This window comes from Helicoverpa zea, chromosome 19 (genome assembly GCF_022581195.2).
Source record: "Helicoverpa zea isolate HzStark_Cry1AcR chromosome 19, ilHelZeax1.1, whole genome shotgun sequence".
NCBI lineage: Eukaryota > Metazoa > Arthropoda > Insecta > Lepidoptera > Noctuidae > Helicoverpa > Helicoverpa zea.
Window position 1 is genome coordinate 354,015 of NC_061470.1, and position 67,921 is coordinate 421,935.

The 67,921-nt window shown below is 39.4% G+C and overlaps 5 protein-coding genes across 6 annotated transcripts; 3 read left to right on the forward strand and 2 right to left on the reverse strand.

Annotated features, from left to right (window-relative positions):
• Positions 1-2,232: 2,232 nt before the first annotated feature.
• Positions 2,233-4,069, forward strand: LOC124639307 (alpha-ketoglutarate-dependent dioxygenase alkB homolog 7, mitochondrial-like). The gene is made up of 5 exons (XM_047176587.1): positions 2,233-2,390; positions 2,605-2,792; positions 3,060-3,236; positions 3,319-3,443; positions 3,620-4,069. Exons 1-5 carry the CDS (start codon positions 2,282-2,284, stop codon positions 3,801-3,803), a joined length of 783 nt encoding a protein of 260 aa, XP_047032543.1. The 5' UTR covers positions 2,233-2,281; the 3' UTR covers positions 3,804-4,069.
• A 94-nt stretch (positions 4,070-4,163) lies between these two features.
• Positions 4,164-15,019, reverse strand: LOC124639306 (zinc finger protein 668-like). 2 transcript variants are annotated; one of them, XM_047176585.1, is made up of 5 exons: positions 14,685-15,019; positions 14,120-14,247; positions 4,985-5,731; positions 4,835-4,907; positions 4,164-4,771 (listed from the first exon to the last, which is right to left on the reverse strand). In XM_047176585.1, the coding sequence occupies exons 1-5, from the start codon at positions 14,838-14,840 to the stop codon at positions 4,658-4,660; spliced, it is 1,218 nt and encodes a 405-aa protein (XP_047032541.1). In that variant the 5' UTR covers positions 14,841-15,019; the 3' UTR covers positions 4,164-4,657. The 2 variants fall into 2 exon arrangements, with proteins under 2 accessions (XP_047032541.1, XP_047032540.1); XM_047176584.1 differs by having other exon boundaries at positions 4,164-4,907.
• A 6,175-nt stretch (positions 15,020-21,194) lies between these two features.
• LOC124639471 (small nuclear ribonucleoprotein Sm D3-like) lies at positions 21,195-23,121 on the forward strand. Its single transcript, XM_047176847.1, has 2 exons — positions 21,195-21,652; positions 22,627-23,121. The coding sequence occupies exons 1-2, from the start codon at positions 21,343-21,345 to the stop codon at positions 22,707-22,709; spliced, it is 393 nt and encodes a 130-aa protein (XP_047032803.1). The 5' UTR covers positions 21,195-21,342; the 3' UTR covers positions 22,710-23,121.
• Positions 23,122-23,482: 361 nt separating this feature from the next.
• Positions 23,483-47,769, reverse strand: LOC124639473 (O-acyltransferase like protein-like). Its single transcript, XM_047176848.1, has 12 exons — positions 47,644-47,769; positions 43,623-43,762; positions 40,591-40,697; positions 31,335-31,555; positions 28,109-28,302; positions 27,818-27,990; positions 27,552-27,737; positions 26,877-27,056; positions 26,647-26,797; positions 25,082-25,265; positions 24,633-24,775; positions 23,483-24,565 (listed from the first exon to the last, which is right to left on the reverse strand). Exons 1-12 carry the CDS (start codon positions 47,720-47,722, stop codon positions 24,404-24,406), a joined length of 1,920 nt encoding a protein of 639 aa, XP_047032804.1. The 5' UTR covers positions 47,723-47,769; the 3' UTR covers positions 23,483-24,403.
• LOC124639470 lies at positions 34,492-39,265 on the forward strand. Its single transcript, XM_047176846.1, has one exon. The coding sequence runs from the start codon at positions 34,558-34,560 to the stop codon at positions 39,013-39,015; it is 4,458 nt and encodes a 1,485-aa protein (XP_047032802.1). The 5' UTR covers positions 34,492-34,557; the 3' UTR covers positions 39,016-39,265.
• Positions 47,770-67,921: the final 20,152 nt, after the last annotated feature.

Genomic DNA, 67,921 nt, shown 5'->3' on the forward strand with positions numbered 1-67,921 from the left:
GTCTCACCGCCTCACCGGTGTGTGCACTGCGTAACGAGAGGCTACAGACTCGTTTGCGGATTTTACTTCCAATTATAGCGAAGTTAAAGGAAGGGTCATGTTTTTGTATTCAGACACGAGTCAATGAATAGGGAGACGCATCAGCGCACTCGTCGCACGACGTACTTACAGGGGACACTAGTTTACATAACATGTTTAACTCATAACAAGTTCTCTAAATTGCATGCTGTTAGTGAATAATTTACCTAACAACAAATTACACAGAGATTGTGCGCAAAATTGGGCACAAAAATTTAAATTGAAACTATTATTATTTTGAACGTGTAGCGGCCGCACTCAATGTCAACGGACGACAGCGGTCACAGAGATACCGATCTTCGACACAGCATTTAATTTGCAGTTGAATTCACTTTAATGTAGTGTTTGTGCGGCAATCCAGGTCGTGACATTGACGTATTGACGAGCGCCTTGAGCCACCGGACGCGATGAGGCTTACCCATGTTTCACACTTAGCTGTGGCCGCACCACGGGGTATGCTGCGGATGGATAAGGCGCGACATTATCATCATTGTGCAAAGTAAACCTAGGTGTAAGGAAGTTACGGTTTTGAGAGAAGGAAGAGCCATTCTGCTTATGATTGAGACGATGCAAGAGGAATTAGGACAGGTCACATTTTAGTCTATTCCCGCTGACATCTATACTAAAGCTGAAGAGTTTGTTTGTTTGTTTGAACGCGCTAATCTCAGAACTACTGGTCCGATTTGAAAATTTCTTTCAGTGTTAGATAGCCCATTTATCGAGGAAGGCTATAGGCTACTTTTTATCCCGGTACGGGAAGTAGTTCCCACGGGATGCGGGTGAAACCGCTGGCAGAAGCTAGTCTCCAATATTATTCGCTCTGCGGTATCAAGCGGTAATCAGTGCTGCACGCGTCCCATGTGCGCTGCACTGCATGTCGTATGCCATATCACGTCAGAACCTATTCATACATAATAGAATAAACGTTATGTACCTACCCCACGACATCGCCCACGTGAAAAAGTAATTACTGCTTCGCGCAGCCGGATAAAAACTATAGTCATCTCATCACCTCATCTCTACTCAGTTCAGATATAGGAGCTCACGTAATCGTTAACTTAACCTTACTATGTAATGTTAGAGGCGCCTTCAGTTCTACCGGATGGCTGTGTACACCCGACGCAAAAAGAGGAGTTTTATAAGTTTGACGTTCGTCGTCGGTACCTAGTTAGGTACCTCGATTATAATATGGTGATATCGTGTACCTACATACTTACCAATGTAAAACACATCTACGCAGAAGAAATTCTGCTCTTCTAAATGTTTGTTACATTTGGTACCTACAGTTGAAATGCTTGTGCATTCCCCTCTCTTAATAATAACAAATTAGTTCATAGGCCATAATGTCAATATTACTGCACATAGATTAAAAGATCAAGTTACTTTAGTATTAAAAATGTCCGTCAGTCCGTCACACAGGCGGCGAAGGCTCGGGTATCAGCTATCAGTTTGCAGCGCTCTGTTTACAAAACTTTACAAGTTTCGTTCCGTGTTTTTATATCTGCATCTACATTGTCAGTGAGAAACAAAACATGCCGCTTGTTCTGTTGTACCTCAACTTTATATTTCAAATAATGTTGCGAATGTAAACTCACCAACTGAAAATTATTTCTGCTTATTCAACACAAGCGCCTGCAAAGTTTCTAGCCGCATTAGTACACTGTTATGATACAAGCAGGCGCTTCTATTTTGTTTTATACTTAGCATTATTATAGCATTAGCATAAAAATAGGGTATAATAGGTATGTATAATTACCTACTCTACTACGTTTTTACCAACTTGAAAACGTTCTAGAGACAAAACAAACAGATGTGTGTACATCACGTCACGCTACCATACAAATGTTTTTCGACTATTAATTTCATGGATGTTTATTTATTAATTACATGGATAAGAAGTTCTTTCGTATAAAAATATATATAAGTAATATTGCATTTATGATATATTTAAAAATAACTGAGGACTTCGAGATTGGATTCTGCACCTAACTAAACCCGAGGCAAACCAAATCATTTTTGAGCCCAACAAGTGTCAGTACTGTCAACAATACTTTTTTTTAGGATCTGTGTGGTCTGTCAAAATCAGCCAGTATAGTGTCAATGTCAGCGTCAGTCAAAGAAAACTGAAAAAGTACGTAAAAAAGTGAAAACATCAATTTCAGTTTTTCTTTTTTATCCAAGTTTGTTGAATAATTTAATCGAAATGCGTTTATTAACATTTAGTTTCCTAAAGAGCTGCAAGTATAAGAAGTTCTGCAGCGTTTCTCGCAGCATCAGCACTGTGTTGCAGCCTGAAGTTTTACCAGCAGTAGGTAGGTTAACATTCAGATACATCCACTCAATCGTTTCTTGATTCGTGCACCAATTAGCGAACAAGTTTTGTACCTATATTTCTCCATTGAGTTAATTTTACCTATCTGTAGTAATTAGATAAATACTCTGACCAAAGTAGCCTGTTCTTCCAGGGTTCTCTACCTTCATACTGTAAATACTATTACATATTGAAGTAAAGTTACTTGTGCATAGGTGACCCGAACTTGGTGGAAGTGAGTCCGTCATGGAAGGAGAGCGAGGAGCCAGCTCTGCGCAGTGCGGTCTTGCGTGATATGCAGGTGTACCCTGACTTCATATCGGAGCACGAGGAGGCCGCCCTGCTCACCGAGGTGGAACCCGTTCTCCGGAGGATGAGATACGAGTTCGACCACTGGGACAATGTTAGCAGCTGCTTACTTATTATGTACTTTAAATCTAAACAATGAAAAGCAGATGCACACTTGACTCATATTAGCCTGCGTATTTTATTAGTTGTTTTAATAAAAAAATATGTAAGTTTTCAGTCTTGCCATGATGTATTGTTTCTAAACAATGATGATGTTAATTTGAAATATTGTCACATTATATCTTTGTAGCATTACTGTTTTATTTTTAGTTTTTTACAGGTCAGCAAGTAGATAGTAGATTTGTCCATTAAATGGTTGCAGGCGATCCATGGTTTCCGCGAGACGGAGCGGCGGCAGTGGTCGCCGGAGAACTCGGTGGTGCTGGCGCGCGTGCGGGCGCTGGCGCTGGGCGGGGAGCAGGCGCAGGCGCTGCCGCACGTGCACGTGCTGGACCTGGCCGCCGCCGGCCACATCAAGCCGCACATCGACGCCGTGCGCGTCTGTATCTCTTCACTTGTCATTTCTGTCAATCATTCTTTCCAACTATCCCTAACTTCTCTTCGTAATGTCTGTGGTGCAGTTCTGCGGCGACGTGATCGCGGGGCTGTGCCTGGCGTCGAGTGCGGTGATGCAGCTCGTGCACAACGACAAGAAGCACCTCGAGCTCAACGCGCTGCTGGCACGACGTGCGCTCTATGTCATGAAGTAAGCACATTTCTTACTTAACAACCATGCCATTTATCAAGTACTAGCTGTTCCTCATCCAATTCCTGTGAGAATCGGATGAAATGTTTAAGTTTGATTTATTTCCACTTTCAATGACTAATGTAATAACCGTTTTACCTCGCAAGTGTAAAGTTGGTAACATTTGTTGTGTGCAGAGGAGTGGCGCGCTACGAGTTCACTCACGCGGTGCTGGGCGGCGAGCACAGCACGTGGCGGGGCGCTCGTCTGCCGCGCCTGCGCCGCGTGGCGCTCATCTGCCGCACGGCGCCGCGCCCGCACGACGCGCAGCCCGACGTGCAGCGCGGCGCCCTCACCGACCCCGACACGCCCACGCCTTAGCGACCCGCAACACTGCTACCTTATCCTACCAGTTGGTTGATATAGCACGGCATGTTTGTAAACATGCAATGCAACTGGTCGGCTGTACCTACAAATTGAAGTTTTCTGTGATAGCCACAGATTGCATAGGAATCCAGCAGAATGTGTAGGTTTGCTCCCCTACCTACTTAGGTATTCATGTGATATTGTCTAATGACATTGAAGTATTTTTTCACCATTATTTAGTATTATAATGTTGTTGTTATAATAAATTGTTATTGTTGAAACTTTGTTTTAATTAGCCTACAGATTACAATTTTTTTCAGTTTTTATAGAAAAAAAAAAATTTGAAGTTTTGTAGGGTAAAATAAAAGGACCTTATTATAAAAATTTATTATATTTATTTTAGAGTTTACTAAAACTATAGAAGCCATCAATGTGTAAGCATAAGCTTACAAGTTAACATGAATATATTTTATCCACATTTACATTGTAGAGGTTCACTTGAGTCCACTATATAGGTTACTAGTTTTCCCGCGGTTTCACCCGCAACCCGTGGGAGCTACTGCCCGCACCGGGATAAAATATAGCCTCCTATGTTACTCGCAGATTATATAGCTTTCTAATGGTGAAGGAATATTTAAAATCGGTCCAGGAGTTTATCCATTACAACCAAAAAACAAAGTTTTCCTGTTTATAATATTAGTATAGGTCAACATTTCATCAGGATTGTATTTATCATTCTTAGCAGGCACTTTTACCAGTATGGTTTTGTAGAAATAGTAGATATTTTACAAAGAACAGAGGAATATTGAATGAAACCATGCAGTCAAAGAGTGTGCCACGGGCAGTGGCGAGGGTCCCGCGGCGTCAGTTCAGTCCATCTGCATGAGCATGGGCTTCTGGTCGGCGTCGTCCAGCTCGTCCACCTCCAGGTACTCCACCTCGCCCTCCATGTCCTCCCCCTCCGGCGAGTCGGCGCCCTCGTCCTGCACACGCGGCACGTCAGTACACGGCAGAGCACGCGGCACGTCGTGCACGTGTGTACGTACCTGTGGCGCCGGCGCCGAGTCGCGGCCGCGGTGCACGCGCGCGTGACGCTTCATCGCCGCCACCGAGCCGAACCTGCGAACATGTTACTCATGTTTGACAAAGGCTATACACACACATTGAATGCAGGTAAAATGGCGCAGAGTACTGACGTGCGGCCGCAGTGCTCGCAGGTGGTGGTGGGCGCGGGCTCCTCGGGCGCGGGCTCGGGCTCGGGCTCGGGCAGGTCGCCGGCGTGGCACTTGCGGATGTGCGCCATGAGGTTGGTGCGCGTGGCGAAGCGCAGGATGCAGCCGTCGTAGCCGCACACGAACTGCTTGGCCTGGCGGTGGCGCAGCATGTGCGCCGACAGCAGCTCGGGCGTGTCGCACGTGCGGAAGCACTGCGCGCACACGAGCGGAGCCCGCGCGCCGCGCCCGTGCAGCGCCGCGCAGTGCGCCGCCAGCGCCGCGCGGTCCGCCAGCAGCAGCGCGCAGGCGGGGCAGCGCGGCGGGCACGCGGCCTCGTGGCGGCGCAGCTCGGCGGGCCCGGCGGCGGCGCGGCCGCACAGCTGGCAGGCCAGCGCGGCGCAGGCGCGGGCCGCGTGCTGGCGCAGCGCGGCGCGGCCCGGGAACTGCGCGCCGCACGTCCAGCAGCAGTGCGTGGCGGCGGCGGGGTGCGCGGCGGCGTGGGCGCGGAAGTCGGCGAGGCGCGGGAAGGACTGCGGGCACACGGAGCACTGGTACACGTGGTCGCCGCGGGCGTTGCGGGCACGCTGCAGCTCGGCGTCGTCGGCGGCGGCGGCGGCCGCCAGCGACTCGCGCTCCACCATGATGATGTCCTCCTCGGAGTAGGCGCCGCCCGCGCCCGCGCCGCCCACCACGATGAACACGTCGATCTTCTGAGTCAACTCATGCAACCTAATTTTAAAAACATTTACACTGGTGTTTATGCTGGTAACATTATATTGATCATAAAATAAATATGTCACTGGAAAATAACAAAACTCGTTGATCAATTTTATAGGTAGTTGACCAACTCTCTGAAAATTATAAATGGCAGTTGAAATGGACTATTTAACATATGTATTTTAGTAAGTTGATTAATTTACGACGCCTTACTGTTAAATCATCCGACAAAGGCGAGGTGTACGTTGATTGGTTAAAAGACTCATGTGCTTATGCTTATGACAAGTGCTGTCGACCAATCAGAGAAAAGTGTATTAAGTGATGGATAGTAGTGTACCGTCAAATAGTACACTGGACAACAATTGGCCCATTTGTGGATGATTTTACTTGTAGCAATATAGTTAATGGCTAGTAATAAAAGCTCCGACAAAAAAATAAGAATTGCCCTTACTCAAAATACTAAAGTTACTGACTAAAATACTGACTTTCCGACTACTTTCCTCCGAATAAAAATTACGAAACAACCGAATGAGATACTAAAGTCTTCGAAAAATAAACATCACTGTTTGTGGCTATAATACTTTTTTACCAGTATAAATTACGGTCTACTGAAAACTATGCTTTGTAATTTTTAATCTTTACTTGCCTACTAAAGCACGGTCGCCGAGCAGGAAGAATTTCGTACATTGACCTATTTACCTACTGACAGTGGTCACAAACATTTTTTGTCGTGTACTAGTAAAAAATATAGGATTTTTATATGTACCTACCTTGAATAACGGAAAAATGGCAAATAAATATTTTTTTTGAATTCTATTCTATTTTTATTCTATTCTATGACAGTTTTTGGTAATAGGTAATATAATTAGGTATTTTAGATTTGATGTTAATAAATAAAATCATTTTAAAAATAAACATTTATTATTTATTAATCAGAATCAGATTCCGTGGTATCAGAGCTGCTGCTTTCCTCAGACGACGTTTCACCTGTTACATTGATGATAAAAGAATCAATAGTTTTGTCGATATTATTGTCTAAACCACCTAATTTTATTTCCTCCTTTTTTACGTGGCTTATACAGTTTTTCCATTTTTCCGGTGTAATGTTTTTCAACGCCTCTTGGAGCAGTTTTTTTACGTCTACCATCTTAAATGTGGTATTATTTCTTGCCACGTAGCCCTTCACGTCTGCCCACACCAATTCAATAGGGTTCAACTCACAGTTGTATGGAGGTAATCTTAATACTTCCACACCAACTTCTTTCGCCATTTCATCTATAACGTACGATTGGTACTCTGTTTTTACACCTTTCACCTTTTCCAATAACTGAACATTGGTTTCTTTTGGTTCATAAGTAATCTTCTTAGATGTGAGCCATTTTTTAATATTTGTTTTATTCCAACTTGTGACGGGGGTTTCTCCTTTCGCCTTGAGTGGTAGCTCGCATTATCCATCACAACCACCGCGTTCGGCTCAAGTCTTGGCAACATTTCTTTGAACCAATTTTCGAATTTGGCGGCGTTCATTGATTCGTGATAATCGCCTGTACCTAAAAATTAAATACAAATACAAATGTGTTTATTTCCACAAAAAATAACCTACATTAAAGCATAAAATAATACACGTTTACATAAAGGTATAGGCAAAGCCTATTGCTAACCTTTGCATTCAAAAACCAATTCTGATTCCGGCACGAATCCTTCTTCGCCTCCAATATGCAGAATAATTAAGCGGTTGCCTTTAGACGTAGGATTCTTAGCGCCCGTCGACAGACCCTCTAAAAAGGCTTGTTTGCGTGACTTCACTGTAGTGTCTTCCCACACTTTGCCGACAGTGTGCCCTGAAAATATATTTTTTGTTTTATTATATGTTTAAATTGAATAGAAAAAATAAATACAATTTTAAAAAAATAAGAAATATGTAGTATAGTTTTTAAACTAATGAAATCGCGGGTTAAATGTAAATCAAATATATAGTCTTACCTGCATTCACCCAAGTTTCATCCAAGTAATATATTGGTCGTCCTTGCTCTCGAAAAGTTTTCATGTTTTTCAAATATTTTATACGCCACAATGCTATGTCATCTCTATCGATTAACGCATTATTTCTCCTTCGTTTGACATATTTAAATTTCAAATGTTTTAGAAGTTTTTTCAGCGATGTCAGGCCCATGCTTGGTAGGGATTCATCGGTATTTACTACCTGTAATACCTTTTTTGCTGTAGGTAACTCTCCTTTTAAATAAAAGCTATGCACAATTTTTCTAGTGCACGACTTGTCGAAATCATCTATCTTTTCAATAATTGACATGCGTTTTTTGGTGCTGCAGCTGGCTTGACAGTTTCCGTTTTAGTGTATTCGTTTAGAATACGGTACACCGCCGATTTCGAAATGCCTAAAATATCGGCCGTTTTATCTTTCATCTCCTGTTTTGAAGGATATTTATCAGCAGGCCAAGATTCTTTTACGTATTTAAAGACGTTGATAATCATCAACTTCTCACTTTCACTAAAGTGCGACATTTTTCGCTTCTTCCGCGGAGAAACAAAGTCTTTGAATGGACGCGAGGTAGACGGCCCCGGTTCCATTTTCAAAAAAACTTAACAATGTAGAACCGACTAACAAGAAAACTAAATAACGATAACTTAACAGTAATTTAACAAGAAAACAAAACAAAACACAAACGTCTGCAGAAACTATTTCACTACGAACAAATTGACCGATCACTAGCGCATCACGTTATGGAATGTCATCCGTTAAATTTTGATTTTTGAACAACCGATAAAGCGTCGAGTGGGCGTTATAGGCTTGACTCAAGGTAAAAAAAATGCTAGCATACAAATATAAACCTTACGAAAGCACACAAAAGGTTTGTAATTCCTGTTGCCCGCGGTCGACGCTACCGTGTGAGCGGGATGCAACTTATTCACGCGTGAGAGAGGGAGACAGGTAGAACCAGGGCAATGTACGAAATTCTTCCTGCTCGGCGACCGTGCTTTATCTATACATATAATAAATCTGTAACAAAACTGTGTCTGTACATTGAATATATTAAAAAAATAATAATTGGGTGGGGTTTAGAAACAATAATGGAGCACAAATCCAAAAAAAAAATTCTGTCTGTTTGTCTGTATGTCTGTTTGGTTGTACACGCTAATCTTCCGAACTACTGAACGGATTTCAATGATTCTTTCTTTGTTGTATCAGTATTAGGCCTGGTCAACATATAGGCTATAATTTATCTTCGAAACTTGAAGACCTGATGCAGAACTCCAACAGACCAACAAAACTATAAGAGATACAAAAATGGTGCCATGGCAAAAATTGTTTCATGTGATTGAGCATTTTCAGCTGAGATAATAAATTTTAAGATCTGGAACACCTGATGTGGAACCCCAAGAGCCCAGCTTCTCTGTACCATATACAGGTATGACGTTTTAGCAAAAGTTGTTCAATTTGATAAGCACTTTCTATTGACGTATAAACATCGAAGATCTAAAACACCTGATGTGGAACTTCAAGAGCAATACTACACTTGAAATGTATAGAAATAAATGTTATGAAATAGGTATGGTGAATCAAAAAAAGTAATTAGTCCGTCTTTTAGATAACCTTAAAATAATGGACACGTATTTTTTCTTTTCTCCTTCTCACAAACAAATAATAACGAAGATATAACACGCTTGAATTTTGTGTTAAGTCACTGCTTAGTACAAATTTTACATAACTAGACGTGGCGTCTGTTGCGTTATATCTCATTATTATTTTGTATGTCTCTTCCAGACCTCGGGACTACAGAGTTCCGAATTTTTGGGAGGCAAACGTGGGGCCGAAGCCAACACGCTGAAGCCCTTTTGAGACAACTTTAATGAAATGGTGACACAAAACCGACAATTATCCCTTTATATCCCTTCCCTTTATTTATTTTTCTTTTGCATGCCGTAAGGTAGAATGTGTTGGAACTGTGCATAAAGGACAATGGGCACAAATATATGGGACCTGGTATACCCCACCAATAGGAATGTCATATATATCATTGGATAGGCCTTTTTATGTAGGACAAGATTTACTATAACAGCTTTGCTGAAATGTTTGTCCGTTCTGAGATATAGATCAAAAACTGTGCTAAAGTTAGAACTAAGTAATCTATTGATACCTCAAGTTTTTAAAGGAAAATCTAAGTACTAATAACTTTAAGTCTTGTAAGTACTACTGTGCCCGTTAGGATCCATAATTGTTACTATTATGTAGCATTTCAACCTTTTATTGTACCAACTGGATGTTGGGCGTAGTGAGAAACCGCACCAATAGGAAAGTCATACATATCATTGGATAGGTCTTTTTAACTGGAACAACATTTACTATGACAGCTTTGTTCTATTGTTTGTCCGTTCTGAGATATAGATTACAAACAATCTTAAAACTGATGCTAATCAATACTGTAATCTGATTTTCTTTCATACAAGACTTACACTTAGTAGTTCTTAGATTTTCCTTTAAAAACTTGAGTTATCAATAGATTACTTAGTTCTAACTTTTGCACAGTTTTTGATCTATATCTCAGAACGGACAAACATTTCAGCAAAGCTGTCATAGTAAATATTGTTCTACATAAAAAGGCCTATCCAATGATATATATGACATTGCTATTGGTGGGGTATACCAATCTGCCCATTGTCCTTTAACATCTCATTTTGTACCCATATTCGCTGCAAAATAAACGATTTGTTTTGATTTGATTTATACACTATAGAAATGAACTCAAGGACAATCCCCGGTGGACGTCGTTAAAAAAGACAATCCCCGGTTCTGTGCTAAACTATTGCTAACTATGGAGGAAAACTAATTGGGCTATTGTGATGGGATGTTAGTGGATGACAATGTATTAGCTAATGTAAAAATGGCAGGTGGAGACTCGCCACCTCACTTACTGGGCCCCCGGGAACCAGTCACTGAATAGCAACAAGAGGGCAACAGGGACATGAGCGGCTGAAGGGTGAGGATACCTCGGCGGACTTTAAACGCAGATTACGCGCTCCCTGTGCTTCCCATGAGGCACCTACCCTCCGAGCAGGGCTACTAATCCTGCTCCACTCTGGACGGCCAAGCCAAGCCAGAGGCGTGAGGCCTACCCCCGTCATGGTTCACTCCGACCGGCCGGAGATGGGGGGACAGTATACTCTCCCTGGAGAACTCAGTATATATAGCCCCGCGGGGTCGCTACTCCCCGTCATCAGCCTCAGATGTCCTGCGGTGCCTATATCTCATTATTATTGTCGTTATTATCTCAAGAGCCTTTGTCCCAATTATGTTAGGGTCGACTTCCAGTCACGATGCAATTGAGTACCAGTGTTTTACAAGGAGCGACTGCCTATCTGACCTCCATAACCCGGTTACCCGCTCAACCCAACACCCCTTGGTAAGACTCACTACCCATAACGACTGCCAAGAATGTTCAATGATAGCCGGAACCTACAGCTTAACATCCCCTCCAAATAACGGTCATTGGTATCCAAAATATACGTAGAAAGTACATACGAACTTAGAAAAGTTGCATTGGCAGGCACTTGCCAGACCTGGAATCAAAGACGCACGCTCATACTTGAGAGATTGGTTCTCTACCCACTAAACCACCACGACTTCCACTAAGTCACCACGACTTTGTCATCTATTTAATGTTTTTTTAGGTAATAATACGTGTGATATTTTTGCCCCACACAACTTAAATGCGGACTAATTAGAATCACTACTTTTATCCCTATGGTCGCGTCTATTGCGGTTCAGTTCTCAGCGTTTTGTTTAGTCTGCTGTGCTTTTGCCGTTAAAGTACAAAAATTTAATATATGTAACACCTTTATAACATATGTTTTTAACAAATAAATTTATCTTTATCTTTATGGAACGTTTCTAATGGTTATGCGTATTCCGTTGTTTTCAAGTCAACGGGCCCTTAAAATTCAATATGAGACTATTCAGATCTTTGATTTTGCTGACCCCGTAGTCGCTGGCATAAGGGACAGGATCCCCGTACGAAGTCGCGGGCAGAAGCTAGTTAATTCATAAATTACCTTCCATATTTCATAGACTTAGCCATTTTAACTATAACATTATACTGAAAATATTATTCTCAGTGGTTAAACAATACTTTAAAAAATATAAAAATGTACTTGTAATAATAACTTTTACTTGAGGTCGAGGCTTTTTAAATGCAAAGACGCTCGACAACCGCGAGGTGTGCAGTCTCAGAGAATATTTTCTTAAAAGCGACGTGGGTATGCACCGTGATGTGGTAGCAGTGGACAGAGGACTCACCCCGCTATCGTTGGCAAATGAGAACTGGCGCAAACCTGTGGTATTAACTACCCATGATCGCAAGGAGGTATGGCACAGCAAACAGCTACACGGACGCTTCTTCGGGGCTCTTCATGGCCCCGATGTAGACTTCAAAGCGTCCGTATCTTGGCTATGCTTCGGTGACTTATTTGGAGAAACCGAAGGGTTTGTATGTGCAATTATGGACGAAGTTATCCTTACGAATAACTACCGGAGATATATCATGAGAGACGGGACGGTTGACATATGTCGGGCATGTCACCATCCGGGTGAGTCTATCAGACATATTATTTCTGGTTGTTCTCGTTTGGCTAACGGTGAATATTTGCACAGACATAACCAAGTGGCCAAGATCATCCACCAGCAGCTTGCTCTGCAGTAAAAACTTGTAGATCTTGAGGTACCGTACTACAAGTATGCGCACGACCCAGTTCTCGAAAACGACCATATCACGTTGTACTGGGATCGATCTATCATCACTGACAGGACTATTGCAGCCAATAAGCCTGATATAGTGGTGATAGATCGATTAGCGCGCCGCGCGATGATAGTCGATGTTGCCGTCCCGCATGACGATAACCTCGTGAAAGCTGAGAAAGAGAAACAAATAAAGTATCTTGACTTAGCGCACGAGGTTGTCGCCATGTGGAATGTCGACACGGCTATCATTGTGCCGATTGTCGTTACGGCCAATGGTCTAATAGCCAAGAGCCTCGACCAACACCTCAGGAGGCTCTCGTTAGGCGGCTGGATCAAGGGACTGATTCAGAAGGCAGAACTCCTTGATACGGCGCGTATTGTGAGGAGGTTTCTGTCTCTGGGACCCTAACCACCGGTACCTTGGACCCTGTGCCCGATATCGGTGGCAACCTATTTTTTATATTTTTAAATGTTTTTTATTTTTATATTTAATATTTAAAAATGTAAAATCTATGTTCAAAAATAAATAAATGACAAGAAAAACTTTTACTTGCTTCATATATCATGAATTTTACTTACCACGGGTATGCTTCGATATCGGTACTTATTTCAGGTTAAGGAAAAAGTTAGAATTAAAGTAGTATTTACGCTTTAATCTAAAACCAAGTAGATTTTGGTTTCCTAGAATATTTTTAACCGACTTCCCAAAAAGGAGGAGGTTCTCAATTCGGCCGGTATGTTTTTTTTTCTATGTATGTACCTACATCGATTACGCCGAGGTTTATAGACCGATTTACGTGATTCTTTTTTGTTCGAAGCGAAATAGCTGCCAGTTGGTCCCATAGTCATCAGATCAGGACCTGATGATGGAAACCCTGAAAAATCAAAGGCAACCTGCAACCTTCAACCTCAACAATAGAAATTATAACAGTTCATGTAAGTTGTAAAAATATGATTATTTTGTCAAAACCTCTGTTGTCCGTAACTTAGTAATTTTGTCAGAAGTTCAGTATTCTAGTCGGAACTTTAGTTTTATTACTCGAAGATAGTTTTTTTTTTTAGGAGAAAAAGTTATTTGAACCTGCTCATATTTGTAGTTAAAATTGATATTTTTGGTTGTTTATGTTTTGGATTTTTTGTCGGTAATTCATTATAATGCTGGTAAATAAGAATAATAGTCGGCCATAGATCGCAGGAGCTTAATTTGTTTTTCGGAACCATTATTATTATCCATAGTTAATTATGAAATTACGGCTAGGTACCGTATGTTGACCAATTAGCTAAAATTCAATGCGTTAGATGGTACATTTCAACTGCAGTTTATTATTTTCCCAGAATTGATCAACTACCTAGAAAATTGATCAACTTACGAGTCCTGTTATTTTCCGGTGAAAGATACATAAATTAAAACAAGCAGACAACACTTTTATATTATAAGTGTTGCAATTTACAAAGAGTTGTGAATCTGGGAAACCATTATTTACATACTAGCCATTTTCCTATGTTTTTACATGCATCCTATGGGAACTGCTGCCCATATTGGGATAAAATAGCCTAGTTTACTCAGGAAGAATGTAACTTTCTAACAATAAAATAATTTTTCAAATTAGTTACACATATTTTGGATAGAAATGAAACACAAAGACCTTCTTCTCAGTGCCCTGATCTTCTCACTGAGTGGTGGAACTCCTCGGGAGGAGAGTGCTGTGCTGAACTCATAGGACTCCATGGTGCGCCTGATGCAGCTGCCACACAGACGTCCTTCAGGCACCACCTGCCAGCAAGTACACAGTACCGACATGACACTTCTACAGTTCTTAACTAACCGAGTCCAGTACTGTCATTTACTAAAGCTAATGAACTGATTTAGTTTAACATGATTGGTTTTTAAGGAATACTTGTGAAAGGTATCATGATCATTCATTCTTAGGTTCCACAAGTCTTCCTCCATGGTTTTATAAATGACTATGGAAGAGAGAAGTATGATCAGTGGGTTATATTAGGGATGTTATTGACAGCACCTATTCATTTAAGGTATATGTGTTTAGTTGCTAATCAAGACAAACGGAACACTTTAAGTGGTTCTGTAAGTGAAAGCTCCATAGTTAACCAATACAATTTTGTACAGGACACTGGTTCCCGCCAACACTATACTTAGGTTATGAAAAAGTTATGTCTGTCTGATGCTTCAAGTTAGTTTTTATACCGTACCTTGCTGGAGTTGAGGTGCACTAACATGGTGCGCAGCGGCACCTGCATGGGCGGAGCGCCCGCGTCGTGCTCCTCGGGTGAGAGCAGCTCGCCGCCGCCGCCGCATACACAACACGTCTCCATCTCTACCTCCAACTTCATCACTTCGGCCGCCATATTTTAAGACATAAAACTTTACTGAACTGTCGCATGCAATGTTTATTAACCGAGATTTAAATTGGTTTTAATTCCTTATTAAGAATACAGAACAGAAAAAAACGGGTCAAAAACAACACCGCAGCTTCGGTTTTGATTTTTGACAGTTTTCTTGTTTGACAATAATTGACAAACGCGTCACGTCAATTTTTTTTTTTTTTTTTTTGGAATTTTATGACCTGGTAACTGAGACCTTTAAGTCAAGTCATTTTTTACACATAAACTTTATCACTTCACTTCACGACACTTAAATTGTTTTGATAGTATTTTTAATGTATTTGTATATGGGTTTATAACTGTTCTTGTCTTTTAATAACTGTTTAAGTGGCGGCGGGCGGGATGAAGAATCAAACTTAATTTTCAGTTCACACAGTTCACTAGCCAACACTAATCTGTCAAGTAGGAAGGTTTGGCAGTCAAAAATAAGATGCTCCATGGTTCCTTCTTGTGATTCACAATGGGGGCACGTATTACTCGTAATAATCCCAAGTCTAGCAAGGTGTGACGGTGCAGTATTATGGCCAAAGCGCAATCTATTTAACGTAGTGATAAAGTCTCGGCTGGCTTCTTTCAGTCTATTGTACCAGGGTCTAACAGGTAATCTTTCTTGAATACTTCCATACCACTTCCCTTTGATGTTTTGGTCTTTCTTCCACATTTCTAACCATAAATTATGTACATTTTCATTAATACATTGCAGGAAATCAGTCATCGGAATTTCCATTGCATTTCTAACATCAACAGCATTATTACCATCATATGCGGTTTTATCAGCTATTTCATTGCCAGAGATGCCTCGGTGAGATGGTACCCACAGGAACGCAATTTCGATATGCTTAAGGTAATACTGATAAATTATTTCTTTGATAAAATACAAAATATAATTAGACTTAAATGAAATTGAAAGGTTAGCTAAAGATTTTATCAAGCTTAGTGAATCAGAAACAATCAAAAAGTATTTACAATGATCAAGCTGACGAATATATAATAATGCCCTATAAACCGCATATGCCTCTGCAGTGAATATATTACAAGTATTGTGCAGAACAAAGCTTCGAGAGAATTTTGAATGTGAATCGTATATAGCAGCATGCACATAATCGTTCCCCTTACTGCCATCAGTATAAATAACATAATAATTCTTATTTTCTGCCAAAAACTGCAACATTTCAAAATTATTATTAATTGAATTTTGCATTACTTTAATAGGATGTGTAATACTCTGATAAGAGAAGGAGTAACATGGCCATGGGCACTGTTTTCTAACACCAGTAAAACTATTCTCTGTTTCCAGCAATATTTTGGATAATGTTGGGGAATTGCCACTCAAGAGATCCTCTCCTGTTGTTAGTCTACTAGAATTAGTATTTACAAAAGGTACAATTTTATTTTTTATTTTCTTGTTATTTGTAGCAATTAGCTTAAGACAGAATCTCCCTGCAAGTAGAATACGTCTCAAAATTAAGGGCATCAATTTAGTCTCTACTTCCATGGCCCTTATGGGAGTAGAGCACATTGCACCAGAAATTGTTCTCAAAGCTCTGTTCTGCAAGAGATCTAATTTATTTACATGAGTACTATTTATATACACTAGAGAACTATAATCGAAATGACTCCTAACTATACTTTTGTACAAAATTGACAATATTTTCGGGTCTGCCCCCCATGAAACACCTGCGAGACATTTCATTATATTTAAGCCTTTTAGAGCATTCTTTGATATGTATTTAATATGTTCCTCGAAAGTTAATTTTCTGTCGATTACTATGCCTAAAAATTTCTTTGAATTTACTGTGTTTATAATTTCTCCATTATAAATTACTTTTGAATTTGTATTTTCATTTCCAAATATCATGACACTGCTTTTGGAGGGGTTAATTTTTAAATGCAATACATCATTATAGTAGTGGAATAGTTCAGACAGGGCTTTGTTGATATTGTCAATCGCAATTTCTTCATTATAATTACTAGTGTACAGAACAATATCATCTGCAAACTGCAGAATTTCTACATTACTATTTACAAATTTACATATTTCACTTGTGTATATATTATATAGCAAAGGAGACAGTGTAGCACCCTGCATAGTACCTCTAGATGTAGATTTTGGACCATACAATGTATTATTGTGCCTTACATAGACTGTTCTATTTTTTAAGAAGTTAAATATCCATTTACACAGCTGACCAGGCACGCCCAACCTAGACATAACTTCTACAAGTATAGTCGGATCTAAACTGTCAAATGCACCTTGAACATCTAGAAATACACAAACAGTGTTTAACTTTCTATCTTTTGCATGTTTCAGGTCAAAGATTAAAGAAGTGAAGCTGTCAGCACAACTTCGTCCTCGACGAAATCCATATTGAACATGTGGAATGATGCTGTTAGATTCCATATACCAATCTAAACGATTTTTGATCATGTTTTCAAATATTTTCCCTAGACATGAGGAGAGTGATATTGGTCTATAAGAGCTGGCCAACTTTGCAGGTTTATCTGGTTTGAGTATTGGAATGACACATTGAGTTTTCCATGACTGTGGAATACGTTTACAATGCCAAAGGAGATTAAGAACATTAAGAAATATTTTTTGCGCAGATTCATCTAAATTTTTAATAATACAATATGGAAAATCATCTAAACCAGGTGTAGTGTCTCTCCGAGATATCAAACTCATGTTAAATTCTGACCATGTAAAAGGATGTAATAAAAATTTTGAATTTAGATTGTCATTGTTTAATTCAAAAATACTGCCTAAATTATCAGAATCTTTTAAATTACTATTATCTGATAATTTATCTAGAAATGGAGAAACAAACTCATCACTGTATGATTTGTTGCCAGTTCTTATACCTTTAAACATTTTAAGATGATTCCAAATCTTACTTATAGGTGTAGTTCTATTAAAAGTGTTACATAAGTTATCCCAACCTATTCCTCTTTGTTCCGATATAGTTCTTTTCTTAAGCGCATCTTTTCTTTTGTAATCTAAATAATTCTCCATAGTAGACTCACTTCTATAAAGTTTTAATGCATTATAAGAGGCAATTACACTTTTTTCACAAATGTCATTCCACCAAGGAGCTGGAGGCCTGCTTTTAAAATTATTTAATTTAGTGAGTTTAGGAATTGTCATCTCTTTTAAAGTATCTAATCGAGAACAAAAATCATTATAGGTTGAAATAGGATCATACAATTTTAGGGCTAAATCATTGAATATTGTTTTGGAAATAGTTTTATACTTTATCCAATCTGCTTTTTTGTATATAAATCTATCAACTGGGGGATTAATTTGATATTTATCTATTTGTAGAGTAATCTCTGTTATTGTTGGATAGTGATAACTACCCATGGCATCATCATGCACAGACCACTCGCATATTGATGCGAGGTTAGCACTAACAAAGCTAACATCAATTGCAGATGGATTTCGTCTCGGGTTATTAACAGTTGTAAAACTACCATCATTCAAAATACATAAATCCAAGTCATCAATGATATTAAATAAATCCTGACCTCTGCTCTTAGTGGATAGACAACCAAATGCAATGTGATGCGCATTAAAATCACCGCTGATAAAGATGGGCTTTGGAAGATCATTAATTATATTACGCAGTCTGTTGATTCGTAGGTGTCCACTAGAAGGAGGACAGTATACACAAAGAATAGTTAAGCTACCATGCACAGTAGATAAGGACAAAGCAACAGTTTGTATGTCTTCATAAAATCTAGTGTTTAAAACTGTGTACTTTAAGTATGGCTTAATTAGTATTGCTACACCATTATGAGCATTTTTGGAATTTTGATTATAAATATTATATCCAGGTATTCTAAAATTATGATCTTTAAACCATGTTTCGTTAAGTAAGCAAATGTCAATATTTTGTTTTTCTAAGAATTGAATTAATAAGGGTTTCTTACTATTGGCACTCTGTATGTTATACTGAGCAATACGTAGCTTAGATATTGTGTGACTTGGATCCATTACTTTAGATTTTTAAGTAAAGTTTCTTTAATACTGTTTATGGTAGTAGGCGTATTATCTCCCTTATTACCTAGTTCCACCAATGTTTGCACCAGGGCCATGAGTACATCATTGCTGGCAACTATTTGTGCTTTGATGTCCACCTTAGGGACTTCCTTAGGTTTATTTACATTATGTACAGTATTATTTACAACAGGCTTATTTACAGAAGTATGTACAGACTTATTTACAGATGTATGTACAGACTTATTTACAGTTTTATTTACATTATTATCAACTAGTTTCATTTTTGGAGGTGAAAGAGGTGGAAATTGTGAAATATCAGTCATTTGTTGTTTTGTCATTGTTGCACTTGCGTAAGTTATTTTATTTTTCTTTTCTAAAATTTTGTTTAATTTAATTGGACACAATCTAGATATTGCCAGATGAGGCCCACTGCAATTGACACAGCAGATCTCTGTTGGTTTGTCACATACTTTATATAAATGCTCACCTCCACAAATGGAACATCTTTGTTTACCATTGCATATTCTAGCAGAATGGTTAAATTTGAAGCAACGGAAACATTGCTGCAATGGGGGGACATATTCAAATACTCGGTATGAAAATAAATCATATTGTACATTGTCTGGAAGAATATTTGATAGAAAAGTTATGCTAACTGTTTGTAGTGGTACTCGCTCTTGTCCAACTTTCTTTGTGAATCTTCTTACAGCTATTATTTCATAGATTGAAGACAGTTTTGTATATAATTCTTTGTTAGAGATGTTTGCTGGTACAAATCTGATTATACCTGTTTTTTCTATTTGCGCAGCCGGAATAAATGCTTTCAAATCATGTTTGTTAAGAAAAGCAGTATTATTAATAAAATTATTAGCAGTATTATATTGCTTGAATATTACCGCTATTTTATTCGCATTAATGCGCTGTATGGCCGTCACCCCTTTTATTTCGCTAGAAAATATGTGGTTAAGGTAGATAGGGCTCTTATTTCCTATTCTATCCTTATTGTTGGTGGCTTCAATGAACACTTTAAAGTCCACATAGGGTGCATTTTCTGGATATAGTCTTTTATAATCTGGTTTGAAATATGGTGTATAGTCAGTACGCTCACCGCCGCCGCCATCACCACAGCAGTCCATCGCAGTCCCTTCGCCTCCGGCCTCAGACCGGGGACGTTTATGTGAGGTGGGCGGGTTATCCCCGCCCCCCTCATTTCCCACCATTTTCACAGTTTTCCACACCTAGCACTTTTGTTTTAATTACTTTTACATAAAAAAAAACTAGCAAATGTTTAATAAAAACAAATTTTGAAAAAATCCTGAACCGCGCTTATTTAAAGTTCCCGCCAGAATCCGCGTCACGTCAACAATTTCATAGACAATTTGACTATATTTCAAACATTCTTGATTTTTGTTTATGTGTTCTAGACAAAGAGTAAAGTAATATATAGGGAAAAGAGAGCCCACTCACGTGTTATTCTTGCAACCCAATTTGACAATGCGCCATCTTTTTCTAAATTGGCCCCGAACTACCTACATAGCTATAGCTATAAAAATATTATAATTATGCATCATATTCATAACATTTTCTATTAGGGTAAGTAGCACCATATAACTATAACATTGGTTATCGTTATAGTTACATGGTGCTACTTACCCTAATAGAAAATGTCATCGTTAATATAGTAAAAGGTCGAAGGAAAACAAATAATTATTATATATTACTTTTTATTTACGCGTGTATGCGGAATGCAAAAAACCGCCATATTGATATTATTATGATTGGTTTTGTTAAGTTACTTAGAATACTGACACCTGGTCTTTTTAGATGAAATTTGATATTTGTGCTTTTTTAAACCGTATTTAATTTATTCGCCTATTATATCTTTTTTTAAAGTGTCTAATATTTTCCTCATACTTTTCTCTAATTAATATTGCATAAATAATTTTATATTAACAAACAAAATCGATTATAGTGTAGTGCCATCTGTTGGTAATTTAAGGTATCTTTTAGATAGTAAATAGTTTCCGGGCCAAATAAAAGGTGGCGACTCTTCGTTTACTTAGCTGTCAAAATGTACGGAGTGTCCTCCCCCTGGTTCTAGACCAGCTTTTTTTTTTTTTTTTTTTTTTTTTTTTTTTTTTTTTTTTTTTTTTTTTTTTTTCTAAACTTTTCAAAATCCTTCTGGATTCCTGATTATAAAATTTTATGAACAGTTGGATGAGTACGTGGGCTTAGCGAATGATATTTATATGTTTCTTTTTTATGATTTGGCAGTTGACAAATGGTCATAAACAAATGAAAATCTTAAAAGCTATAAACGTTCAATAACTGTTGTCTATGGTTATGTTTTGATTGTTTATGCTGTTTTGGGGGTTATTTTTCGTAAACGAAATAAAATCCATTTTCATCTCGCATAATTTGAACTTATAGTGATCATTTTCAAGTGGTAGTGCTATTAAAACCTTGAAGATGTCGATTGGCGTTCCAATTAAAGTACTACACGAAGCGGAAGGCCATGTAGTGACCTGTGAAACGAACACCGGCGAAGTATATCGCGGGAAGCTTATTGAGGCTGAAGATAACATGAATTGCCAAATGACGCTCGTCACCGTGACGTATCGGGACGGGCGCGTAGCCCAGCTGGAGAATGTGTACATAAGGGGATCAAAGATCAGGTTCCTTATATTACCGGACATGTTAAAAAATGCGCCTATGTTTAAACGTCAAGGGAATAAGCCGACCGCAGGACGCGGCAAGAGTGCGATATTACGAGCACAGGGTTAGTATTATTTCATTAACGCGTATGTAAAGACCGTCTCAGTATCAATACCACTTGTTTGATAACAAAACATTTCTCTGTTGCTATGTGAAGTGATTGGCCTCTAGTGAGCTGATACTTCTACAATCCACAGTGACTACTGACTTTTCAAATCTATGTATGAATGAACAAAGTCAGCAATTTACTATTATTTTCTTGATTTCAACTAAACAACCAACTGTATCTGACTAAAATCAACATTAAAGTACTAGATTTTAGCAGTGACTCTTCTAAATGAGAAAATATAGATATTTATACAAACTTGATGTCTACAATCTTCAAATAGGTAACAATAAATGTTTACAAATGACAAGTGAAATAACTACTCTTTCTAAGTCTGAAGTCAGCCCTTTGGTCACGTTGGTTCACCCTCACCGCTGCTAACCCTCAGCGGGAAGGGTCATTAGATGATTTTTGATGTTGTTAAAAAAAAGCATTTTGGTCACAAGTTTACTCCACTAAGCACTTGCTAATAATGTAATGTCTTAATGTTCTGTGGGCACTTGGGCCCCATGGTCCTAAGGTTTCAACCCTAAATGGCTCAAATTGCTAGTGAGGTTTACTTACATCTTTGTGCCTTTTGTGGTTTTCTTTGGCTGCAGCCATTGATTTGAAAGTTTAACATACTGACTTACCATTTTTTTTAACGACGTCAAAAATCATCAAATGACCCCTCCCGTTGTGAGTTAGCAGCGGTGAGGGTGTGTCAGACTCTTACTGACTAAAAACCGTCGTAGGCCTTTTATGTACCAGGGCCGAGGTAACTCTTTCGAACAATCCCGCAGCCCCGGCAGAATACTGACTTACCCTGGCATTTATAATATTAATAAGGATTGTTGTGCAAAGACTAGTCTGAAAGCATAACCAAGACTGAAAATAAATTTTATTGTTGTATGATAGTTGAATGTTATTAATAATGTTGATGTGTATTCCAGCTGCCGGGCGAGGCCGGGCGGGCGGCCGAGGGGGAGGGCACCGGGGCGGCTGGCAGGGCGGGTCGGGACCATCGCGACGCTAGCCTACCACACCCGTGATAACATCTGTCTAGTTATAATATATAATAAGTAGGCTACTCTAAGATATCATTATTTTTAAGTTCTAACCAATGTACACACTTTCAAGTGGCATTGCCAAACTAGCTTCATAAATCCAAACTGTGGCCCTGTTCACTACTGTATAATTTGTGATGTTCAATTTGTGGTCATACTTTCACAGAAAGGTTAGTTTCATCCAAGTTAGTAGATAAAAACCCAGAATTGATCAGTGTTGGTTTTGGATCAGCATGCCAAATAATGGCGATATTTTATTAGTCAAATATGACTCGAGAGTATACCAATGTGGTTTTGGTAGCAAGTATGTCTTGTAAATGTGTGACAATTTTGTGATCAGACCAGTGTGTGTAAGATATGGAATAAACTCTTATAAAGTAATATTCTTATTTATTTTACGGGTTGTCAGAGACTAGATACTCTGACAAGTAGTAGTTCTGCCATGAGGTTACCCAGGGTTAGCCGGTCCTCTATGTAAAACACTGGTATTCAGCTGCATAGAATCTGACCCCAACATGTGCAACATGCCCTTGCTGTCAATCAGACCTTTTGAGATGAGCCTCAAACATGCTCCACAGAATGTTATTGTATGGTTTTATTTTATTTATAGTCATCATCATCAGCCTATCGCAGTCCACTGCTGGACATAGGCCTCTCCAAGTGCACGCCACTGAGATCGATTTTCAGCTTATATATTTATATATAAGTATATTTATAGTAATGAGCGAAAACATAAACAACATTTATATTACGAATAGATTTATTGAACTGTACTATGTCATGGGAGCTGAACCTACGACAAAATAGTTCACCGCCCGGACGCACCCGCATCGCATGCGCAGGTGTGAAAACTAAGAATATTGCAGTGATCCATTTTGTAGTATTTCCTCAAGTAACACAGTGTCAATAGTACAAATTAAATCTTAATCATAAATAATGACACACACCCTAGCTAACTCACACCGTGGCCGGAGCCCTATCTATCTACTATCACATGGCGTCGAGGGACAAGTTATATATATTTCTGCTTACAGTCTGTATGTCCGTCGAGGCTAATTCTAGGATAGTAAAAATACATATCTATACAACTTAAGCTATGTTAATCAGTTCTACGTAACTTATAGTTACAATTCGTTCCGCGCGGACACGCGGGCACCGAGCTATGGCGACATACTCACGATGGCCTCACGTGCTCGCCGTGGTCAAGCTATCATTGCGAAAACTCTGTCAATACTTAGTTTACACTAAATGTTACAGATTTTTTCGCTCATAAATATTATTATTATTTTGTTACTCAACATTCCTTCTTTCTTTATTGACGAGAGCGACAATACTCCAATTGTAATTTACTCTCATGTACACACACCTAGTTAATTTAACTTAGAAGGCTCTATACCTTTGTGATTCTGCATACCTAGGCAACTGTTTCATGTACACCTAGTTTAATATTCTAATGCTACTTTACGCTCGAATTATGTGCATATGAAGGAGAAATATTTACACTTAGATCCGAGTAGATACCACATTTTTGAAAATCTTGAGTAACCGAGAACTGCTACATTTTGTAGTGCAGCTCGTAAACCGATCGCCGTCTAGGTCCAGCCTAGAATAATTTCCAATAGTTCGCCGTGACCGTGCAGAGTGTGGTGCTGCAGGGCGCAGGTCACAGGCTGGGCTTGTCGGCGGGCTTGGCGGCGGCTGCGGAGGCGCGCGGCGCGGGGCGGGCGAGCGCGCGGTGCAGGCGCTGCGCCGGCAGCTCCACCAGCAGCGCCAGTGGGAGCGCCGCCATGTACGACACCGCCGCCACGCCGAACCACTCCACGATCTGCCGGACACGCCGCGTCAGTACACAGGGAGGCACATGCAGGGCAGGACAGGCGGGGTGTACTCACCGCGGACTGGCGGTCCAGCATGGAGGGCATGAGGCGCGCCGCCACCAGCGACTTGTTGATGGGCATGTGCAGCAGCAGCGCGCCGAACGACAGCCGCGCCCAGCCCGCCCACCCGCGCCACGACAGCACGCGCCGCACGCCCGCTGCAACACCACACTTACTCACAACACAGCATTGTGTGAAAGAGCCACTATAGCCCTGAACCGCAAAAGGCGTTTCAACGAATACGACCCGTCGTGTAGAACTAGTGATCCATTATGAAATGAATGGACGTCACAAAACAAAAAAATCTTCGTACTTACTTAGACACACACTTATCTATTTTCCTTAGGAATAAGAAACATCGCCTCCTCACAAAATCTAACGCATTTTTAAAGTTGTCATCGTTTGTTTCGAAATAAACATTCTTTGATGGCAATTGAAAGGCGATGTCAATAAGTTGTACTCACAGTGCACGCCGTTCATGGCGCCGAGCAGCGCCAAGGCGACGAAGAAGGAGAAGACGGGGCGCTCGAGCGCGGCCAGCGCGGCGGCGGCCAGGCGCGCGGGCGGCCCGCGGCCCAGCGCCAGCGGAGACGCCGCCACCCACCACGCCGCCGCCGGCACGCTCGCCACCGACACCCAGCCGAACACCTGCAGCACCGCACACAACTCACTGCACCACGTTGCTTGTTCAAGTAGCGTGAAACTTGCCAAAGAAGAGAACTATACCTATACGTACATTACAACAGGCTTAAGAAAATAATGATGCTGAATAATTGCTGTTATTCGTACACTACAGACATATCACTTTTCCTAACCACCACGTATATTTTTTACACTTGCAATTATCTAGATAATGGACTATGATCAACGTCCTATTATTTACGTGATGCATTGAAGGCGTACGCTCTTTGATTGTAGGCATTACAGTAAAGTGCATGTTGTGTTCCGGCTCGGCTCCAGCATAATCTGAACGTGTTGGAATATTACAGGCATTAGCGAGACGTTACATTGTTGACACAAGCAATCACACACATCAACATGTATTATTACAAGACTAACGATAGGCTTAACATACATAGTTGTTAGCGTTATAAGATCATACATCCTGCATACAACAGCGAATTGCAATTGTTTCTGATGGTAGATAAATGTGATGTTGTCGTTGTCAATACTTGTCGGTTGGAAAATGGTTGGATAGCATGTCATTCATCACAAGCTTCTTAGTATTACCTACATGTAGGGCTGCCATCCATCCGGGTTTCCCCGGATTTGTCCTCGTTTGGAGGCCGTCCGGGCGGGGTTTCAAGAAGTGTCCGGGAAAAACCCGGACACTTTTCATGTAAGGAAGCACCTCATTGAATTTAAGTATGTATATGACAATAGTAAATGGATTACAAATTAGGTATCATTTTGTTTAAAAAAAATCGTACTCGTTCGGGGAAAAAATGCGATTTACGCCAAATGTCCGGGTTTTTTTATTGTTTGTCCGGGTTTGGCGAAATTCGAGATGGCAGCCCTACCTACATGCACTTCTCATTAAATAAACCAATAGGTAACATCCGAATGTTCATTCTTAGTGAATAAATATAAATACGGTACATACTGTTAAATAGGATGGTAAATAATGACGATTACAACATATCTTTCACGTCGCTTTATCACTTATGTATGGTTGAAACAATGTTCGTTTTGATTACGTCCATCGCTCAACAATGTAATCTGCCGGGCAGCTGCAGATAATACGCAGGAACCAGTTGAGGAATAGCCGATAGCGTGCGTCACGCTCGTTAGTTATTGCAAAGGGAAATGAGGAGGTCAGCATTGCAGAAAGATACGACACGATCAAAGAGAAAATAGCTTGGCTTATCTTCTACAGAAACTATAAATGCAGCTTTAACGCTGCTACTTCAAAGTTCTGAGTCTAAAACAAATGGCGAAACGCGAGTCACTGATGCACAGACTGAGCACTTCGTCAAGTCGTGAGCTCCAGTGTCACTGTGCTCTGTGTGACAAGCTGCTCTAGCGGTACCTTGTAGCGCGACAGCGGCACGTCGTGGTCGAGCAGCGCGTGGTGCAGGTGCGCCAGCAGCAGCCCCGCCAGCGCGCCCGGCACGTTGCCCAGCGGCGACTGGTACAGCACGTTGAACGACCGCTCCCCGTCGTACGCCAGCCGCACCGACCTGACCACGGAACATGCCTCAGTCAAGCAGCAGAGTCCGAACCCACAGAGCTAATGTTATAGCATCTTGGTAGACTTACTCAGGACGATGCATGACGTAGGTGGGCACGAGCTGCCAGGAGTAGGCGAGGCCGAACAGCAGCGCGATGGAGGCGAGCAGCAGCGCGCCGAGCACGGCCAGCGCCGCGCGCCGCCAGCGCCACAGCACCAGCGTCAGGGCCAGGCACGCCGCGTACAGCTGCATGTCCGCCGCCAGGTACCTGCACAGACAGGTCACAGCTAACACTCAGTGGCAAGGCCTTATGTGATGGAGTTTCATCTTAGATCTGACTGATATGATGATGATGATGATGTCCTCCTAGCCGATTATCGGCTACGGCGGCTGTTCTCATGTAAGGAGATTAGCCAACTACGCAGGACATATTATAGTGCACGAGCATTTGCGCAGATACAGGTGCACTCACTATTCCTTAACTCTCATAGCCCGATGGGATGGTAATCCGACACGACCGGAGAGAGATCAGGCGCAGGACCGACATTTACGTGCTCTCCGATGCACGGGTGTATCAATCACCAGCTTCCAGGCTCCGGGCTGCTTTGTGAAAGTCTTCTAAAACCCACAAGGCGATTTCGGCCCGACTCGGGAATCGAACCCGAGACCTCGTGCTTAGCAGCCGCACTTGCGACAGCTAGACCAACGAGGCAGTTAAAAGTTTTGACTGATATAGAATAAGATGGCCATAGTGTGTACTGACCAGGTCTGTATGAGGCACTTGTCGTCCGCGTGCAGGATGTTGTTGAGGTAGAGCAGATGCGTCCACCACTTGCGGCGGCACACGGCGGCCTCGCTGCCCACCAGCGGCGCCCACAACGGCCCGCGGCCCAGGCGCTCCCACCACGACGCCGCGAACCAGACCACCATCCAGTACGATGGAGACACCCTGCACCACAACAAATATATTATTTATTCAGATTTTTTACACTTTTTAAATTTTTCCCATTATAATGTGTGTGTCCCTGCCTGATGATCCTATTGAGCATGGTCTCCACGAAGGTGGAGAAGGGCGGCACGTGCTCCCCGCGGCGCCGTTGCTGCAGCAGCTTGTGCGCCAGGAGGAACGACGACATGATGAAGAAGATCTGCACCACCAGCGTGCTGTTCGTCATGAGGACCACGTCTATTGAGCCGCGGATCTGTGGATAATAACGACACTTTACGTACTTTCAATAATACCTTGCATACTTTTCTATTCCTTACAAAAACTGAGAGCAGACGAGAGGCTCTGGTCTGAGTGTGGTGAAGCGTGGTGACCTGTTCGTATATCCTGGTGTCGGTGAGGTAGGTCTGCGTGGTGATCCAGCAGACGTGCTCGATGATGACGACCAGCATGGTGAGTACGCGCAGCCCGTCGAAGCTGGCGAGGTCGGTGCGCGCCGAGCGCGGCGGCGGCGCCAGCAGCGCGCGCCAACAGCCCGGCAGCGACCACGCCAGCGCCCACTCCGCACCTGATCAACGAACAATTACGGGACTTTGAGAACGTGTCTTTGTAGCTCAGTTGGATGGCGGATTTTGTACATGTCAGCTGAAATGAATAGATACCTAAAAACTACATCTTCATCTGACAATAATTGGTCAGCCTGAGTAGCCCAGTCATCCATTGATATTTCGCAACTTGTACTAGTTAGTTCCAACCCCGGCGCTGCACTGGCTGCTCGGCTAATGAAAGTGCTCGCGCTGCGGTTGGACAGCGCGCAAACACGAAAGATCCGCACCCGACACTCCCGCGCAACAGTTACATCATATTGTTTACTCGACTGCCGACAGTCACGTCATCACCGGAACTCGCATTACTTAAGAGAACAACTTATTTGAATATTGTAAAGGTCTTGCTTTTGTTAAAGATATCACCGCGGGGTTCTGAACTAGAAAGTAAATAAAATCAGATTACTGATTATGAAAAAAAGTTTGTCTCAAGTACTTAGCAGGCTTTAACGTATAGTCAATAGCCTTTTTATTTTTTGTGGTAGGTACAGTACTTGTTGGGAAAGCATAAAGAACCGCATAGCAAATCATAGTTGGAAGTATTTTTTGTGGTTAACAGCACGAATAAATAACTAGTGATTGCTGCAATGAACGCGCGCTGCCGACTGCCAGGCGAGGCAGTAGTTATACCTAGCAACTTGGAAGAATACTGAGCGTTGTTATGCATGTTATTATTTATTGTTATTATAAATTGCTGTGAAAATTAACTCAAGTGATGTGCTCTTGTATGTCTAATACTGAGTAACTTTGTTCCGTAAGAGTCAGTGAAATGCCACCAGGTATACCATTTATAAATATCTCTCATCACACAGAACACGATGTCCTGTCTCTACAATGTGTGTGTTTACTCTTGCTACCTGCTGCGAGTAATACATCAGATTTTTTGTCATCAGTCTGTCGAATTGCATTACACATGCGCAAGCGCCGCTGCGCCACTGACCCGAACGATAGCTCAATGTGTGTTTACGCAAATTTCTTTATTTCCAACTTCTGTATTTTACGTAAAATTACCTTAATTACGTACATTATGCAGGCCGTTTAGTTATAAAACCCGTAATACTAATATATTTTCAAAATAATAGCTATATAGTGAGGGATTGACCGTAACGTGACGTAACGTAACCGCTGTAATGACACTCACCAGGGGCCCGATTCTCCTAAGTTAATAATGTCAAAATCGAATAGAAATCGAATCGCAATATGATCGCAATAGCAGTTTTAACCATATCAGGCATTCTGCTACTAATAAAAGACCAATCGTATTCGATTGACATTTGATTGGTGTGCGATTGGTCTGCTATTTTGGTGATTTTGGTCAATACGGTAGTTTGCTGTACAATCATTTTGCAATCGCAAATCATTTGCAGACAAAATGATTCATTATTGAATGACAGAAAAGGATAAAAACGTTTATTTCAAAGAAAAAATAGCGGAATGCCACATACGTTTCAATCGTAATCGAGTCGGGATTGGATCGCAGTCGAATCGAGTCGAACGTGAATCGTATGGCGCTTAAGTAAAATTAGGAGAATCGGGCCCCAGACCAATCGCACACCAATCAAATGTCAATCGAATACGATTGGTCTTTTATTAGTAGCAGAATGCCTGATATGGTTAAAACTGCTATTGCTATCATATTGCGATTCGATTTCTATTCGATTTTGACATTATTAACTTAGGAGAATCGGGCCCCAGATCCCACACAGGCTGTCATCAAACTATTAGCAACAATGACTATGTTTACCGGTTCCCTGAACACAATAATGTTAGCTATTTTACCAACTATTTGTGCTTTGGCAATACCGCCATTATACGGCGTTAAGCAGCAAGTTCGTGATAGTAAGCTAACAGTGACAAATCGCACTTTCCACTGTTAGCAGTAGAATGAATCATCTGTTACTGATGCATTATCTTCATTCTATAATAATCAGAAGTTTACTTGGTGTGGTGCGGGCGGCCTTTTTTGTCTAGTCGTAGGGAGTATATAAAAGAGGTACCTTCTAAGAAGTAGTACATAAGAGAGTAAATAAGAAATACATAGAGATAGTACATAAGGTAACCTCAACATGGTTTTTACATTCCTCTTTCCATTTGATCCTCTTTAACAAATAGGCAGATCATCAACCTATCAGTCTCAAGTTGTCAATAGACCGTGAAAATGTGACGTGACAAGTAAACTAGGGTTGTGAGCCGTCAGGGGCCACTCCGGTAGATATTACCTAACAGCCGCGTGACGAGCGATCGGATGGTTTGCTGACCTGTCGGAATTTGGTAATCAAGCTTATGGTCGACTAGTTGTTGGCGCCGACTTTGGAAAACAGCTGTAATCTGCAGAACTGCTGTAAGATATATGTTGCATGTCTCATTTTGGTGTTGTAACTATGTTTAGCTAGTATCGACTATTTACCTAATCATAAATAACGTCTGACGCTCTGAGATGCATCCCCGTGCATCTTAAATGATCCATCATAGGTCACCGTGACCTCTTCAGGCATAGGATTATCACTCTTTTTGTGATGGCTTTAGTTAATATCCGCCATCTAGTTTCGGCGCCCTATTTGTTAGAAGTCAGCACGTCTTCTGGGGCCCGATTCTCCTAAGTTAATAATGTCAAAATTGAATATAAATCGAATCGCAATATGATCGCAATAGCAGTTTTAACGCATATCGGGCATTCTGCTACTAATATAAGACCAATCGTATTCCAACGACATTCGATTGGTTTGCGATTGGTCTGCTATTTTGGTGATTTTGGTCTATACGATAGTTTGCTCTACAATCATATTGCAATCATAAATCATTTCTAGACAAAATGATTCATTATAGAATGACAGAAAAGGATAAAAACGTTTATTTCAAAGAGAAAATAGCGGAATGCCACATACGCTTCAATCGTAATCCAGTCGGGATTGGATCTCAGTCGAGCCGAGTCGAACGTGAATCGTATGTCGCTTATGTAAAATAAGGAGAATCGGCCCCCTGGTTGAAGTGTTACCTTTCCTGGCGTGTTCTGGCAGCGTGAGGTCGAGCGCGGTGCTGACGGCCGCCAGCGCCAGCAGCGCGGCCAGCACGCCGGCCAGCGCGCGCTGGCTGGGCGACAGCGGAGACTGCGCGGGCGCGGCGGCCGAGCCGGCGCCGGCGCAGTAGTCCAGCCGCAGCAGCCGCGCCGACAGGTTGTAGCGCGACCACGTGCTCGCGTTCACGCACGCACTGAACCTGGGAACATAAGCGTAGCTATGTGAACGTTGACAAAAGTCAAACGTATTTGGCCTTACTACAAAAACTTAAACATCTGTTTTACACTTGTCTAAAAAAAATGTGGCTGCAAAATGAGCCATATGTCAACGTCATAATCTGTCATTTTTTTAGACAAGTCTTAAACTGATGTTTAAAAGTTTTTGTGGTAAGACGGATTGTGTGAATTGTGTCTATCAAGATGTCATTTTCTTAGGTGCTGTTTTTTAGGGGGATTCTGTCAGCGCAGTTTGTAATCAGAATTAAGCAGTTCTAAAAGGATTAGTAAGGCTAAGATGACTTGACCAAGTTTACCAATTAAAAAATACTTTGTATATAAAGACACCGCCTATGATTATATAACACGTAACAGTGCCACTAATGAGCTATATTCAGCTAATGATAACATTAGTATGCGTAAAACAAGCGCGGCGCCACATTACAATAAACATTGATTACGAAAACTTATAGAAGGGCCATTATCATTAAATATTTGGGTTAAACTGTTACTCTTCACTCTCACTCTCGTCACTAAAATACTAAAAAGAGGAAGATTTGGTTGTTCATCGATTAGGCTCCAGAACTACTGAACCGATTTGATAGATAGATAGATAGATAGATCATTTATTTGTCATAACATGAGTATCATGCAGATGGTACAAAGAAACGTGGCAAAGTACAGACATGTTTGGCCTTTCGGCGTACAAATATAAAGATGAGTTTACATTGCAATGTCAAATGTCATTAATTAAATTATCACAATTGAATAATTATTTCACTGTTAGGAAGCTACGGTATCTGCGCTGAACATGGGCTATGTTTTATCCGGGTGCGGGAAGAAGTTTCCCCGGGACGCATGTTGTCTGCGCCATACCTACGCCTAGTGATTTTTAATAGCAACAAGTTACACTTTGATGTGATACTATCAAATAATTATTTTTTTGTTTTACGTTCACCCGCAAACTTTTTATATTACTCACTTCTATATTGTACACGGTTGCGTCGCCAGAAAATCTATAATTTCATTTTGTAAAATATCAAGAATTCAGATTATTAAACCTGTATTGCGAAGAAACTGAGGTTTTCATTATTAAACTTCCAAATGTCCACCACTGGACATTAAATGGCGACCGTGACAGGACGGATTTGCAAAAATTCGGATCGACTACGAAGACAAAGGAATTCTCACTAAAAGGAAATCTACCAAAGATTCATCGTGGAGGACTACAGACGCAAGAACACTATAATAGAAGACAACTAAGCCAGCCAGGTCGGTCAGAAGAACTCGCCGCGCCCAGCCTTAGCTTCTACTCCGTCGAGGTTCACCGTCAGCCTGCCACGTCAGTCCGAGAATTTCGTCAACATCTGCGAGCAGCTCGTGTACCTATCAGTACCACAGCCACCAGCGAGGACCAGTGCAGCCAGAAGCAGCCGTCTCGCCTATCAGTTAAGTGCCATTCCTACGATTTACCCTAATACCTGAACCCATTTTTCCTATCGAAAAGGTCGCTGTTTGGTACACTCCACTTGTGTATTTCATTAGTTTAACAAAATATCTAGCAATTTTAAGGCTTATTTCAAGTAAACAATCAGTAAATCTCCTAAAATAGTACAATTAAAATCCATAATTTATTGTCAACTACCTACGTAATCATTTGTAAAATCATAAATTCATTAAAATAACAGTAATTTCATGAAAATAAGTTCACAAATAAATAATACTTGAGTATCTAAACACCTATTAGTAATTACATTCCCGATATTTTCATTCTGCTAGGTAATCTGAAGGCCTAAACTTAGCCACCCTCCCAATAGTGCGTGTCATTATTCTAGTTCACATTATTTCAAATATTTTGGCCGACTATTCCAGGGAATTCGGCGCCGCCCGACGTTGACTACCGCTAGCCGCGTTCGGGTGACGAAGCGTCTGCGCTTCGCCACGCGCCGCGCCGAGCCGCCGCCGCGCTGCTGCCGCGCTGTTACCGCGCTGCTGCCGCGTGGCTGCGTTCGGGCCCCAGGTGTCGCCGAGGGAGTATCAGATAAGAGTTGAACATATAACTTTATTCCTTCATTTTGCATTAGTGTGTTACTGTTTAGATTACTCAATCACCTATAATACTTTCTTAAGTACTAGTTTGTCGTTTGTTGTTGTTACATACTATTAATTAATAAACAAAATGTCTTTAAGCGAAGATAAAGACAGTAATGCAAAACAATTGAAGGAGCTATTTGCTAAACGTAGCTCGGTCAAAGGTCGTTTAACGAAATTTAAAAAGTATTTAGATGTAGTATGCTCTTTAAAATTATCAAAAACCCAAATTAAAGAGTTAGAAATTAATATTGATAAAATACGAGCTATGTCTAGCAAATTCGATGAACTACAGGCTCAGATTGAGGTTATTAATTGCGATAATATGGACTCTGAGATTGATGAACGTGATGGAATTGAGCAGATCTTCACCTCACATCTGGCAATTGCTGAAGAGCAACTTGACAAGTATAAGACTACTTCTCACTATTCTGATTCGCACAATTCATCACAATGTCATCACGATCAGTCAACTCATTGTCATCATGTTGATTTTAAATTACCACAAATACAAATTGCAAAGTTCGATGGCGCTTATTTCCGCTGGCTTGAGTTCCGAGATACCTATTTGTCGCTTATTCATAACAATGAGCGTATCAAGCCTATTCATAAGTTCCATTATTTGGTATCGTATCTCGAAAATGAAGCTGCGCGAATTATTTCTAATTTAGAGATTTGCGAAACTAATTATGAAACTGCATGGCAGCTTTTGTGCGATCGTTACGATAACAAGCGCCAGCTTATAAATCAACACCTCAATTCATTGTTATATTTTGAATCGACACAGCAACAACACAAACGTGAATCAGACAAATCACTGAGGTTTCTAGTTGACCACGTAACAAAAAACTTGCGAGCATTATCAAGCTTAGCTAAACAAGATGAGCTGCTTGATATGATAATTATCAAAATTCTTATACCTAAGTTAGATAATCGTACTGCTATGAAGTGGGAAGAACACCGTAATAGTTTGTCCGATCTCCCCACTCTAAAGGACTTCAATAAGTTCCTAACTGATCGCGCTGATGTGTTAGCAACTATGTTCCAAAACAAGTCTGACACACCCAAGGCTACACAATCACGCCAAAATAATAATAATAATTCTCGTAGCACTAAGTCGTTTTCATCTACAGTTCAGAACACCGGCTCTGTCACTAAGCAGTGCGTTGTCTGTAAAGGTGACCACTGGATTTACGATTGCCCTACATTCCTAGCGAAGAGTGTTCAAGAACGACGAGACGAAGCATTTAAGTTGCACTTATGCTCCAATTGTTTACGAACTGGGCATCGTGCACGTGATTGCAAGTTGGGTCCCTGTCGTGAGTGCAAGCGTAGACACAACTCACTCTTGCATTTACCTAATTCTAACAATGCTAGCACAGGTAATACTAGTACAGTCAGCAGCAATAGCACTAACACAGATCGCGGTTCAAGTGAAATATCAGTTAATAATTCGATTAGTGATAATTTCGTAGAAAATCATATTCTTTTGTCAACAGCCATGGTAAACGTTATCAATCCTCAAACAAACAAGCAATTTCGAGTGCGTGCTTTATTAGACTGTGGAAGTCAGTCCTCATTTATTAGCCAGTCACTCATGAACAAGTTATCATTACAGGTATGTACTATAAATACTATAAACGTTATTGGTATAGGCAACAACTTAGCGGAACATGTAAATAAAAGTTGCATTGCCCGATTAAATTCATTTAGCAACGACTACAGTGTTGTACAATCATTTTATGTGTTGAACCAGTTAACAGGTGCTATTCCTAAACAATCTATAGATATTAGTCAACTTAATATCCCACGAGACATACAGTTAGCTGATCCCAATTTTAATCAGCCTTCGGCAATAGACATCTTGATAGGTGCGGACCTATTTTGGGACCTATTAGGATGTGATCAGCTAGCATTAGGTCATAACATGCCCAAGCTACGTAGCTCAAAGCTAGGTTGGCTAGTCGCCGGCCCTATTTTTCCAAGTTTAAGGAATCGTTCGTTACCAAAGAGTATTCCGTGTCATGTTTCAATCAGTGATAGTGACGAATGCAATAATTCCGATATTAATTCTCAATTAACAAAGTTTTGGGAACTGGAGCAAGTTCCAGATAAGCAATATTTTAGTAAAATTGAGCAGGCTTGTGAAGACCACTTTTATCGTAATACTTACCGTTTAGAATCTGGCAGATTTTGTGTTAGGCTGCCTCTAATTGATAGTCCAGATTGTTTAGGAGATTCTTACGCAATGGCCAAGAAACGATTATTGTATTTAGAAAAACGTTTCCGTAAGAATCCAGAATTAAAGTTACAATATTCAAATTTCATTCAAGAATATTTAGAGCTAGGCCATTTAGAGGAATGTCCGATTATAAATCCCGTTCCATCCTATTATCTTTGCCATCATGCAGTGTTTAAACAAAACAGTGAAACGACAAAGACACGTGTTGTCTTTGATGGATCGGCACGAACTTCCTCAGGTTTCTCTCTGAACGACCTACAGATGGTCGGTCCCAATGTTCAAGACTCAATCTTTTCTATTTTGATTCGAGCTCGTCAGTACAAATACATTTTGACAGCCGATATTGAAAAATTCTTTAGGATGGTTGAACTAGATGAAAAGGATCGTAATTTACAATTAATACTTTGGAGAAGTGATGAGTCAAATCCTATCAAAACTTTACGTCTAAAAACCGTCACTTATGGTCTCGCAAGTGCTACATATTTAAGCACCAAGTGTTTGTCAGTATTGGCAGAGGATTGCGATGATCAATTTATAGGTAATATTATTAAACACGATCATTATGTCGATGATTTGGTCACTGGATCCAACTGTGAGTCCGAGCTGTTATACATTCAGCGCAAGGTGTCGGACACTCTAAAATCTGCAGGGTTTAAACTACGTAAATTCAGGTCGAATTTACCAAGTATTTTGTCATCATCGGTCATTGATCAAAATGACAAGGTTAGTTTAAGCGGATCCACTAATACTTTAGGATTAAATTGGAATCCTAAAACCGATACTCTTCAAATATCAATTGTAATTCCCAACAAAGGTGATGTAGTTACCAAGCGATCTATACTGTCTACATCATTCAAGATTTTTGATCCTCTCGGTATTCTCAGTCCATGCGTGATTATACCTAAAATGTTACTTCAGTCCTTATGGCTCAATAAAAAGGGCTGGGATGAACCGGTTAGCTCTGATATTTTGGAATCCTGGAACAAGTTTATTAACAATTTAAGTTTTTTATCAGATCTACAGATCCCGCGATTAACGCTATGCGAAGCTCCTAGTTATATAGAAATACATACCTTTAGTGATGCTTCCCAAGTCGCTTACGGTGCATGTGTGTACCTGCGGTCACACAACTTAGCTGGTGATGTAAAGGTTAACTTACTGTGTGCTAAGTCTAAGGTGGCGCCGTTGAAGCCGACGACAATACCGCGTCTGGAGCTTTGTGCTGCTCTGTTGGCTGCAAAATTGTGCAAGACAGTTACCAGTTCTCTACGATGTGAGGTTGATCGTATCATTTATTGGTGCGATTCTAGCGTTGTCCTCAGCTGGTTGAATGGTAATTCTGCAAAGCTAAAAACATTTGTAGCAAATAGGGTTGCCGAGATTAATGAACTTACCGATAGTTCGTCGTGGCGTTATGTGCCGACTGATCAGAATCCAGCTGACCTGATCTCAAGAGGCGTAAGTCCAGATCAAATTACCAATCTTAATTTGTGGTGGTCAGGTCCAAAATTTCTAATACAGCCTGAATCTGATTGGCCCTATTTAAATAAATTAATAAATGAACCAGACTTACCTGAGATGAAATCCACTTCCGCTGTTGTCCAGGAACCTGTAACAGAAATTCTAAAAATAGATAAATTTTCATCGTTTTTAAAATTAAGACGCATATTTGCGTATGTAAATAGATTTATACATAATATTAGACATAAAAATCCTAAAGATAAATTATTTGGTAAATTTAGTGTTACTGAATTAGAATCATCCTTTACTAGCCTATGTAAAATTGCTCAGCAAACTTCATTTGCTGTAGAGTACAATATTTTGTTAAAAAATAAAAATTTAAGTAGCAAATCATCTCTCTTGTCACTTTCACCCTTTTTGGATGATGACAAGGTGATGAGAGTCGGTGGTAGAATAGAATTATCAAATTATAATTATACTAAAAAACATCCCATACTTTTACACGCCTCTCATCCACTCACCAAATTATATTTCAAACATGAACACTTACGGAACATGCATGCCGGGCCTCAACTGTTGCTGGCCTGTGTAAGAGAAACTGTGTGGCCTATAAACGGTAGGCACTTGGCCCGCCGCACAGTACATGCCTGTGTCAGATGTAGACGTATTCAAGGTAAAACATTAACTCCCATGATGGGAAACTTACCTGCACAGCGCATCACACCTGATTTTCCATTTCGTACTGTTGGCGTTGACTTCGCTGGTCCGTTCCTCACGCTAAATAGAAAGGGTCGAGGTGCACGATTAACTAAAACCTATTTATGTTTGTTTGTATGTTTTCGCTATAAATGTGTGCACCTGGAAGCCGTCAGTGATTTGTCCAAAGACGCTTTTATTATGACATTACGCAGATTTATATCGCGACGGGGCAAGCCAGCGGAGATATTTTGCGATAACGGCCGCAACTTTGTTGCAGCTGCTAAGGAAATAGGCAATTTTCTTAAAACCAATCATGAGCCTGTAGTTGATTTTGCTACCAATGAAGGTGTGAAGTTTGTGTTCTCTCCCACGTATGCTCCACATTTCGGCGGCATCTGGGAGGCTGGCGTTAAATCCGCGAAATACCACTTAAAACGCGTTATGGGAAACAATCATTTAACATTTGAGGAGATATGTACCCTTTTCACACAAGTGGAAGCTGTACTCAACAGTAGACCTTTATGCCCACTCTCCCCTTCCCCTAACGATTACCATTTCCTAACTCCCGGTCACTTTCTGATAGGGCGTGCCTTAAATGCATTGCCTGGTCCATCGCTCGAGCACGAGAACCAGAACAACCTTCAACGCTACATGAAGCTTGAACAAATACATCAACATTTTTGGCAGCGCTGGCAAAGGGAATATGTAGCAGAGCTACAGCAGCGCTCAAAATGGCGTACTAAATCAGCATCCCTAAAGGTCGGCGACTTAGTTCTTCTCCATGAGGATAATGTCCCACCACTCAGTTGGCGAATGGGACGAGTCAGCCGCCTGTTCCCGGGGACCGACGGAGTCACGCGAGTCGCAGATGTGCAAACTACCAGAGGTTGCTTCAGGAGACCTCTCACTCGGATCTGTCCCTTGCCTACATCTTTACCGGATGAAGACTGATGTAGTTGAAAGGAGTCTTTCAACGGGGGGGAAGATGTCTGCGCCATACCTACGCCTAGTGATTTTTAATAGCAACAAGTTACACTTTGATGTGATACTATCAAATAATTATTTTTTTGTTTTACGTTCACCCGCAAACTTTTTATATTACTCACTTCTATATTGTACACGGTTGCGTCGCCAGAAAATCTATAATTTCATTTTGTAAAATATCAAGAATTCAGATTATTAAACCTGTATTGCGAAGAAACTGAGGTTTTCATTATTAAACTTCCAAATGTCCACCACTGGACACATGTGAAACGGCGTGAAACATCTAATCCTATATATGTTCATAGAAAAGAGTTAAACGCACGCTCCACGCGGTAACGAGCGACTTGCAACACAGGTGGGCGTCTCAATTCCGATGTTTGTATTTTTTTATATTTTAAATTAATTGTTATTTTCTCGTCATAATTAACACAAATCATGACTTGTGATTATATCTAATTACAAAATGTCATAAATAACAAGCGTGGCAGATGGGTATGCTAACTGTTGGCACATCCTTTTTTTTTTTATTTATTTATTTATTTATCAGAAACAGCTAATTTTATCTTTACAGGTACTTAACCTAATGATGATGATGATGATGATGATGATGATGATGTTCTCCTAGCCGATTATCGGCTACGGCGGCTGTTCTCATGTAAGGAGATTAGCCAACTGCGCAGGACATATTATAGTGCACGAGCATTTGCGCAGACACAGGTGCACTCACTATTCCTTAACTCTCATAGCCCGATGGGACGGTAATCCGACACGACCGGAGAGAGATCAGGCGCAGGACCGACATTTACGTGCTCTCCGATGCACGGGTGTATCAATCACCACCTTCCAGGCTCCGGGCTGCTATGTGAAAGTCTTCTAAAACCCACAAAGCGATTTCGGCCCGACTCGGGAATCGAACCCGAGACCTCGTGCTCAGCAGCCGCACTTGCGACAGCTAGACCAACGAGGCACTTAACCTAATACGACAAACTAGTTACATAATATTCGAAATCTAAACACAATATCACAAAATAAAAATAACACTACCAAAGTTTGAAATTACATACTACTTATAATATAGGTGGCTCTTGTGAACTCATTCAGCGAACAAGTAAACAAATCGACCCTACTCGCCACTGTGTTAAGCGTGCGCTAGGCGCGCGTCAGTGGCGCTCGCTGCAGCAGGTTGGTTTTTAGGAATCGTCTACTATTTTTACTTCATATATTATGTTGTCTGGAAGGCTTTAGTTTTGTCTCACGAAGACAGTAAGACAGCTTTCGAATCAAGCTTTTTCAAACGGTATTTTTTTTTTTTTTTTTGTCGGGAAACCTTTTTCACACACGGTCGGTTAGCCCCATGGTAAGTTATTTATTAACTTGTATTATGTGTGTGTATTCAATACTAAATTCCATACATTTATTGGGTATGTGTTTAAGCATCAAAAAACTCCTTATCGCTGCCCACCGGGAGTGTACCCAAGAGGCTGGCAGCATAGCCACGTTGGATTAGTTGTTAATCTAGAAGGAACAGTGGTTGTATATTACCAGTCCTGCAGCCGCTCTGTGCGGTGCGGTGCGCATGCGCGCGGCAGGCACGCGCCGCGGTGCACGCGAGTGTGGTTGAAGTTGTCCACGTAGTTCGCGGAGTAGCTCTGAGGGAACAACAACGTTTGTTATTACACGCAAGTAATTAACGTGAAGGTGTTTGTATCAAAGGACATGAGATACAGTTGATAGCACAAATAATGCATTGCGAGTACAATTGATAAGACTACGCAGCTAACTCATGTGACATAAAAGTAATTATGATTTTAACGTCGAAACAGTTGCTAACCCGCAATACTATCTAGACTGGCTAAAATGCTAGAAATATCTGACATTACCAGCAGGTGACAGGAACTAATCAGTAGCCGACACTGGGTTAGGCTAACCGCTAGTTAGCCGCGTTGCCCAACCGCGACTCGAACCTGATTCCTTGCAGAGCCTGCGTTGAGCAACACTTGAGCAATCGCGCTCTAAGGTCATTGACATTGCCGGTAACTTTAAGCGCTTATTTATACAATTTATTAATTAATTCGCCGTGGCTATAACTAAGAAATCTATTCAATCACCGCATTATGTTTTGATCTACACGCTTTTCACTGTCGAGCGTGCTTCTGCAGCAATCGAAACAACAGTTCAACATCAATCGTGCATCTATGCGCTGATACCATTAGTTCCAACAATGCCAGTTACACTAACCAAATAGGCCTGTTTTTTTTTAGTATTTCAAACAGGCCTTTAAAACGTCAAGGTAGTTGCACGGTTCCAAGAAGTGGGTATCATGGAGAAGAACCGGCAAGAAACTTATAGGCATAATCATAGCTCTATTTCGAGGAATTAGACAAACTGCTCCGGTAGGGCACGCGAACGTTTAGAAACATCTAGATGTATCATTGGCATATGTAAAGATGCCAATGATACATCTATGATGCCAATGATCTTCGAAAGATGTCTAATATTGAAATGAAAGATCAATACCTACCTCTGGTTACCAGAAAATGTTAAACAAATGTTCAATAAGTAAAATAAAAACCGCTTTTACTGACAAGTTAATTTTTAATGTGCTAAATCTATGAATGAATAAGATCCTCATGTTAAGAGTAGGAAGCCGTTGTGATGAGCACCAAATAAACAAGGCAGCACAGACTTACAACTACATATGTTTGAGTCGACCGATCACTCTCTTCAACTTCAAACTACACAAACTACTTTAAAAACAAAAGGTTTGCATTACGTAAACACCATTCAGCGTGTAGCCCTTATTAAGATTCTGGCAGCGTTGCACTTTCGCCATCACGCGACCATTAGAGTCATTAGTGAAACAGTGAAGACGTTCTGAAGTCTCTTGGTGACTTGCTCTACAATACACGAGGCGTGAGACGATTCTGACCTTCACCTGTTTCACTCACATCTACCAACTGTTCTGAGGATGGCAATTAAACGTCTTTTTCTTTTCTCTTTGGATTGCATTGATTTACTGTTTACCTATCAGTTGCATTGTATAATTTTATCAGCTTGCTATTGTTATGTAATATAATTTTTGTGAAAATATTACATTTTAAAAAGAGTGTCTATGGAGTTTCTTGCCGGCTCTTCTCCATGAGACCAACTTTTTGGAACCGTGCAATTAATGTGACGTTTCATAAGAGCCTGCAAAGGCCTATTTGAAATAAAAACGATTTGATTTTGATTCGATGCTCCTGACATGACATGAATCTGATAAGTCTGACATTTTCACTATAGCGTAACGTAGTTTCTCAAAGACGGTTATTAAGCTAGATCGCTATTACAAAATAAAACCGCAGATATATAATCTATTGCGGTAACTCCAGAATTAGTTCAATTACATAATGTAATGCTATCAGAGCATAATGCCTATTATTTAGAATGTTAACGAGATTTTGATCCATTTCCTCATCAGTTCAATGTTTGCTTGTGAGTAATATATAATTTGATATTTCAGAATTCCTTTTAATGTGTCTTCAGCTATGATTGTTACAAAACTTTACAAGTGCCAATAGAACCATTAATCAGTGCCAGAATTAATTAAAACCTTAGAGGCTACGGGTAACATTTTGTTGTGACTTCATCGTCATCATCATCAATTACTGCGGTCATCAGTCAAAAGAGTTGTAGACGTGACGACGTGAATACATGCTAACTGAGTTATTACCTTCTACGTGACAGACGCGTGGCCCAGTTTCACATGTTAACTAATTGTGAACATGTCCAAGCTTTTCAATCTTTCAGTATTTTGGTTGTAAGATGTTGACTAATCTACTTTCATCTCACATGCTAAGATGTACGAATGTACTGACATGTTCATGAGCTAGCTAGACTTGTATTGCATAATGTTATTTTCCTTTTTGAGTCTAGACTCCAGTGAAAAGATTTGAATTTTAAGATTTCTTGAATTATAGAGAAAGCAAAAAAAAAACACCTAATTAGGATTGTCTAACACAGTTATAATGAGGTGTATTTGAGGTTTGCATGTGTGCGTTCTGAATGATATGCGACGAAATATAATAAGTTACAATAAAAATAATAAAACTTAGTTGTACGTATGAAAGTGAGAGTACAGTAGGCCACGCGAAACATACGAGAGTTATTACTATTGCGATAGTTAACGACTTGACTAATGACAAGTGCGAATTAAACGATTGCCTACGAAGATCATCACGGCAGAGCTGATGATCTGATGATTCCAAAACTAATAGCGACTTCGTTCTACTTCACCATATACTTAGGTATTAAAGGCTAGCATTACGAAACTTACTGCGATCCAAAACGCCGATGCTAAAGAAAGAATTGTTGATACCAGTTCTTTCTAGGTCAGATTATTATCAGTTACCGTACCATTGATCATTCAAAGTTCTAAAATTGAATGCAATGTGACTCCTGAGACAGGCAATGTGACTTCAGGAGTTCAGGGGGACTTCTACGTCTCAGGAGTCACATTGCATGTTTCTCAGGAGTGCCTGTAGGTAGATAAGTGAGTCCTTGGTGTGTGACCACTTGGCTGTTGTCCTAGTTACCTCCATGAGGTCGTAGAGCACGTGCGGGCGCTGCGCGGGCTGCAGCTCGAAGCTGCCGAGGCAGTAGGCGCCGCGCGCAGAGACGCAGCCCGCCCACTCGTCCAGCTCGAACAGCCGCGGCATCGAGTAGTACTGCTCATCTGCAACAACACGTGACTTCCTCATCTTGCACAAAGCTTCCGTGAACTTAATAAGCCCCCTACAATCTTAATTATCATCATTCTCCGGCCCTTATCCGAAATTTAGTTGGGGTCGGTGCGGCATGTTTTCTTCTTCCATACTCTTCTATCAGCCGTCATCTCAAAAGAAACATTATTTCTTGCCGTATCGACTTTCACACACACCACTCCCTACATAGGACTTATATGAAAGTACCTTCTGTCAAAGTTCTGATTCTCAGTTAGGAAAATAAATGGAACAAACATCTCGATAACGCCAACAGTCCACAACAAGAGAATTCGAAAAAGAGAACTAACCAGTATTTGAAATAACTTTCTTCAGAAAAGCAAATGTTTCAAAAAACACGAACAAGTGCACAACATGATTATCGATGTACTAGGCGAGCATGAGTAAACAGAAGACTATCTGATCGACGATAACTCATGTACTCCGACCAGTGGCAGTGTTCGCGAGATGTTGCGATTGACACATTGTCATGCTAATCCGCCTTTGTATGCGGCTTCTGAGCTTTGCCGATATGATAATTGTGTTGTCCCGAGTCCTGAGCATTGTTATTGTGTGACTTTATAAGGTTACATTATACATAAGCTTTATTTATGAGGCAGGTGAACCTATCACCTGCACCTTAAATAAAAACTAGGCAGCTTGTAGCTAAAACTTCGAAGGCTAATTATAATTAGCCCTGTTATTACAAGTATACCTACAGAAAATTGGATACTAGTAAGTTAAATAAATAAGCTGACCACCCCTAACCATACACAACATGTAACAATATACGATACATGTCTGTAGGTGATACAATAATACAATTGCATGACATAGCAACAATACGCAACGACCCGGTGAACTTGCGGCGCATGCGTGAACTCGCACATCCTCTGCGCGCGCGCACCGGATACTGAAAGGTCAATGTGAACAGGAAACTGCTGAATTACATGCACTTTGCCATCTACATAATATAATTACATTTGTTTCATCAATTGTTTTGTTTTCTAATTTATACTGCAGGCGAAATAAATGACAACGAATATTATAACCAACCTATGTTCAGCAGTGGACGTCCTATCACTGAGATGATGATGATGATGATGATGATGATTATGAACTATTGAACTAATGAACTAGCTTCTGCCAGCGGTTTCACCCGCATCCTGTGGAAACCTCTGCACGAACCCGGATAAAAAGTAGCTTATAGCCTTCCTCGATAAATGGGCTATCTAACACTGAAAGAATTTTTCAAATCGGACCAGTAGTTCCTGAGATTAGCGCGTTCAAACAAACAAACAGACAAACAAACTCTTCAGCTTTATAATATTAGTATAGATACTCGAAAGGTATAAATCCCTCCTAAGCGTAGGTAAATACAGTAATTTATCTAGGTGAGTAAAACCCTGGGTAATAACTGCCATTAGCGGAGGTTTAATATAAGTAAATGTGAATAGGAAAGCTCGTTAAGCTGTTGGAATGGAAAGCGACACTATAGCTCTTGTCTACAACACATATTACACTCGACACTTTCCCGAACGAGGGAAATTGCTCAGTGGGTGACGATGTCGACCCCACTGGCCAGACACTACTGTGTAGTGTGTGGGTATTAAGTATTTAATGTACTTCTTCACCTACATAACGAATAAATAGTAATAAATCAAATGAATGGAGATAAATATATCGGGATAGAGAACAAAGATCGCGATTTATAAAAAATCGTGCCGCGTTTTTAAGTTCGCTGGAAAAGTGTTGACGCTTTCGATTCACAGATTGTCAATAAACATAAATTTTGACCCATAGCATACTTTTGTGATTGTTATACTGATGGCGTCATTTAAACTGGTAGTTTAGTAAATAAGCTATGTTAGAAAAATGATTTTTCGAATAGATTTTTCTAAGGCCGGTGTGGGCCGTGAGATCGGAAGCAAGACATGAATTAAGAATTCGAATATGTATATACTATCCCTATATGGAATAATGGAACCTACATTATAACTTTAACTTGAAAATAACGATATCGTATAGAACCTTTTCTAAATCAACTATTTCTCTCTTTCTATAGAAAATTCACAAACAAATGTTAGGAAATCAATAGTTACCGAATAGTAGACAAATATAAAACTATGGTGTTATCTCCAAACGGTTCGTCCGACTAGACCGAGTGACCCACAACGCGCATGCAATCACGCGCATGCGTGTTGACCAACGAAATAGGTTCGTTGCATTCGGAGCCGGTTATGTAAATATGAACTATTTTTACAATGTAAACAATTTCGTTGTTGTCATGTGTTTCTAAACCACGATTTTCACTAACATTGGTTGTTTATGGTGACAAAGTACCTAATAGATATTTCATGTTTACTTAAATATCAGGCATTCTTATCATCATGTCATGAGCCCGCGGGCTGCGGCCTCTTCTCATACAGAGAAGAAATGAGAGTCACGGATATATCAAGGATAGGTACATTTTTATTGATACACTAGCTTTCGCCCACGGTTTCACCCGTGTCCCGTAGCCCGATGGTGACAAAAACTATCTTAAAACCTCCCGGGTCTAAGTTACATCCCCTCTCATTTTCAGCCAAATCGGTCAAGCCGTTTTCATGTTATGTCGTGACAACGGTAAGCGGGTTTCATTTTTATATATATAGATAGATATTTGTCTAATCTGGAATAGAACTCGCCTCGTACTTGAAACATAGGTGCTTTAACACTAGGCACTACGATTCTTGCGTTGTTGGTAATAACTTATTTAATTGTAAATTGATATGGTTTTGACTTATATTTGCAATATCTTTTTGTTAGTGGCATTTTATCCACCCTCGATAACTTCGCCTACTCTATCTAAATTGGCAACTTCGATCCTGACATAACTTAGCTCACTCACGTAGGTCATCAAACTTATAAAATATCTAAGCGTGAGATTTATGATCGTCTGTGTTATGTGCATGAAATTCTTATGAAATAACCTTTGGGTCACTGCAACTACGGCTAAGTATTAACAAATCGATATAAAGTTTTCGAAACACGATTAATCTCAGCATGTCATGTATGAGCAGTATATAGTGGACTAGTGTAATACATAGTTAGCAAAGCGGGCGGTATTCAGCGCAGGCCTGTGCCCGCAAACTGTAACACTTGCTAAACCTTACCCACTTACTGCAATACGCTGACTTGTAGCCAGTTCAGTAGCTCCGACAACTATATGCTTTACTTATCGACCGCATTCGTTAATCCGGATAGATTTTCTACATTTTGTTAAAAATATACAGTTTTGTCTGACATTTGAGAATTTTGATGAATATTAATCACCCCCTAATCTACCTCGGAAATGCACCGACTGCAGAAACGACCTCTGCATATGTAGATACGGAATTATATGGTTAAACCCACTCTTATTTGTTAAATCCATGAACTTGAATAATTTCTACGGGAAGATAATGCAATCAGCCATATCTTGGGAACAAACGATGAAGAATTTAGAACTTAAGTGCAATTAGTTACGATATTGGAAGTGTTTAAATGGCAAAGTTATAAAAGTCCTAAAATTGTAGGCAAGGGACGACAACATTACCTTTCAATACAATTTCAAACCTAGGCGAATATCATTATCAATCTGCAATAAACTGTCAATATGAAGCCCAACAAACAACTTTGATAATATTCTCAAGACTTAAGACCCTTTTGGGAAAATCCCTTTTACCCTTTCACTCGCAACCAAACCAAGAAACCGCAGCCGAACTTTCCAAAGGCATAAACCACTTAGTGAAATTATGGGGGAACACTGGACACTGCACTGGAAGCCGACCCCAACATTTAGAAAGGTTGGGAGATGATGGGCACTGCACTGTACCGGTGAGGTCGAAGACTGGCTCGGCAGCGAGAGCGCCGGCCGCCGCCAACAGCAGCGAGAGCGCGCGCGTCGGGCCCATGCTGCGCGCTGACTGACTGCCCGGCTGCGCTCGCGCCGACGACGGTGTCCAAATGTTTACAGCTGTCAATGGGTTACCTAATGTTGATTGAGATGACGATGTGACAGCAGTGCAGACAGCTAATACAGAAAACGTTTTCGGAGATGCGATGGTGGTGGGGTTATCGGATGTTAGGAAATGGAGGAAACTTATCAAAAGAAAATACTTAGATACAACTTATTTATTTAGAGCAGTGTAATTTTGTGAGTGCATATTATCTACGTAATCACCATTACGCATTAAGTAGGACAGGTATATTTTCTCTTAATTTAACCATGCTGTGGTTTGATAGGGACTTCATTTGAGAGAAGCTTATCATAAATCTCTCGTTGCACAATGATAATAAAAGCAATTGCAAAAACTGCGCGACTGAGAGAAGGACAACTGGTAACAAACAGTTGCAATTTTGTTAGATAAGCCGAGACCTAACTGCAATTTGTAATGAAAATTAGCACACCGGACCAGATGTTAAAATCTAAATGCAGGTGACAATATATCATTCGTTTCTGGAGCATTTCATAAGAGCAGTGTTGTGCATGTCGTGGTGGCCTAGTGGGTAAAGAACCAACCTTTCGAGTATGAGGGTGTGGGTTCGATTCCAGATCAGGCAAGTACCAATGCAACTTTTCTAAGTTTGTATGCACTTTCTAAGTAAGTATATCTTCTTAGACACCAACGGCTGATAAAAAAGGTGAAGGAAAACATCTTGAGGAAACCTGGACAATTAAGTCTGAAATCACCAACCCGCATTGAGCAAGCGTGGTGATTAATGCTCAATCCTTCTCCTTGTGATAGGAGGCCTGTGCAAAGCAGTGGGACGATAAAAAGGCTGTAACAGTAAAAACAGTGTTGTGCTTAAGTGACAAGTTTCAAGTGAAACTACATTAGTGAAGCATGATGAATGGATCGTACAGTCAATAGGTTGCTTGAGATGTTTCACCGCACATACATAGGTTTAGTTGTAGACAAGACCGATGTTGATGGACTGGTGGTGACATTGAATAGCTCGGGATGATTGATGGCAGACTAAGATGTCCTAATGAGATGGTGTTGCAACTAAAAGAACTTAAGCTTTGACAGTTATTTATTCAAATACGTATTTATTACCTAGAACAAGGGCATGCTCAATAGAGTTTTTCGTAAATAAAGTTTTTTTTTTTGTAAATATGATTAATGTCTCCATTTAGCTATGCAACGAGTATTTGTAGTCGTACATACATTTCAATACAAGCATAAAGAATATGTGAATGTCTTTCGGATGACATTCGCGGACATCATCATCAAGGTTTCCCTAGACGACAACGTAAGCATCAGTTTTCAAAGTGTATTGAAAAAGAAACTAAACAGTATGTAAAATACCAAAAATGATAAAATTATTCAACTCAAGTATACCGGACATAGGTCCGATAACAAAGTAATGCATACAATATGAACTTTTCCTAACGCACAGCGTAATGTGGTATAAAAAAAAAAAAGTATAAGTGTGGTATAATAAGTTATCAGTTTGTGAGAGTACCCATAGTGTTACATAGTCGTAGTTATCGCGGGCGATGACCCCGGCTATCATACTCATTAATGAGTAATATTGCTCTAGTTATTATTTTATTTCGTTTACATCGAATTCATGAGATTTCAGTAGATATCACATGGTTGACTGGGAGAAATTTTAAAGATTCGTGAACGAGTTTTACGAGAAAATGACAAAACTGACCGCCTTGCCGAAACGGCGCAGCGGCTGTCTGATCAGCTGCGAACATAACATACTATTGTGATTGAAAGCATGCAATAAACATAGATCTTTTAGTTTCAGCCGTCTGTTGCAAAATTATTCACAAGTTTCGCTAAGTAAGTGCTAGTTAAGCTAACTAGCACTTACCAATATAAAATATCTGTGTGTGCAATACTGTGACAGACATATTTCTGTTAGTACGTATGTGTAGGGCTATCCTCGCACAACATAACTAGCTGGTTACGCTTAGACATGACAGTTACGTCAGTCGGCTGAACAACTTCCTTATTTCTAGTATTTAGCACCAGGAGTGTGTGTCCGTGTGTCTGAGCTCATGCAGCGTAAACATTCTAACCTTAGGTGGGTTAACCTTCCTTACTTTCACGAAAATATTGTCATGTTTCTCTAGCGTTTGGTCTGACATAGAATTGCTAAGTTTTCATTACATAGAAGGATGTATTATAATATTCTATTAGTTCTCAGTGCTGAAGGTACATACTTAAAATTATTACTGACTGACCTCGTCTCAAATTCCTCACAGCTTAAGTTCTAATCCTTTCAAACTGAACGGCAATATTTCAAAATAAATATCGAGCTGTTCTCATGTTCAACCGCAGCACCGAATATATATCTATGGGCTGATGTAGCCTGAAAATAGAGGCGTTTTGATTTGATTTGTATTCTCAGAGAAAAGTCAGGCAAAGTCTGGGGTAGTGGATAGACTTTTTAAACGGGAGCATTCGGGCAAGAGAAAGTGTATGTTACGTAAAGGCTGCGGTGTCCTGCAAGTGAGCCTAGTTTGCAATGCGCTGGTGGAGCCTAGGCAGTAAATACTAGCCTACTGCTGTTATGTCACATAGTACTAGCATGTAGTTTCCATTAATTAATCAGCTCCATACTGTAACGGCTGTTCATTTCTAGATAATCATTAGAATGTCAACACCAGAAATACCCTCTAACTGTGTGACAAAGTATTCTCCAGTCTAATAAGTTTGAAATGTAGCTGTAAAGTGATCTTACCTCTTCCTTACTAAGCCATCCCCTATCAACTCAAACTTGAATTCATGACTTCACATTTTTGTGATGCATGAGGGAGTGTGAGTAGAAGTGTACATTTAATACAAACTCTCTCAACAAAAACAGAAAACCAGAACAGGAATCACTGAATAAACTCAATGAGAGTTTATTTTAAATTTCCGTGTTGACGGTGACTTTATTCTCAACCAGGACAAGTTCCCCTAAACTGTCCTACTATTAGAACATAGCTGAACTTGTATAATCCTCTGTCGATGGTAAAAGTGAACGAACCGCGGAGCGATGACTGGTTGTGGTAATATTCGCGAGCCGTATAATATTGGCACACATTCACTCGGAGGTGCGGTCACACTGCACGCGAAAAGCGAGAGCGATCAGCGAACTTGTGAAAATAAATATATCTTATGCCTCATATTAAATGACCGTAACATTTGGTATCACTACAAAGTATAAAACAAAGTTCCTTTTTCTGTTCCTATATCCCTATGTTCCTGTGTCCCTTTGTACGCTTAAATCTTAAAAACAACGCAATCGATTTTCATGAATGTTTTAAGAGGAAGGTTTATGTGTATGCATGCATAATATACACTAATAATTTAGAGTAGTAGAGAAACACTAATAATTTTAGAGGTTACGGAAGCGAAGCGAGCGCGGGTCATCGGTACTTATAATAAAATTATTGTTACTAAAAGTCCTACATAAAGGAGCATGAGCGATTCACCAGTCCGCTTTCACTGGCGCCTCTAGACGGTCTGTGTCGATGCTCGGCGTTACGTGATGCGCTGACACACTGCCCCCGACTACCCACTGCCCACTGCCCAGTGTCCAGTGCCCAGCTACCGAGTAGCGTGATATAATAGTTTGTGACACTAACTCTACTATTTGTTGATAAACATAACGTTACAGCTCATTGTTTTATTCAGTTAAGCGATATTTTGTGCTGAGTCATTCAAATTTTAAGCATGCTTTAGGGAAACACAAGTATAATAATTGAGTAGCGCAGCTAAATAGGTATATATGTTGTTTTTAGTGAAAGGGAATGTGCTCGCTCCAGTTTCTTGTAGAATCGTCATATGATGAAGGCAGATGACATTCGAAAGGCAATGATAGGAAAGGCAAATTGTCCGAATTAAAACCAACCAAAACGTGGAAAGTTTATACGGAGCTGCGGAGTTGAGATTATTTTAGTTACGTAATTACACCAATAGAGAGACTTCTTCAGGTTAATTTAATGACTAGCCTAAAACAATAATGAAGTAATTGTGAATGCTAAGTATTTATACATATTCTTATGATATAACAGTATGTATGCACACACTTCTATGTATTAAGCAATTCGGATGACGTGAAAGTATGTAAATAATTTCGTATTTTTAATACGAATGTTTTGAGGGTTAATGCTTTTGGAAAACGAAAACGAAGTAAAGCAATTTCAGCAGGTTGACAGAAATCAGTATCGCAATAAGATCTGTATAGTTAGCACAAAACCTGGGATTGTTCTTGGCTATATTTCCATGTGATACTAAAGTTGTCTCAAAAGGGCTTCAGCATGTTGACTTCGGCCTCACGTCGCCTTCCAAAACTCCGGAATTCAATAGTCCCGTAGTTCAATAGCTCAGTAGTCTGGTATAGACATATGTAGATGTATAGATTTGCCTGATAATATTCTCATAGCACTTGCTGGCGATTGCATGAAAGTTGCAGTCAGGCGTTTTTTTTTTATCTTGTCGATCTTCGAGGCTGATGCTACGAAGAAAGTTTTAATCAACTCTAGGTATTAATTACGTTATCTAGTAATGGTTTATATTCCCGGCAGAGTTGAAGAACGTGCCGTATAAGTACTGAGTATAATATGACCGATGGAATGTAAGCGATTCTGCGCCTACTTGACATTACGAGCTATGACTTTCATATGCGGTTGTTGTTTTTCTTTCTCAGTAGGAGTTAATACAACAGGAAACAACAAACTAGATAACTTCGGAGATAAAGTTAATTGACAGGATTCCTTAATCTTATTTAAACAACCATTTCATGAAAACATAACAAGCCAACGAATATATCATCATTTCTACAAGTTGTCACCTAATATTCAGTAGTTATGAATGCACCTTTCTGACCAAACTCAAAATCATTCTATTCATTGCACTTTTTGAACAAAAATTATTCAAAAGTCTTTCAGACCTCTGAAAACACGTTGGATTAAACCAGTTTTTTAGTCCGTAGACTGCGTATACTTGCAAGGAAATATACTATCTACTTAACAATATGTATAATATTTTATTTACTTATCGCGAGCTGTCATTTAGTAGATAAGAATTTAAGGAACAAGTAATGTAACCTTCGATTCATTACAATTTATTAACTTTACTGTTTCGGACACCATTTTGTATGTTAAAGGACAACACACGATATCTCATAAGTATACATAAATTTTACATTAACAAATGATAACCAGTTTTTCGAAATACAAAAGTCTGAAACCGGTGAGGTGCCTTGAAAAATAAAACGGGTATAATGCATACTAAATGTAATGTGTAGCCCTGGGGTCAATGAACTCTAACTTACTCATCCCTAGTCGCGTAGTCGCTACGCCGTAGTTAGCGCGTAGCTAGTACTGATGAGTGAATCGCATTTGATCAAATAGTGTTCAATTAAGTGAAATTCGTAACTAAAACTTAAATCTCAAATCTAGCGAAGGATACGTCACCTTATTTGAAAGGTTATCTTAAAAAAAATATCCATAAATATTTAAGTACATAATAAAGTCTAATGTCAAGTTTATTAACGAATATGGATAGAATGATGTCCTCCTAGCCGATTATCGGCTACGGCGGCTGTTCTCATGTAAGGAGATTAGCCAACTGCGCAGGACATATTATAGTGCACAAGCATTTGCGCAGACACAGGTGCACTCCCTATTCCTTCACTCTCATAACCCGATGGGACGGTAATCCGACACCACCGGAGGGAGATCAGGCGCAGGACCGACATTTACGTGCTCTCCGATGCACGGGTGTATCAATCACCAGCTTCCAGGCTCCGGGCTGCTTTGTGAAAGTCTTCAAAACCCACAAAGCGATTTCGGCCCGACTCGGGAATCGAACCCGAGACCTCGTGCTCAGCAGCCGCACTTGCGACAGCTAGACCAACGAGGCAGTTATGGATAGAAACGATCTTGAAAAATGTTATTAACTCACTTTAATTTTTCTGTTTAAAATGTTCGACTGACAGTTTCAACTCTCAGTCCTACAAATAAAGTAGATACTAAGAACTGGTTAATTACATATGCACGTACAGATACCGGCACGGATATTGAGCTCTCGGCGGAAGAGTGGGGATCGCTTTGCGCACCCGTACGCATAAGGCAATAAGGCAGTAAATCGCTTCTGCGCAGGTGAAGGTCATGGCCCTATATCCGTGCCGATAACTGTATGTGCTGTGGAAATATAGAAGCTTAATATCATGATTGAAAATAAGTTGGGTGACTGCAAACTGATCTGCCGTAGGTAAGATAGAGCGAGTATAAACTGCTCTACTACTAATGACAACTCACACAAATCGGTAGGTAAGTCAAAGTCAAAGTCAAAATCATTTATTAATAATAATAAAATAATATAATAAAAACATTTATTTCAGATAACTTAGATCCTGTTTTTTTTATTATTTTCTTTTTTATTTTTTTTATTAAAGTAGGCTAATACGATTAGCACTTTTTAACGTCAAGATTTTACAAGAATGACAGCACCCACAAAACGCCCCCCTTTCACCACTACCTAGTGTTATGGCTGGAAAGTGGTGAAAGGGGGGCGTTTTGGGGGTGCTGTCATTCTTGTAGTAAGCACTTCACACTCGGCTAATAAGGAAGAAATTATCTACCTACATAGTAGTTGACACTCAGCTCATGCAGCGTAAACATTCTAACCTTAGGTGGGTTAACCTTCCTTACTTTCACGAAAATATTGTCATGTTTCTCTAGCGTTTGGTCTGACATAGAATTGCTAATTTTTCATTACATAGAAGGATGTATTATAATATTCTATTAGTTCTCAGTGCTGAAGGTACATACTTAAAATTATTACTGACTGACCTCGTCTCAAATTCCTCACAGCTTAAGTTCTAATCCTTTCAAACTGAACGGCAATATTTCAAAATAAATATCGAGCTGTTCTCATGTTCAACCGCAGCACCGAATATATATCTATGGGCTGATGTAGCCTGAAAATAGAGGCGTTTTGATTTGATTTGTATTCTCAGAGAAAAGTCAGGCAAAGTCTGGGGTAGTGGATAGACTTTTTAAACGGGAGCATTCGGGCAAGAGAAAGTGTATGTTACGTAAAGGCTGCGGTGTCCTGCAAGTGAGCCTAGTTTGCAATGCGCTGGTGGAGCCTAGGCAGTAAATACTAGCCTACTGCTGTTATGTCACATAGTACTAGCATGTAGTTTCCATTAATTAATCAGCTCCATACTGTAACGGCTGTTCATTTCTAGATAATCATTAGATTGTCAACACCAGAAATACCCTCTAACTGTGTGACAAAGTATTCTCCAGTCTAATAAGTTTGAAATGTAGCTGTAAAGTGATCTTGCCTCTTCCTTACTAAGCCATCCCCTATCAACTCAAACTTGAATTCATGACTTCACATTTTTGTGATGCATGAGGGTGTGTGAGTAGAAGTGTACATTTAATACAAACTCTCTCAACAAAAACAGAAAACCAGAACAGGAGTCACTGAATAAACTCAATGAGAGTTTATTTTAAATTTACGTGTTGACGGTGACTTTATTCTCAACCAGGACAAGTTCCCCTAAACTGTCCTACTATTAGAACATAGCTGAACTTGTATAATCCTCTGTCGATAGTAAAAGTGCACAAACCGCGGAGCGATGACCGGTTGTGGTAATATTCGCGAGCCGTATAATATTGGCACACATTCACTCGGAGGTGCGGTCACACTGCACGCGAAAAGCGAGAGCGTTCAGCGAACTTGTGAAAATAAATATATCTTATGCCTCATATTAAATGACCGTAACATTTGGTATCACTACAAAGTATAAAACAAAGTTCCTTTTTCTGTTCCTATATCCCTATGTTCCTGTGTCCCTTTGTACGCTTAAATCTTAAAAACAACGCAATCGATTTTCATGAATGTTTTAAGAGGAAGGTTTATGTGTATGCATGCATAATATAGTAGAGAAACACTAATAATTTTAGAGGTTACGGAAGCGAAGCGAGCGCGGGTCATCGGTACTTATAATAAAATTATTGTTACTAAAAGTCCTACATAAAGGAGCATGAGCGATTCACCAGTCCGCTTTCACTGGCGCCTCTAGACGGCCTGTGTCGATGCTCGGCGTTACGTGATGCGCTGACACACTGCCCCCGACTACCCACTGCCCACTGCCCAGTGCCCAGTGCCCAGCTACCGAGTAGCGTGATATAATAGTTTGTGACACTAACTCTACTATTTGTTGATAAACATAACGTTACAGCTCATTGTTTTATTCAGTTAAGCGATATTTTGTGCTGAGTCATTCAAATTTTAAGCATGCTTTAATGAAACACAAGTATAATAATTGAGTAGCGCAGCTAAATAGGTATATATGTTGTTTTTAGTGAAAGGGAATGTGCTCGCTCCAGTTTCTTGTAGAATCGTCATATGATGAAGGCAGATGACATTCGAAAGGCAATGATAGGAAAGGCAAATTGTCCGAATTAAAACCAACCAAAACGTGGAGACTTTATACGGAGCTGCGGAGTTGAGATTATTTTAGTTACGTAATTACACCAATAGAGAGACTTCTTCAGGTTAATTTAATGACTAGCCTAAAACAATAATGAAGTAATTGTGAATGCTAAGTATTTATACATATTCTTATGATATAACAGTATGTATGCACACACTTCTATGTATTAAGCAATTCGGATGACCTGGTCAAAAAGTATGTAAATAATTTCGTATTTTTAATACGAATGTTTTGAGGGTTAATGCTTTTGGAAAACGAGAACAAAGTAAAGCAATTTCAGCAGGTTGACAGAAATCAGTATCGAAATAAGATCTGTATAGTTAGCACAAAACCTGGGATTGTTCTTGGCTATATTTCCATGTGTTACTAAAGTTGTCTCAAAAGGGCTTCAGCATGTTGACTTCGGCCTCACGTCGCCTTCCAAAACTCCGGAATTTAATAGTCCCGTAGTTCAATAGCTCAGTAGTCTGGTATAGACATATGTAGATGTATAGATTTGCCTGATAATATTCTCATAGCACTTGCTGGCGATTGCATGAAAGTTGCAGTCAGGCGTTTTTTTTTTATCTTCTTGATCTTCGGGGTTGGTGCTATAAAAGTTTTAATAATCAACTCTAGGTATTAATTACGTTATCTAGTAATGGTTTAAATTCCCGGCAGAGTTGAGGAACGTGTCGTATAAAATGTGACCGGTGGAATGTAAGCGATTCTGCGCCTACTTGACGTTACGAGCTATGACTTTCATATGCGGTTGTTGTTTTTCTTTCTCAGTAGGAGTTAATACAACAGGAAACAACAAACTAGATAACTTCGGAGATAAAGTTAATTGACAGGATTCCTTAATCTTATTTAAACAACCATTTCATGAAAACATAACAAGCCAACGAATATATCATCATTTCTACAAGTTGTCACCTAATATTCAGTAGTTATGAATGCACCCTTCTGACCAAACTCAAAATCATTCTATTCATTACACTTTTTGAACAAAAATTATTCAAAAGTCTTTCAGACCTCTGAAAACACGTTGGATTAAACCAGTTTTTTAGTCCGTAGACTGCGTATACTTGCAAGGAAATATACTATCTACTTAACAATATGTATAATATTTTATTTACTTATCGCGAGCTGTCATTTAGTAGATAAGAATTTAAGGAACAAGTAATGTAACCTTCGATTCATTACAATTTATTAACTTTACTGTTTCGGACACCATTTTGTATGTTAAAGGACAACACACGATATCTCATAAGTATACATAAATTTTACATTAACAAATGATAACCAGTTTTTCGAAATACAAAAGTCTGAAACCGGTGAGGTGCCTTGAAAAATAAAACGGGTATAATGCATACTAAATGTAATGTGTAGCCCTGGGGTCAATGAACTCTAACTTACTCATCCCTAGTCGCGTAGTCGCTACGCCGTAGTTAGCGCGTAGCTAGTACTGATGAGTGAATCGCATTTGATCAAATAGTGTTCAATTAAGTGAAATTCGTAACTAAATGTTAAATCTCTTCTAAAGGACAATGCTATTCTTTGTATGGAAGTTGGGCTCAAGAGTTGCCCACAGTAACTGCATAGTGTATTATATTCCATAGGCTTATAATAGGTCCCAGACCGAAATATTTCGAAATCTATCCCAGGAGTCCTGAGAAAAACTGGTTTGACTCTTATTCTATATTACGAAAAATATGCTACGAACTCTTAACTATTCCACTTTTATTACCTTAATTGAAATGCATTTTAATATTAATCGACAAATACGAGGTATTGAACGAGATTTTTTTTTACCGACTTCAAAAAATGGAGGAGTTTCTCAGTTCGTTTGTATTCTTTTTACGTAAGTACGTGCATAACACCGTCGTTTACCAACCGATTTAAACAATAATTTTATTATTTGAAAGGATTTACTTTCCAAATGGTTCCTTTGTTATTCGGTCCAGGGTCTGGTGATAGAAACCTTAAAACAATAGGGAACTCTCGGAAATTGTAAGCACATATCGAATAAAAACTTGTCATTCTGGTATATGTCTCCGACACCACAAAACAGTTTAGGTTAAGACCTGACCTGACGATGGAGACGACAGTGAGACGAGGGAACTCCTCAACGGTATCTATTTACTACCTCCCGTTCGAGCTTATTTTATTCGTCTTGATAAGATTTTTCCATTGCCGTTACGGATATTAATTGCATGACGCTACACGAACTTAGGTCTGATTGTGGTAGATAGAGACTGAAAAGCAAGAGAAACAACAATTACCTTTAAACGTCTATTTCTGTTTTTTTATCCTGTTAACAGTGAAAGAAACCACTAACTATCTGAATGTTATTTCAAGAAAAGAGGTTGTTAGGTTTGCGGCTGCTTAAAATGGCTTGCTAACAATGGCTGGCTAACATTAGAACCGGTTTTTCTCGGGACCTCTGGGACCGATTTCAAAAATATTTGGATTCCGTCTTAAGAGTGAAGTAAAGAACCTATTTTAAGCATTCCCACTACTGGGCAAATGGCTTGGGCTTTATAAAGTGACTGTTCAAGTTGAACATTAGGACCGGTTTTTCTCGGGACCTCTGGGACCGATTTCCAAAATATTTGGATTTCGTATTAACAGTGAAGTAAAGAACCTATTCTAACCATTCCCGCTACTGGGCAAATGGCTTGGGCTTTATAAAGTGACTGTTCAAGTTTGACATTAGGACCGGTTTTTCTCGGGACCTCTGGGACCGATTTCCAAAATATTTGGATTTCGTATTAACAGTGAAGTAAAGAACCTATTCTAACCATTCCCGCTACTGGGCAAATGGCTTGGGCTTTATAAAATGACTGTTCAAGTTTGACATTAGGACCGGTTTTTCTCGGGACCTCTGGGACCGATTTCCAAAATATTTGGATTTCGTATTAACAGTGAAGTAAAAAACCTATTCTAACCATTCCCACTTCTGGGCAAATGGCTTGGGCTTAATAAAGTGACTGTTCAAGTTGAACATTAGGACCGGTTTTTCTCGTGACCTCTGGGACCGATTTCCAAAATATTTGGATTTCGTATTAACAGTGAAGTAAAGAACCTATTCTAACCATTCCCACTACTGGGCAAATGGCTTGGGCTTCATAAAGTGACTGTTCAAGTTTAACATTAGAACCGGTTTTTCTCGGGACCTCTGGCACCGATTTCCAAAATATTTGGATTTCATGTTAATAGTGCAGTAAAGAACCTATTTCGACCACTTTCACTACTGGGCAAATGGCTCAGGCTTTGTTAAGTGACTATCTATGAAGAACATTTGAACCGGTTTTTTTCGGGACCTCTGGGACCGATTTCAAAAATATTTGGATTTCGTGTTCAGAGTGCACTATGGAACCAGCTGAAACTACTCCCACTGCTGGGCAAACTTTGAGCCCAGACCCTGGCATTGTCCTTTATAAAAAACTAAAATTCTAATAATATGAAAAAAAAATCTAGCGAAGGATACGTCACCTTATTTGAAAGGTTATCTTTAAAAAAATATGGAGAATCAATAGTTGAACTCATTTACCTTAAATGAAAATTCAAAAAGTTTGCCTCGATCCATAAATATTTAAGTAGTATAGTTGGGCTTCGTTCCGAGTTTTATTGAAAAAAGACAATTGGTGGTAAGATAAACGTATAATCCGTACACACAAAACAAAATATATACTTAAGCACCGGCACGCGAGCGACGCGGGCGTCCGTCAACAACGGAGCGCATGCGTCGTGCTTCGCGGTTAGTCGTGCTCTGTCGGCTCTCCGCGCGCGCCGCAAAAGCTGCGCGGCTGTTCCACTTTTAATTTCCATAGCGAGCCGGCGCGCGTCTTAACCTAGAGGGGCGCGGAGGGGCAATAGACAAGGTCCGCGCTACAGTACATAATAAAGTCTAATGTCAAGTTTATTAACGAATATGGATAGAATGATGTCCTCCTAGCCGATTATCGGCTACGGCGGCTGTTCTCATGTAAGGAGATTAGCCAACTGCGCAGGACATATTATAGTGCACAAGCATTTGCGCAGACACAGGTGCACTCACTATTCCTTCACTCTCATAGCCCGATGGGACGGTAATCCGACACGACCGGAGAGAGATCAGGCGCAGGACCGACATTTACGTGCTCTCCGATGCACGGGTGTATCAATCACCAGCTTCCAGGCTCCGGGCTGCTTTGTGAAAGTCTTCAAAACCCACAAAGCGATTTCGGCCCGACTCGGGAATCGAACCCGAGACCTCGTGCTCAGCAGCCGCACTTGCGACAGCTAGACCAACGAGGCAGTTATGGATAGAAACGATCTTGAAAAATGTTATTAACTCACTTTAATTTTTCTGTTTAAAATGTTCGACTGACAGTTTCAACTCTCAGTCCTACAAATAAAGTAGATACTAAGAACTGGTTAATTACATATGCACGTACAGATACCGGCACGGATATTGAGCTCTCGGCGGAAGAGTGGGGATCGCTTTGCGCACCCGTACGCATAAGGCAATAAGGCAGTAAATCGCTTCTGCGCAGGTGAAGGTCATGGCCCTATATCCGTGCCGATAACTGTATGTGCTGTGGAAATATAGAAGCTTAATATCATGATTGAAAATAAGTTGGGTGACTGCAAACTGATCTGCCGTAGGTAAGATAGAGCGAGTATAAACTGCTCTACTACTAATGACAACTCACACAAATCGGTAGGTAAGTCAAAGTCAAAGTCAAAATCATTTATTAATAATAATAAAATAATATAATAAAAACATTTATTTCAGATAACTTAGATCCTGTTTTTTTTTATTATTTTCTTTTTTATTTTTTTTATCAAAGTATGCTAATACGATTAGCACTTTTTAACGTCAAAATTTTACAAGAATGACAGCACCCCCAAAACGCCCCCCTTTCACCACTTCCTAGTGTTATGGCTGGAAAGTGGTGAAAGGGGGGCGTTTTGGGGGTGCTGTCATTCTTGTAGTCTTCACACTCGGCTAATAAGGAAGAAATTATCTACCTACATAGTAGTTGACACCCTATGTATGCGTTATGTATATAATCAGTATAATGTAAAGTTGCACACAATTAATATCTCTCATAATATTTTGTTCTTAATATAACTATATGAAAATAATACTCAATACTCAATTCTTTATTAGCATTCCATATGGTATAACAGGTGGTACAATTAGATTAGTGACAATATGGACCCTATAGGGCACAGCTTAAAGAAGTAGGAGAGTTTTAATAATTGTTGTATAAAATAGATTGTAGGTAAAAAAGTGAATCAGTCACTACATAGGTTCAGAAACCCATTACTGCTCAAGGCTCATATAACACAACAAGTGTGCCTAAAACACTACAATAGGCTATTGCAGCTCTGTAAGATTGAACATGTTAATACACAGTGATGCTCATATATATATATCGCATATATATATATATCTTATCTTATATATATATATATATACATATACACATATATATATATATATATATATATATATGAAGATATAGATAAAGGAGTATATATATATATGTGTATATGTATATGGAGTATGTGTATATATATATATATATAAGATTATATCTTATAGTCTAGGATTCAAATAAACTCATGTGTTGCTTCTGAAAACAAAGTTTTATTTTGTTATAATCACTTAACAAAGAAAACATCTTATTTTATGCACTATTGTAAAATCCTCACCTGAAAACAAAGAAACGACATTCAAAGTTTATTTTTCCACCAATTCCAATCGTTTTATCACAAAATATATCTCACATAAAGTTTTCTTCTCGTAACACCACATGCCAATTTTCATAACCTATAAAACCAACTATAGACAAAAACTTTGAGTTTTTACCATAGATCGCGCGAAGCGCGCCAAATTCAAAATTAAAGAAATATATTTTCTTTACATCTTCCCTCCCGAGGAAGAAAATTCACCTGAGAATTTTCTCTCAGGCTCTCGATTAGTTCTTCTTTCATCTATCATCACTTGTTTCCTCGTCATCTTCATCTTTTGTTATATGTACTGGAATTAATTTAGAAATGTGAAATAGGTTTGACTCTGTTTTCCTGTGTCCTGTATCTATCTCATAAATGGTATTTGATTTTTTTTCTACTATTTTATATGGTCCAATTCTCAGTTCATCTAGCTTTTTACGATTAAGTTTATTCCCATTTTCTACATATACCATATCTCCAACTTTAAGTTCTGTATTTTTTCTTTTTCTGTCATAGAGCTTTTTATTATAGTAGTGTGATTTTAAAGTATTATTAAGCGCTTTTTCCTTATCTTTGATCCAGTCACTATGTATGCATTCTTGGCGTAGCTCATTTGGTAATAGTGTAGCATCTGTCCCATATAACAAATAGCATGGTGCGTAGCCAGTTATCGAATGATTAGTCTGATTATATTTTTCTACACATTCATGTGCAATAGTAGTCCAAGCCTTTTTTCCTCCACTTCCATTTATTCTGCACCTTATCTTGTTTACTAATGTTTGATTGAGTCTTTCATTTAGGCCATTTGAAAAAGGCGCGTTCACCGCTGTAAATATCATTGTTATTTGCTTGTCACTAAGAACTTTCTTGAATTCTTTTGAATTTATTCCCGGGTATTGGTCGGTGAGAAGCATTTCAATTTCTTCTGTTTCGGTAACTTTATTTATTAGCTTTATAAAATCATGTGCACTCTGGGTCTTTGATGTTACAATAAATGCGTACCTAGTGAAGTGGTCTACTAGAAGATGTAAGTATTTCTTGGTTGATCTCGAACCACCAAATCCTCCAATTGTGTCTATTGATACTATTTCAAGAGGTCTTGTCGCCGGACCTAAATGTGACATCAATCCGTATTTGTTCTGTCCTCTTGTTTTGTTTTTTATGCAGATTTCACAGTTTCTACAGAGATTTTTTATATTCTTTGTTAAATTCTTTGCTACATACAATGAACTTACAGTCCTTAGCATTTGTCCAACTCCAATGTGACACAAATCCTCGTGTATTTTTTTTATAAGTCTAATACTGAGTTCTTCTGTTATAATTATTTTTTCTTTGTTTCTTATTTTTTTGTAGTATACATTATGTTTTTCAATTATTTTGTTTTTGTTTCTCTGTATTTCTTCATTTTTATTCTGATCTATCATAATATCTTCCAAAGTAATCAAGTTAACTATTTTCAATTGATCTTCTATATTTTCTTCTGGTTCCAACACAGGATTTCGACTTAAACAGTCTGCTTCTAAATTTTCTCTTCCTGGGGAATATTTTATTTTAAAGTCGTATTGTGAGAGGTAATAAGTGAGATCTCCTAGCTCGTCATCTGTTCTTGCTTTAAAGTTTAAATTCTCCAATGGTTTGTGGTCTGAGTAAACTGTAAATGATTTCCCAATTAACCAGTACTGCCAATATCTCAGGGCTTCTTTGATGGCCAAACATTCTAAATATATAGCTTTTTTCTTCTTTTGAGCTCCAGTTAGTTTTTTTGAAAAGTAGGCTACTGGTCTTTCTCTACCATCTTTTTGTACCTGTTTTAAAATTGCTCCAACGCCCTTCAGTGATCCATCGGTATAGATATTAATTGGTAGATCTTGATCAAATATTTCTAGTATTGGTTGCGAACATAAGAGACTCTTTATCTTCTCAAATGCTTTTTGGCATTCTTCAGACCAAAAAAAATTCTGATTTTTTCTAAGTAAGTTATGTAGTGGGTCTAGTATGATAGCGCTTCTTGGTATATATTCATGGTAGAAATTTATTTTTCCTAAAAATTGTCTGACATTCTTTTGTGTTTTTGGTACTGGGAAATCCCTTATTGAAATTAGGTTGTCCTTCACCGGTTTTATCGAATTTTTTTGAATAATATGTCCCAGGTATTTGATTGAATCTGATGCAAATGTACATTTTGTAAATTTTAATCGGAATCCTTCTGTTTGAATTGCTTCTAGCAGCTTTTTCAGGTGTTTTATGTGATCTTCAAATGATTTTGAGAATACCAGGATATCGTCGATATAATTCACAGCAAAATCAGTAAGTTTATATTTTCTAAGTATGTTACTCAATATCCTTTGAAATATTGCTGGTGCTGTCTTCAGTCCGAACGGAAGACACGTCCATTGGAAGTGTCCTTCTTGTGTTACAAATCCTGTTTTCTTCCGGTCTTCTACTCTTAGAGGTATAGACCAAAAAGCTGAGTTTATGTCTAAACTTGTAAAATAGTTACAATTCCTAGTCTTTATCATTAGGTCTTCAATTAATGGGAAGGGTTGAGCCTGTGGCACTACTATTTTATTTAAATCTCTAAAGTCTATACATAGTCTCGACTTTTTATTTTCTTCCTTCTTAAATGCCAAAGTTACCGGTGCTGCAAATGGACTGTAAGACTCTTCTATAAGCTCATTATCCAATAATTTTGCTATCTGTACTGCTATCTCTTCTTTGTCTTTTAAAGTACATCTATATGGTCTTTTGCTGCAGTATTTATCCACTAATAAATCTATTCTTGCTTCATATCCTCGAACTGTTCCTACATCATACTTGTCCTTGGCAAAAACCGATTTATATTGTTGTATTAGTTTATAAATTTCTTCCCTTTTATCTTCTTCTAAATGATTTACTTTTATTTCAAACTCCTTTTCTTTAATATGTTCATTAAAATTTATCTCATATTCCTTTTCATATTCTTTACTTTCATTTTTTTCCTTGTATATCTCTTCCTCTTTTTTTATGTTTTCTTGATGTAAGTATTGTTTTTGAGTTATTTTTAACTCCTCATTTTGTATCAACTCGTATGTCTTTATCATGTCTAATCCTATTAAAAAATCATATTTGAAATTTGGTTCATCAATGACGTAAACATTCACATTTTCTTCTTTTTCGAAAATTTTTATTTTTAGATTTGTCAAACCGCTGGTCTTCTTCACACCATTAATTGTAATTAAATTTTCTTCATTTGCATTATTTTTCTTGGTTTTTAATTTTAATAATTTGGAGTTAATGAGAGAAACATTCGAACCTGAATCATATACCCCATATATTTCTAATTTATCATTTATTAGTAGTTTGACTCTTATTAATGGTGTTACTATTAGTTTTTTTGTTCGGTTTCATTTAACTCTGTTTCAATCACTGAATTATTTACATGCCTTATAGATCTTCTATCGAATTTATCATCATCTTTAATCTTAAACCAGCATGCAGCTTCGGGGTGGTAACGAGTACCTTTATTTAGCCTTTCGCATGTTTTGCATGGAGCACGTTCCTCAATTTTGTTATTTATCTTTTGATTTTCGAATTTTCTGTAGGCCCCCTTCCTATTTTTATTTACCAAATGTTCATACTTTCTCACTTCATTGAATAAGTCTACTGTATCCTTCATTGCTTCTCTATTTATCTTCTCAAGTACAAATCCAGGCAAACCTGCAGCAATTAGATCCACCAGAGTACCTGTATCTATTGATCGCCTCATGTCCAGTATAAGTTTTTCCTTTTTTATAGCATAGTCCACCAATGAACCATCCTTGTATTTAAATAATAGGGCATAAGTCACTTGGTTCCAGCCTTGATTAAATTAGTTATAAATATTTATTTAGAGTTGACCAAATGTGGTGAACCTTCGGTATATACCTCGACCTCATACATAAAAGGTATTTACGACTTAATTTGTCTAACACTAATATAAAATCTATAAAGTGACTCATGTACCTAAACAATATCCTTTTACATTAATAATTTGGAGAACAGTCGTAAAATGAAGATTAGCGTAAATCCCCGCATAGAGGGAAGGTCAGGGTTAGCCAGCTGCGGGAGAAGCTGTCGCTACGGTCAGGGAGTAGGAAGTATGATCGAGGGTATATTGTGCAATATCTGTAAATTCTCGACAACTTGTTTATTTTTAGGTTCGAGGTTCGATATTATGAGTTTTGTTGTCATTGTAGTTATTTTTGACACTTGACAATGATAACGTCTTAGACGATTTTTCTACTTTTCAACACCAGTTAACTTGTTGCTACTTACATGTCTCATGTGATGAATTTGTAGTGTCTGCAAAATTCAGCTGCATTCTTCTTCCTCCAATGATGTTAATGCTGCTTCACAGTTTAAATTCTAGAACTTTGTTATTTTTATAGAACTACTGCTCGTACCTGGATAAAATATAGCCGAAGTTCAGCGCAGATAGTGTAGATAACAGTAAAATAATTTTACAAAGGGTAATTATAAAACGAACGATTAAAAAACCGCGTTGCGACTGATGATGACATACTGTACTAATAACTTGAGCGGTATGAATTTGAGTAAGCGAAAAATTAACTAAACTAACAACGAATATTGATTAATAATAAAATCCAGAACGAGCTTACAAAAAGTGAATTGTGATAAATCCATTTTCATATATTAAAATTTTATCCGAGCGACTACATTACTAAGTGAGCGACTGGAAATACAGAGAGGGCAACTTCCATATTAATATAGAATCGATTTTTCTAAGGTTATACATAACGTACTACTAAATAGTTCACTTTGAGCAAAGTTTTGTAAGCTGCTTTATTAATGATTATTGGTTCCTGATATTCTATTTTAAGATGGCAGAATTTTGAAAACGAATCGCTGCAAAACCGACTCCACGTAGTCTTGTCTGCCCTACCCCTAGAGCGCAATTCAAAACCGCGTAGGCGCAGAGGGGCGAGGCGGCCTGCGAGCCCAAGCGCAGGTAGTTTTAACTGTCGCCGCCGCGGATGAGGCTGGCCGGCCAAGCCGGCCAGCAAGCCGAAGCTGCGGTGGTGAGCGTGAAAACCATCTGCGACGATAAGCTCGCATGGGACCGCCAGAGCCCCGCAGCACCGGAGCCGTGACAGAAGCCATGCTTGCTGCATGTTGCATGTTTTCCATGCTGCATGCCTGCTTACATGCTTCGCTTCAATCCCCTTCCCTCGCTCCGCTATCCCCCTCTTACCTCTTGATATCTTTATTATATTCCGATTACTATTTACGAAATGTATAGATTTCCTAGGAAATGTGTCTAATGTAATTTATTTCACAACTTTTTGTATTCGAAACACTTCATTTAAGATAAAATGCCGCTCAGTATAAAAAATACATTTGCCAAATATTGAAAAAAATGCAGGACGTAACGTTGACACTCAAACAAATATTAAGTCGCTCAAATATTATGAAGCTGCTCATTTTGTATTTTAAGTAACTCAAATTAATGTTTGTAAGATACTATTCTGTTGATTTTTCGTCACTTGCAGTCAGTCGCTCACTTAGTAATTATATAACCCAAATTAATTAATTTTGACACTTAAAATTGTAATTTACAGTCACTCGTTTAATTGCTACCCTTTTACAAATAGGTTCAGTAGTTCCGGAACCAGTTCGATTCAAACAAACAAAGAATCAAATCTTTCCTCTTTATATATTAGTATAGAATAATATAATTATACAAACATGTATAATAGTTTCTACTCTCCCTGGCTGTCAAGGCGAAACCAGCAATACATTCTAGATCTTAGTGAACACACACTTCGAGTGCAACGCGAACCTTTGGCTAATTTCCTTATAACTGCTGTAATGTGTTTGTTATTGACAAACTTGCACAAGTATGACTGACGTGTGTCACCTTCCGTGTGTTAATTGCTTGTAAAATTATAATTTTCTTTATGGCT

Excerpts from the sequence above, each read along its gene's own strand:
- LOC124639307 (XM_047176587.1), top strand. The coding sequence starts at position 2,282 with ATGCGTTTATTAACATTTAGTTTCCTAAAGAGCTGCAAGTATAAGAAG. Across the intron at positions 3,237-3,318 it reads CGCACATCGACGCCGTGCGC|TTCTGCGGCGACGTGATCGC; the intron begins GTCTGTATCTCT and ends TCTGTGGTGCAG. Across the intron at positions 3,444-3,619 it reads CGTGCGCTCTATGTCATGAA|AGGAGTGGCGCGCTACGAGT; the intron begins GTAAGCACATTT and ends TGTTGTGTGCAG.
- LOC124639306 (XM_047176584.1), bottom strand. The coding sequence starts at position 14,840 with ATGGCGGCCGAAGTGATGAAGTTGGAGGTAGAGATGGAGACGTGTTGT. Across the intron at positions 14,248-14,684 it reads TGCACCTCAACTCCAGCAAG|GTGGTGCCTGAAGGACGTCT; the intron begins GTACGGTATAAA and ends ACTTGCTGGCAG. Across the intron at positions 4,908-4,984 it reads TGCGAGCACTGCGGCCGCAC|GTTCGGCTCGGTGGCGGCGA; the intron begins GTCAGTACTCTG and ends ACATGTTCGCAG.
- LOC124639471 (XM_047176847.1), top strand. The coding sequence starts at position 21,343 with ATGTCGATTGGCGTTCCAATTAAAGTACTACACGAAGCGGAAGGCCAT. Across the intron at positions 21,653-22,626 it reads TGCGATATTACGAGCACAGG|CTGCCGGGCGAGGCCGGGCG; the intron begins GTTAGTATTATT and ends TGTGTATTCCAG.
- LOC124639470 (XM_047176846.1), top strand. The coding sequence starts at position 34,558 with ATGATAATTATCAAAATTCTTATACCTAAGTTAGATAATCGTACTGCT.
- LOC124639473 (XM_047176848.1), bottom strand. The coding sequence starts at position 47,722 with ATGGGCCCGACGCGCGCGCTCTCGCTGCTGTTGGCGGCGGCCGGCGCT. Across the intron at positions 40,698-43,622 it reads TGCTCTACGACCTCATGGAG|AGCTACTCCGCGAACTACGT; the intron begins GTAACTAGGACA and ends TTGTTCCCTCAG. Across the intron at positions 25,266-26,646 it reads TGCCGCTGTCGCGCTACAAG|GTGTTCGGCTGGGTGTCGGT; the intron begins GTACCGCTAGAG and ends GCGGTGCTGCAG.